Source organism: Lactuca saligna, chromosome 7, assembly GCF_052625555.1.
Source record: "Lactuca saligna cultivar CGN05327 chromosome 7, ASM5262555v1, whole genome shotgun sequence".
Taxonomy (NCBI): domain Eukaryota; kingdom Viridiplantae; phylum Streptophyta; class Magnoliopsida; order Asterales; family Asteraceae; genus Lactuca; species Lactuca saligna.
Window position 1 is genome coordinate 127,188,080 of NC_136423.1, and position 72,089 is coordinate 127,260,168.

Below are 72,089 nucleotides of genomic sequence, written 5' to 3' on the forward strand. Positions count from 1 at the left end.
TGTGAAGCATTTGAGGCATCACACTTGGGGTGCTAGGCTCATAAGGTTTCAAGGAACATAAACAACAACAAGGTAAGTTATTCTATCTATCATTCAAGTTAAAATTGTTCCCCATGTATGCTAGTTAGGAATATAGCCTTGGAATTCAACTTTGCATGATAATTAGACAAACATAGATCCAAGGTTATTAGGGTTGCATGTACACTTAGGAAGTGTTAGAATGCTCAAAACCCATCAGATATAACAATGGATTTTATTACGAAGCTTCCCAGGACCGCGCGTGGAGTGGATTCGATTTGGGTCATCGTGGATCGATTGACCAAGAGTGCTCACTTGATTCCGATTCAGGAGAGCATATTGGCCAACATCTATATCAGGGAGATCGTGGCACGACACGGGGTGCCGGTATCGGTGATCTCGGACAGGGATGTGCGTTTTACTTCTAGATTTTGGAAGAGATTTCATGACGAGTTGGGCACTCGTTTGCATTTTAGCACCGCTTTTCACCCGCACACAGATGGCCAGAGCGAGCGGACCATCCAAACTTTGGAGGATATGTTGCAGGCATGCGTGCTAGACTTCGGTGGTAGCTGGGATACCTATCTTCCCCTGGCCGAGTTCTCATACAACAACAGCTATCACGTGAGTATTGACCGTCCCCCATTTGAGCTGTTGTACGAACGAAGGTGTAGGACCCCGATATGCTGGGGTGAAGTTGGCCAGAGAGTCATGGGGAGCACCGAAGTGGTGCTCAAGACGACCGAGAGGATCCAGCAGGTCCAGAGCAGGCTTCAGACCGCTCAGAGTCGGCAGAAAAGTTACACCGTCAAGCGTCGATCCGACTTGGAGTTTCAAGTCAGGGATATGGTTCTCCTGAAGGTGTCGCCTTGGAAAGGCGTCATTCGATTCAGGAAGCAGGGCAAGTTGGGCTCGAGATTCATCAGACCGTTCAGGGTTGTAGCCCGGGTGGGCAAGGTGGCGTATAAGCTAGATCTGCCAGCCGAGCTCAGCCAGATCCACAACACTTTCCATGTTTCTCAGCTGCGGAAGTGCCTAGTGGACGATTCAGCGGTAGTGCCGTTAGAGGATATTCAGGTTGATGACAGCCTGAATTACATTGAGCGCCCAGTCGCAATCCTCGATAGGAAGTCGAAGGATTTAAGGAACAAGAGGGTGTAGCTAGTGAATGTGAAATGGCAGCACCGCAGGGGTTCAGAATGGACTTGGGAGCCGGTGGACGAGATGATGGAGCATTACCCCGAGCTGTTTCAGGATCGAGCAGCAGACTTGGAGGACGAAGCCTAAAATAAGTGGGGGAGATTTGTAGCACCTGGTTCCTGGTATGTAAATCTTATTTGAGTATTCTCTTTCTTTTTGCCTTGGACTCGGCGAGTCATAGGTCAGACTCGCTGAGTAAGGACGGGACCCGGGACATGTTTAAGTTGGCGACTCGGCGAGTCCATATTCTGGACTCGGCGAGTCACCGCTGTTGGATGAAACCTAAGTTTCAGGGGTTTCCACCCTATTTAAACAGCATATCCGCCCCAGGCGGGCCCCCATTCACCCCCAGAGCTCCCAACCCTCGTTCTAAGCTTGTTCCTTAAGAGTTTGAGGCTATTGTGTGTGTCCTTGAAGGTTTTAAGGCAAAAAGGGGAAGTAGATCAAGAGGAAGGGAATGAATCCAGGCACCTTGCACTCTTTCAGTAGTTCTTTTGAGGTATAATCCGTCTTTCCCCTGTTTCTTTGCTTATTACTTCATGTAAGTCATTATTGAGCCAATCCCCAAGTTTGTATGTGCAAATTATCTCGTAATAGGCTGATTGGCCCTTAGATCTAGGCATGGTTGAGCTCTAGGAGCTTAGATCTATTGCCTTTATGGACCCTCATTGCATGAAGACCCTAGATCTACCCTCTTCAGTACATTTTGAACCCTAAAACCCTCATGGGTGAATATCTACACGTAAAGTTGGAAACTTTAAGTGTGATTCGTGTTCTAGAATTCTAGATCTGTGAATGGCATGGACTGAAATCGAGCAAATCTATGTATTTAGTGGGTGCATGGCAACGACTCGGTGATTCGTTCATGTGACTCGCCGAGTCTGCTCGCGAGTCTCCGGGTTTGTCCCCTTTTCGTAGTGTCGAGTGTGCAGTGAGTCGCTGGGTGTGACTCAGTGAGTTGGAAGCTGAACTCATCTATGGAGGAACTCGGCGAGTCGATTCCCTGACTCGGCGAGTTCAAGGAAATCTCTTTAGATCAAGAACAGACTCGGCGAGCTGTTCATATAACTCGGCGAGTCTCTGCATAAGTTTTCATCGGATGAAGATGAACTCGACGAGTTGTTCATACAACTCGGCAAGTAGGATGAAGGACTTGAATATCAGTTTAGAAGAAGAACTCGTCGAGTCATAGCCTAACTCGACGAGTAGAAACGGGACTCAAGACAATCGTCTGGATAGGGACTCGGCGACTTAGAGAGCCAACTCGGCGAGTCGGGTCAACTGAAAGTTGACTCTGACTTTGACTTAGGGCTTGACCAGGGGTAAAATGGTCATTTTACCCAAAGGACAGTTAGCAGTGCTTGATTGAGTATGTTGTGGGAATTGCAGCCGGAGGATTTCCGGAGCAGTAGCAGCAGCATTCAATCAGTTCCCGATCAGTTCAGCAGCTACTTTGAGGTGAGTTACCTTCCAGTAGCGGTGGGTCTACGGCCACAATGCCGGCCCACCAGTAGGAGTCGTATGTTAGATGATTGTCTTTGTGATATCATCTTGGTTGCTACTACCTGTTATGTTATATGCTAGCATGATACTTTATATGTGATAGTAGTAAAGTTCGGTTGTTAGGACCGAAGGATAGTCAGACACCCCATAAATGTCTGCCAATATGTGATGATATGTTTGCATCCTGGCCTGTTATGTTATGCGATAGAGGTAGTAGGAGGGGACCAGTCCCCGAGGATCGGTTTTTAGGACCGATGGGTAGTTAGCACCCCAGAATGGCTTGACATGGGTAGTCAGCACCCCAGAATGGCTTGACACGGGTAGGACGGCACCCCAGAATGGCCGTATGGGTAGGTCGACACCCCAGAATGGCCGTACCGGGTAGTCAGGCACCCCAGAATAGCCTGGCAGCATGTATGTTATGTGTTTGTATGGTATGTGGTACGTTGGGGGAACTCACTAAGCTTTGTGCTTACAGTGTACAGTTTTGGTTTCATGTACTTCTTCTTCAAAGGGGAAGGAGCTGGCGCGATAGCGGCACATCATGCACACACACTGGTTTCCGCATTTACGAGATTCTATGGGATTTGTACTCTGATATTTGATGGGTTGTATGACTTGACTTTTAAACATGGTCTACGTTGTGTTATGGTTTGATTAAACAATGTTTTTAACTGTTGGTGTTTTTCTAAAGTAATGTTTTTAAAACAAAAATTTTTAGACGTGAAAATTGGGTCGTTACAGCACATACTCAAGCACAAAATAGATAACACTGATGAATAGCATCTCCTAGGCTAAGACATCACAAATTAGGCAAGTCTAGCGAAGAATATGAAATACCTATCCTACCCTCTAGCATTCAATTCTAATAATATATCTCATAACACAAAAGTAAGGGTATTTTGAAAAATCACCGTTTAGGCTCTAGCTGATAGTACACACCGCTCCAACTCGTTTCCTCTTTGAACTCTTTCCCATTTTAGAAAATTGTTTCTTTTGAATTTTTTTTCTCAAATCCTCAGTTGGAGTCCAAACACACCCAGAGGTGCATTCGAATCCCTCAAACCAAGGGTCTGATACCAATTTGTAACGATGTAAAATTTTAAACCAAAAATTTCAATTTAAAAACACATTTATCTCAATAATAAAATCACAAAACGTCACAATGTCAAATCATCTTCCAAAAATTATGTATATCAAATCCAAGATCCTCCAAAAACAAATCTTCAAAGAGAGTGTGTGTACAATCAAGTCGGTGCCTTCCCGCAATCCTGAGAAGTACCTAAAACAGATACCCATAACACGGTAAGCACGAAGCTTAGTGAGTTCCCCACAATACCACACACATCACATTAGCCACTTGAGGCTAACTCAATATGACCCTCTGGTCAATGTGTTCCAGTGGAGACCCTCAGGTCCCACAACTCGGGTGGACCCTCCGGCCCTAACTCAATAATTAATAACAATAAGCATAAACCACAAAGAAACAATGCAGAATATCCCAATGCACAGATAAGCACATAATACATCACAATCCCACAAAGATACCACTCATGGTAAGTATTGTGGGAAGACTCGCCTCGTAAGCTAGCAAGTAAAAGTATCATACTCGGAAATCTCGAACTAGTCTTTGCCTAACACATAGGATAATTATCTATAATTAATACTCTACTCATACTCAAATATACCAAAGGTTGTTCTCTCTCTCTCTCTCTCTCTCTAACTCTTGGACTGGGTAAAAGACTATTTTACCCCTCCATGGTCTCCATTACTCGTGTTGACCAAACCCTAAAGTCAACAGAAGTCAAACTCGAGTCAACTGTCCAGGTTTGACCTGACTTGCTGATTCCACCCATGTGACTCGTCGAGTCCACTTATTCCTCGGAAGTCTCGTGAAGGTCTAACTCATCGATTTAACCCCTAACTCGCCGAGCTATAGCATGGCCAGCTCATCGGGTGAAACCCTAACTGACTCGTCGAGTCGGCTCATCGACTCAACAATTCCATTCAAACCCATGTCTCAAACAGAAAATTTCAAGGCAAGAAACCCTTTCATACTGTAGATCTAAGATCTGAAGGCTTTCTTATCACGTAAAGCCAGATGCTTTACGTTCATGCATGGCACTTAGGGCTTGAAATGCCAAAAACATGCTTTATTAAGGGTTTTTTTGACTCAAGGCTCTATTATGGCTGAATAAAGTAGGGACCTTTAGACTCTAGGGACCTCACAAGGTCCAGATCTGATGTCCAAATCTCTATATGTGCTTAAAACACTCAAAGTCCTAATATTAGATAGAAAAGAAGCCCTAAACTCCAATAATATAAGATCTACCCAAACTAATGATAAAGGTATAAAACTTGTACCTTTTACAGAAGCTCTTGGATGAATAAAAAAAGATCTAATGGCCTCCTTTCGTTCCTTGCTTGAAATCCTTCTCTTCTCTTCCAAAGATTCACCAAAATACTCAATATTAGCTCACACTCTCTCTATTAGCTCAAAGGCCGATTAGGGTTTCTCTGTGTGAAGGTAAGCAGCTGATGCGCCGCAAATGAGGCTATAAGTCCCCTTAAATAGGCACCAAACCAAGGGATTTAGGGTTTCACTTCACAACGTCTACTCGGCGAGTCTATTGTCTGACTTGTCAAGTAGATTATTAATCCCATGCGGGACAACGCGACTATACTCGACGAGTTGTAGCACCAACTCGTCGAGTTGTTCAATAGTCCCCAAAATAAATAAATAAATAATATAACTGGAATTCCGGATGTTACACCAAGATTTCATACAAAGCACTTAGAAAGAAGGCATAGACGAAATTCAACCCTAAGGAGGGTTTATATAGGTGTTAGGAAGGTATTGGATAAGGCAGGTATCTCCTAGATAAACCTAATCCCTTAACTTCCTCCCTAAGGCATCCAAGGCACCCTTAGAGCCCAAGGAAACCCTAGAGACACTCTAGATTTTGTTCTTCCTCTTTGGGGAGGTTCTACAATTTCCCAATGCTCAACTATTGAACATTGTTACCTTTAGTCCTTGCACTTTTAATTAATTCATTTAACCCCACAATTAATTCCAAATTAATTTCTGGTTAATTATTAATTAAACAATATGATTTCTAATTAATATATTATTTCCATAATACATTAATAAATCATTTATTTTGATTTCTAATTAATTTATTAACCAAGTAATAAATTAATAAATCATTCTTGTCTCTTTAAAAGTTATCCTATTAAATTCCCAGGTTTGAAGGCAACCCAAAAGGACTGTGCTACTGTCAATTCAAGTATATATCAATTATAGTTATGGGCTTAGACACCTAATCCAACACTTCAAGGGACGATCAACTCGCTTTGAAAACTCGCTTCTGAGACCAGGTGCTTTAGACCAAGGATGACGAAAATTATGAGTCATTCTTTCATTAGCTTCAAGAACATCAATTAAATTATGCATATCATCAATTTTGGCATTAAGACATTTGTTATCAGTAACTATGATGTTTCTTTTACAAAGAGTAATCTCACATTTATCATGAAAAATAATATATTCATCCTTAGCCATTACAAGTTCTCTCTCTAATGATTCAATATTAAGTTTTCGGCTTTCAAAACATAGTCTAAGTCTACTTACTATCCAACAGCTCACTAACTTCTATGTCAAATTTTTAAGCTTTAAAGATAACTGTCATATCTTATTGAATTTGAGTTAGATAAGGTTTACAAGCCAAAAAATCGAAATTATTATCATTGATCATAGATTTACCTGTTGGATGATGCTTTGTCCAGGTGGATCATTTGTAGTCATGTAGGAAACGTGTGGTTCAACATCGTCATCATTAGCTTTCAAACCAGAAGAACAATTACCTTCTTCACAATCAATTGATTTTCTAGCCATAAGACAGAAGTTCCATATATACTTTTCATCACTTTCATACCCATGTGACCAATACCCATCAATGTTTCTTGAAACCGTAGTGACGAACACCTTTTCACTTAAGTTTCTACAAGTTCTTTTGCTCGATGAGCATAATAGGAAGAATATTTCACTTTTGGTTTTTGAGGAATTTCATCTAAATAGTCCTTAGCATAGTTGTTTCCGAGACCTCATTTGTGACATGTAACCTTATGTTTGACTGAGTTCAGAACTTCTTGACGTTCCGAAAAATGATTCAGAATGTTGGGTCGTTATCCAGGTGCATTTTCAGTGGGTCTAGGGTAGGGTTGAGGATTGCTTTGATTATGAGCTTAAAATTGGTTTTGAGGAGGTTTTTGACGAGGATTCCATGGTTTTTTGTACTTGATGGATAGACGTGAAAATTCATGTTGGAAATGAAGTTCATAATCAACAGAGTCAAGATCAAGGTTTTCTTCAAATGTATAGTTTGAAACATAAGAGGTTGGTGCAACAGATGGTGTAGGTCAAACATGTAGAATAGGTGGGATGAATCCAAAATGATCCAAAACAAATGGGTTGGGAATCAGTGGATTGACTGAACTGACTAAAGAAAGAGGACCTCCTGAAAGTACTCTCAACATTTGAGCAACTTTAGATTCATGACCTTGTCGTTTATCAAACAACTGATAAAGCTTTAGTTTCTTTAGGGGTCCATTACTCTGAAGACATGAATTGACATTTCCCTATCCTTTTCCTAGGCTGTTGATGAACTTAAGGTTATACTTGAGTGGAGTTCAGAATACTCCATGTGCCGTCATGTTGTTCAACATGATCATGTACCAATTTGATGCAGAGGCTATAGACTCACCAGGAGTTGTATTGAAGGTGTCGAAGTCATTTATAATGGATGTCAAATGCTTATCCTTCATATTCTATGAACCATCAAAAAAAAACCGTGTAGTTTATCCAAAATTTCTTTAGCAGAATTTCACAACTTAATATACTCAAAGAGATATGGGGGTACACCAAAAACTATTTCAAGGAAGGCGATTTGATCTGCATGTAGCTTCTCGATGTCTATTGTAGTCAGTGATGCTTGTCGAGGCTCCTCTTGGCACATGAGAGTAGAAGCAAAATCTCTAACCACTTATCTTACTTGAATATGAGGACATTCTTTCACCGATCTCCATATTTCTTTACCAAGTATCAACCTTTCCATTCTAACTATCCAATGATCATACTCTTCAACAACTAGCAATGGGGCAGGAGTTGGGTAACCCACTCTATTTTCTATTTTGATTGAATACATATGTTGAGATTGATTAGAAGCATCCATTGAAGTCAATATATTAGAGTCGAAGTGGTATATAGAATAACTTTTATCTTGAACACAGAAATGATTGAGATACCAAGGTGATCTTCAACCAACTATAATATGTTCGTATAGATTTAAAAGGACACCCATTTTGGCTCTGATACCAATTGTGAATGCTTAAACTAAGTGCACGAACAAGGTTTGAAAAATCAAACCATGAATTAACTTAAGATCAATTTCTGCTAATAATGAGGATCCAGTTATGCCTGGTAAACCAGTATTGTCTCGGAGTCTAGATAATCAACAAAGTACTCAAAGAGTAAAAGTACCAAGTATGAACAATGTAAAGCTTTTCAAGAACAATAAGAATGTTTGAGAGAATGACTGATTGAATAATTCTTAATTGATGTGATAAAGGTGTATGTTCTACTCTTACAATTAATACAAAGGAGAATACTCCTTGAATAGCCAAGGAGTAACTACAAGACAAATTGAAAAAGCAAGAGTGGACTATCAGACATCTGAAGATCAAAAAATTGACACAACCGCTTCTGTTGATCTTGTCTCATGTACTATACTACCAAAAGATAAGAAGAAAACAAAATAATACTTAGAACAATAAATGCACATCATAGACATAGAAACATTCTATATCTAACATGCATTTCAGGCATGTTTTCTACTTCAGATTAGTCTTCACTTCAGAACTTTTCATCTCGGATCATCTTCACTTCGGATTGCATAGGGGTCACTTTTCATTTTCTAACATTTTCAATTAGTCGGAATCAATTATAAACCAAAATCCGATATTTTGAAGTTTAGTCGTAGAGTAGTTTTAAGAACCGGTAATAGTCTTTAATAAAATTTTATTTTATTCTTAAGTGATATTGCCATATTTATACATAGTTTAGGCATTATTTTAATACACTTTGAGCTATAATTTGGTTAAAAGAAAATATATTTGGTACTTAATGAGTTAGATTATATTTTGTAGCAGAAAAGGACATTCTTGAAGGAAAGGGATCAAAATCGACAATTACTGGAACCTAGAAGGCCTAGAGCTGAAGTTGAGAGCTGAATGGAGCTTAAAAGGAAGGAAAATCAAGCAAAACTACTCCCCGTGATGTGGCTAGAGAATACCATGGCGTAACTGTTTGAAAAATCTCGAAGATATGGTGAACATAGAAGCTCAAGATATGAGCTTTATTATCTTACGTCGTAAGGAGGGAATTTCCTAAAGATAACAACTTGAAGAATCAGTTTCGATGTCTGACACGAATTAAACTGATCCCATGGCATGAGACCCTAATTCTCACGATGTGAGACACGATTTTAGGAAACTATAAATATCCCATTACCTGTTCGATTTTAGAGAGTTGGATTGAATATTTTGGAGAGTTAATCAATTTCAGAGGTCAACGAAGTGGGAAAATCATCCATTGGAAGAAGAGACTGGTTGAAGATTAATTGTTTAAATATTACACATTACATTCAACTTACAATAGATCTATCATGTGTAAATCTTATAGGTTTATGTGTTTATTCTCTTCCATGAGTAGCTAAATCATTAGGCTTTCATTTAATGTAGATGAACCCTAATACTATGTGTTAGTTTCTTTCTTTTTCATGGATTTTATAAAGTTGGTTAGAGCTTTTGTTTGATTATCATTACCTAGCATGTTAAAGTTCTAATCTTTGTTGATTTTGTTCAAGTTAAGTGCAGTTTATTGACCATTTGAATTGCATGAACTTGATTACCTAGTAGTTTATGATCATTAAATTGCTAGAGCTAGGATTAACCAAATCTTAGATTAAGTGATAAAGGTAACAACTTTCGCTGTGTTGGAGAACATAATTTAATCATAATTGTGTTTGGTAATTTGTCTTGATCATAAATAATTATCCTAAATATATCTTACATAGCCCACTTATCTTTAATAATAAATTTTGTGTTTTCTTGTGTATGATCATTACAAAGTAGTTCATGAATTGGTGAAAACATTAGGAGATCGGATAAAGACTGCTAGTTACATTAATATTGGTAACCAGTTGAATAAATACATGTTTATAAACCGTCCATTGGAAAAATGGGGACTCAAATCTAAACGAAAGTGTCTTATTAATCGTGATTTCAATTGTTTCTTAGTTAAGTGTTTTATTAGTTTTTGGTTAATTGATTAGTTCAAGTTAATCTGAACTTGCAAAATCAGATAAAAAACCCCTTTTAAGTTATTGTTTTTAGATTAATTTTTAGTAATTCTTTTATTAGCTAAATCCGTTTCATGTGCTCGACAACCAACTTACTTTACTATACTAAAGACTGACTAGGTATACTGCCTATAAGTGCATTAGTAGATAAGTAGTTAGATTTATAAATTTAAAAGTTGATAGATATATTTGAATTCACAAAATTAAGACTTGGAGTTTTGGATAAGTTCTACAATCACTATTTTAAATCACCTTTTAACAATCAAAATCTTGTGAATTCATGAATTTGTAGAATAAACTCATTTTATTTTATAAACTCAATTTTATCCACCTTATGATAAAAGTTATATTTTGATAAACCAAAACATAGGTGATGATACATATATTTTAAATCCCATTTTGAATGCATAAAGCATATTATCAACATGTCGCGTTATGTTTAAAACAGTAATATCATATATTAAGTTTCGACACAAACATAATCACTAGTTTTATTATTTGTCGTTATAACGCTATGAACCGATTTTAGTATTTTTAATAAAACCTCATTATTTATTATAAATACATGGAGTTTATAATGTTTAAACACATTTTAAACTATTTTAAAAATTTTAAGGTTAGCTATTTATAAGTTTTACAATAAAAGTATTTTTAACAAAAACTTGATTTTATCGGTTAAACTGTTTTTAGTAAATAGTCATTTATAAACCTCTCATATTACCTTTTAAATATTTATTTCTCAAACTTTAAGTGATATTATTTTATGATAAAATGTTATTTAATAGGTAAAAAACATTTTGATACATCTATCATATCATACAAGAAAATAAAATAAACATCACAATTATGAATTAAAACATATGTCCATAAACCAATCAATTCTAGTGACATTTTGTGACCCACAAAATATGTGAAATCCATTCCTAAGTGAAATTTAAAGGGACCAAAAAAACTTCTTGTAATGTTGCTGTGAAGCTCCAACTTGAGAAAACATTCATTACTTGCAAAGGCAGAACAACTTGTTGAAAGGTAAATTCAACAACATGCAACACTTTTCAGAAGAGGTTGCAGAAAGTTTTGCATCAGGACCAACATCCATTTTGCATTAACCATCATTGAAAGTTTTAGTGACACTTTTTAGAAAACTATCACTTTTCACTGTACACTATTTAAGGCCGAAAATTTCCTTTGGTCTTCAAAAGTTGGCTCCATCTTCATTTCTTGTTACATTTTTGTACAAATAATTTATTCCTAAAAACTAATCTATTGCTTTACAAAATAAACCAACAAAACTAATTTATTTAATTTATTACATAGCATACAAATAAATAAATATTACAACTAATTTTAGCAAAACAACGAACACAACGAACACAATGGTACATGGCTAGTTTATACACATCATACAAATATTAAATATAATAATAAAAAACTCATTGTTTTTTCTAAGTCAGCTTTTATATAACCAAAATGCATGAAAATGGTTATATATATATATATATATATATATATATATATATATATATATATATATATATATATATATATATAATTAAACAACTTTTACACAACAAGTTGACAAATATGGATATTTATTAACCAAAAGAAATTCAATCTTGTTTATAAAAAATCAAAGGTTATCAAACATAAAAAAAAAAATCATACTAACATATAAAAGATTACTCTAATACCACTGATGAGTTTTGATACAAAATATAAGTGTGTTTTTCATAAAAACTAGTTAACAGAAGCGTTAAGAATAACAAGTTTAATTTTGAGTTGATAAGAAAACCAAACCATCTAGGATCATTTATAGAGGTTAGAATGATATTAAAACAACCAGTATATTAGAATGACAACCTTTAAAGCCATTGAACTCACTTGGTTTTGGAGTGTTCATGAAGACCACAAAAATTCAAGAATAGAATTTTTCTATGTGTATCCACTATCAAGAGTAAAGCACTTGGAAAGCTAGTTCCTTTTTCTGTAAAGTACTTCTTAAGCCTTTAAGTGTTTAAGTCAAATAAGCTCTAAAGGAGAATAACTTTAAGCCACCAAAGACTTGAATAATCTTCAAAAGAAAGCAAGATAAGAAGCACCATGCGTATTACAGTTTTGGTGAGAGAGAAGAGGGAGAAAGAGAGTTTTTCTAAGACTAAAACAACTAGCCAAAAAATCATCCAAGACACTTCTTTAAATACCCATGCAAAAGCAAAAGAAACCCTATATTATAGTATAAAGTAATCGGCTTACTTTAGAGGCATGGGGGGCAAACGAGGGAAGTTGACAAGGAACCTCCCATATCCTCTCTTACATTTGGCCATATCTAAGAAATAAGAAGAACTGTTTAAGTTTTATAAACACAAAGTTTATAAAATACAAACTTTATTTTAAGATAAAAGACAAAAGGATTCAACTAGTCCAAAAGGTTGTGAATAAGTTATTAATTCATAATATATGAATAATAACTAGTTATACTCTCTTTTAATAACTTTTTTCATAAAACAATAATGGTTCCTTAATTAAATACAAGAATTGTTATTATTTATTAATAATCATATTAGTTATAAAATATACAAAGTATGCCAACTTGATAAATGTGTGACCTTATAGGATCATATATTATTAACAATGTTACTCAATAATGACTCTTGGCCATATAGATTCAAAAATCCCAACCACTAATCCTTTTTGGAAATTCAGTGCTAGTGGTAGTGATGGATTGGATTTATGAAATAGGGATGGCATTTAAGAGCTGAGACTGTAGCTATAGACGAAATACACTTATCACTTTCAAACAACTACAAAATAATGTGTTAAGTTGGTGGAAACGAGTAGTCATCACTATGCTAAAGAGAGAAGCAAGGAAGATGTCATGGGAATACTTCCTTGTAAAAATGAAGAGGGAATACTACTCAAAAAAAGACCTGTCATAAATGAGTAAGGAATTCTAGAATTTGAAGAAAGCAGACATGTGCGTCAGTGAGTACGCTTCAGCCTTTATTGAGAAAATGAAGTTAATTTCTCACCTGTTTCTTATGGAACCTTCCAAGGTAGAAACGTTTGCTAATGGACTGCCACTATATTTCAGTCCAATGGTAAAATTAGCAACTACTTTGGAAGCAAATATTTGGATTGCCAAAAATCTTGAAGATATAATCAAAGGAAGAACCACCACCTAGACTGAAGTCAGAGAGAAGAGCAGTAATGAAAATCCTCACATTCCAAAATAAGGTTAACTTTCCAAAACCTAGGCCCAATGGAAAGAAATCTGGGGATAACAATGAAGCCAAGTGGTGCGACAGTTGTAGAAGGAAACACCTTGGAGGATACGTTGAAGGAGTGACCTGTTCAAATATGGAAAGACTGGTCATTATGATAATAATAAATATAGACACATTGAAAGGGTATGTTTTCAATGTGACGAAGAAGGACATATAGCAAAGGAGTGCCCAATAAGGAAGGAAGTTGCACAAGCATCTTGGATGACCATAGGTTGGTAAAGGAGGAAGCATAAATAGCTTTAGGAAGCTAAGAAGAGGAAGATGCTTATCCAAGATGTCTAATATATAAAGTAGCCAACCCATATAAATAGTATTCTATGATGTATTTGATGGGTTTTGAGCATTCTAACACTTCCTAAGTGTACATGCAACCCTAATAAACCTTGGATCTATGTTTGTCTAAGATACATGCAAATAATTATTTTCCAAGGTTCATATCCTAACTAGCATGGCATGGGTAACATGAATCAAATAAAGCTAGTAGAAATGCTTACCTTGTAGTAGTAGTTGATTGCTTGGAGTTTTAGAGCCTAGCACCAATAGTGTGAATGCCTCAAATGGAAATCACAAATCACCACAAACTTGGAACTTTGAGAGAATAGTCACTACTATCTTGAAATCGGCCCTCTTGCTTTACTCACCTCAACAAGTGTCAACTAGTGTGATTTCAAGAACCAAAGCATCCTTTATATAGTGTGGTGGATTAAGGTTACATCCATGTAAACCCTAATACCCATGTCTCTTCATTTCCATGAGATCCATGGGTTAAAGCTCCATGGAGTATCCATGGACTTTTTCATGCAAGCCTAGCCCATTCCAAATAAGCATTAGCCCACACTATATAAATATAGAAGCCCATATTTAATTAGTAATATCTTTGATCTCTAAATTAATCCTAGATTAATTATAGATCAAAAGTAATAAAATAATATGATCTTATATTAATATATTAGAACTTATAATACATTAATAAATCATAACTTGTACTATTCTCAAAAGATTATCCATAAATTGTTCGGGTGAAGTGCAACCCAAATGGACCATGACGGGTCGGGTCAAGTACATACCAAATATAGTTATGGACTTAGACACTATATCCAACAGTCTGCCACTTGGATAAGTCTAATAACTATATTTGCAAGTATGACTTCAAGAACCGATCAACAATCGTAGCTCTTTAAACTCTGTTGAACTAGAACGCGCCATTTTAGATAAGTGATCATATAATCCTCTGTTCAAGATATCAGCTGGACAAATACATGGAACATGGTCTTACTTATTGTCCAACATTTGATTCCCGATTTCCGATTTGTTTGACATAGAACTTAACTGAACACATCAATTTAGTTCTGACCGGGCCCGGTATATAGGTCAAAACAAAATCATCGAGGGACCCAGATATCAGCTTCTAATCCAAGAAGGAACATATAAACTTCGACTCATATGCTTGTTCTACCACTCATTGAATTACACACAAAATCACGTTTTATAACATCGAGTTACCAATGCGTTTTCGTACAATCAATGCATAACCAACTCGTAAGTAACAAATCATATCTCTAGGTTTGAAGATTTATATGATAGTAACATCTCACGATCACTCGAGATAAAATTCCATGAAGTGATTCCAGTGAGCTTGGGTTGAGTCCAATGCTCAGAACTTATGAGCACTCATGATTGTTGTAGCCATGTCCAACACCTTAGACCTCTACAACCAATCATGACAGTCTTGATTTATACCTACTTCCAACATATGACCGACTGTGGAGGTTTGAATAATATGATATACCAAACATAATTATTTTGGAAGTCAAAACATGCAAAAATAAATATAGTAAACGATCGACAAGAGATAGCAACACTTTACTCATAAATAAAACACCTTTTATTCATCATCTAATGTCAATAACAATTTACAAATTTCATAATTTATCTAACTACTAAAACTTATATCATCCTTCAGCCCTATGCTCCGAGCATGCTGGAGATGCTTAACCCCACTCAGTCCCTTCGTGAGGGGATCTGCTGGGTTCTCATCTGATGATACCCTCGCGCCACAAGGATTCCTTCTTCTATTCTATGTCTGATGAAGTGATTTTTTTTTGTCAATGTGTCTGGATCTCCCATGATCTCTTGGTTCCTTGGGTAAGGCAACCGCACTATTGCTGTCACAAAAAATCTCTATTGGCTCCTTTATAGCTGGTACAACTCCAAGGTCTCCGATGAAGTTCTTTAGCCATATAGCCTCCTTTGCTGCCTCACTTGCTGCTATATACTCTGATTCACAAGTGGAATCAGTCACTGTCTCCTGCTTGGAACTCTTCCAAGTGATTGCTCCTCCGTTTAAGGTAAAGACCCAGCCCGATTGAGAGCGGAAATTATCCCTATCAGTTTGGAAGCTAGCATCACTATACCCTACAACTCTCAAGTCATCACTCCCACCAAGGGTAAGGACCCAGTCCTTAGTCCTTCGCATGTACTTGAGGATATTCTTTACCGCAACCCAGTGTGCCTTTCCAGGGTTCCCCTGATACCTGCTCACCATGCTTTAAGAAAAAGCTACATCATGCCGAGTACACGTTATAGCATACATGATCGATCCTACAGCTGAAGCATAAGGTAGTCGACTCATTTATGCTATCTCAGCCTCAGTACTAGGGCTTTGTGTCTTACTCAATCTAGCATTACTCTGAATGGGTAACTCACCTTTCTTGGAGTTATGCATGTTGAATCTTTTCAACACTTTGTCCACATAGGTGCTTTGACTAAGTCCAATTAGTCTTTTACTCTTGTTTCTTAAAATCCTTATCCCTAGGATATAGGCAGCTTCACCAAGGTCCTTCATAGAGAAACAATTCCCAAGCCATGACTTTACTCCCTGTAGGGTTGGGATGTCATTTCCTATGAGTAGTATGTCATCCACATATAGTACCAAAAAACTGACTATGCTCCCTCTAGCCTTGATATAGACACAAGATTCATCTTCACTCCTTGAAAAGCCAAATTCCTTGACTTTCTCATCAAAGCATAGATTCCATCTGCGAGGTGCCTGTTTCAATCCATAAATGGATTTCTTGAGTTTACACACTCTATTGGGGTACTCTGAACTGACAAAACCCTCTGGTTGAACCATATAAACATCTTCAGCCAACTTTCCATTAAGGAAAGTGGTTGTGACATCCATTTGCCAAATTTTAAAGTCATGAAATGCAGCAATGGCTAACAGAACCCTAATAGACTTTATCTTGGCCACTAGTGAAAAGGTTTCATCATAATCAACTCCCGGAGTTTGAGAATAACCCTTTGCTACCAGTCGTGCGTTATAAGTGTGTACATTACCATCCATGTCGGTCTTCTTCTTGAAGATCCATTTGCACCCAACTACCTTACAATCGGGTACAAGGTCAACCAAGTTCCAAACTTCATTGTCATACATGGACTGTATCTCGCTATCCATAGCCTCTTTCCATTTAGCAGCCTCAGGGCCTACCATGGCTTCCGTGTAGCTATTAGGCTCATCCAGAACTACTAGTGTCTCATCACTAATAAGTGTCTCACCTTCTACAGTAATATGGAAACCATAATAATGCTATGGTGCATTCCTAACTCTCGTGGAACGCCTAAGACGTACAGATTCGTCAATTGGCTCAATAGGAGTTTCCTCCACAAGTTGAGGGCTAGCGTTTGAAGTTCCTTCACCACTTGACTCTTGAATTTCTTCAAGATAAATTTTCCTCCCACTGTCTCCTTGGCTTATAAACTCTCTCTCTCTCTCGAAAGACTCCTCTTCTTGCTACAAATACCATATTATTACTAGGTCTGTAGAAGAGGTAACCAAAGGATCTTTGTGGGTAGCTGATGAAAATACACCTTTCGCTTCGGGGTTCTAGCTTGTCATGAGACTTGCGCCTCACAAAAGCCTCACAACCCCAAATCTTGATGTGGTCTAGTTTAGGTACTTTACCAGTCCACATCCCGTGAGGAGTTTTGGCAACTTTCTTTGTAGGGACTAGATTAGGAATATGGGCGGGATTCTCTAAGGAATACCCCCAAAATGAGATTGGTAGCGAAGCTCGACTCATCATGGAACGAACCATATCCAACAAAGTTCGACTACGCCTCTCAGCTACACCATTCAACTGTGGTGTCCTGGGAGGTGTCAATTGTGAGACAATCCCACATTCCCTAAGATAGTCGAGGAACTCTGAACTAAGATACTCACCACCTCGATCGGATCGAAGCATCTTAATGCTCCTGCCCAATTGATTCTCGACTTCCTGTTTAAATTCTTTAAACCTTTCGAAAGTCTCTGACTTATGCTTGATTAAGTAGACATATCCATATCTACTGTAATCATCAGTAAAAGTCAAATAATAACGATTAGCATCCCTTGTGGCATGTTTGAATGGTCCACACACATCCGTGTGTACAAGGTCCAACAAACCTTCACCCCTCTCACAAGAACCTATGAAGGGTGACTTTGTCATTTTCCGTAGTAGGCATGATTCGCAACTATCATCTGACTTTAGGTCAAACGACTCCAAGACTCCATCCTTTTGGAGTTGGCCTATGCGTTTCTTGCTTATATATCCAAGACGAAAATGCCATAATGATGCTTTATCCAAGTTATTATTATTAACAGAATCAATACACAATACATTATTTCCTAAGTAATCAACCATAGATACTGTTTCATACACGCCATCACAAGGTAATGCTTTAAAATAAAGAACATTATTAAAGAAGGCATTAATCGAACCAACTTCATTATCAAATGAAAAGGTAAACCCTTGTTGATACAATGCATGAAAGGAAATAATATTACTTTCCATTTCTAGCGAATAACAACATTTATTCAAATCTAAATTTAACCCACTACTTAGCGACAAAGTATAAACTCCAATCTTGGTGACAGGTGTAACTTTCCTATTCCCCATGATTAAGTTTATCCTTCCTTGCTCCACATTCTCACTTTTTCTTAGTCCCTGCAAGTTACAACAAATATGAATACCACAACCGGTATCAAGGACCCAAGACTTAGAATTAGGTGAGTTATTAGAAATGATAGTGTAAATACCTGCATGGTTGGGTTTAACTTTCCCATCCTTCACATCTCGCTGGTACTTTGGGCAGTTCCGCTTCCAATGTGCCTTATCATGGAAATAGAAGCATTCAGCCTCTTTTGGGTCAGAAGAAGGAGTGATGAAACCTTTCTTGGTTCCACTTGAAGAAGAGCCATCAAGGGTCCTAACCTTGGTACCCTTCGAAGAACTCTTTCTCTTCTTCCCTCATCCTTTCCCGATTGCCAAGACAGGGGCGGTGTTGGTAGGAGTAGGAGTAACAATCGCCTTACCCTTAAGACAACTTTCTGCGGTCTTTAAGAGTCCTTGAAGTTTGCTGAGTGTGACCTCTTCCTTGTTCATGTGGCATGTCATGCGGAATTGATCATAACATGAAGGTAAGGAGTGCAAAATGATATCTATTGCTAGCTCCCCAGGGAAGTTCACATTTAGCTTCAGCAATCGATCCACAAATCTTTGCATTTTCTGCATGTGGCCTTTGATGGGTTCACCATCCTTCATGCGAGTTGTTATCATGGAGGAGATGATTTCATACCTCTCTTGACGAGCACTTTGATGGTATCTTTCCATCAAGTCTTGGTGCATCTCATAGGGGTAGAAATCTTCATAGGATTTTTGGAGATCCACGGTCATAGTGGCCATCATGATGCATGACAATTTGGTGGCATCCCTTTCATGTGCCATAAACTCAGTGATCTCTTGAGGAGTTGCAACTGTCTCATCAATCTCCTTAAGCTCCTTATCAAGGACATATTCTTTGTCCTCGTAGCGAGTAATGATCCTGATGTTTCTGATCCATTCATTAAAGTTGAATCCATCAAAAGTGACTTTCTCACACAAGTTCATAAGAGAAAAGGAGCCACTAGGATTGGAGCCAGAAGCAGCGTTGTTTGCAGACATCTGATAAGAGAAGAAAGAAGGATTACTTTAGATATAGAGATAGTCCTTAATAAAACACCCAAATGTAGTATTAAGGCTAGGACCCAATCACAATATATTATACTTAGAAGAGGTATGTCGTAATCTAAGTAATAACATATTTGAAAGGTAGGTGAATGACGATTCACCAATTTCCACCAAAGTCGAAATATTAATAAATATTTAATTTGGTTCTTAGAAACTCCTAGATTCTTTTGAAATTCAATGAACTCTTAAAAGGCATGTTTCAATCTCGAGTGTGCCCTCCATGTTTTGTGACTGGGATGCCGAGGATCACAAAACGAGGTGTGAAGTAACAATGCAAATTACTTGGTACCCTTAATAAATTACCCCTCAATCGATGTGTCGGTTAACCACACACGCTCCATCGATACTATGATAAATATTAAGCCACCCTTAACCTACCTTGTTAAGTCCAATTTAGTGTGCCGGTTAACCACACACGCTCCACTAACGAATTAGACAAAGTGTAAAGTGTAATTTCATGGATTAGCACCTTATTCACATTTTTCCTAAAGTAACTAAGATTGGGAATTTAATAAAATATTTAGTTACTTTATAATATTCATCATACTTTTAATGAGAATTTATGAGCCGTTGTCTTACCCGTTCGGCTAACGACCCTCCACCAGTCAAGCAAGCGGTGGGTGAGAGTGGACACCCATTAAGTTGCCATTTTATAGGCAACAACCTTATACCCACCTTATAGACCAGTTTCGTGAATAAGGCGTACTAGCGGTAAGATGACTTTGATCTTATACATATATATATATATATTATTATTAACTTATAATATTATAAGTATAAGGGTTGAATTTTAACTTTTAAAATTATAAGGGTTGGAACCAAAGTTTTTAATATGACTTTACTTGTTCCAAAACTTGAGGGCAAGTTTTGTAAACTTTCAAAACTTTTCATTTCTTGTAACTTATGAGTTAAATAGAGTAATAAAATGAAGACTCTTCATTTTTCTACCTCTTGTGTTCTTTTAATGGTTTTAATTCAAGTGTGACTCTTGGTTTTCCATAACTTGAGGACAAGTTATGGACTCCATTAAAACACATTATGATCAAGAATTAAACTACCAAGTAGGTTACAACTAATTCCTATGATCATCTAACTTCATAAGATCAATAACATGAATATCCATATCAAAGTTTAAGGACCATATGAACACATATGATCATGAAAAATTGATATTATCCATTGTAAATGGATTAGAACAAACATTACACCATCTAAAACAAGTTTTATAACACCAAAACAGTTTAGGGTAATGTTTCTAGTCCATTTCCAGCAGCAAAAGTCGAAAATCTGCACTCTGTCGCTCCTACTCGTCGAGTGCATGAACCTACTCGCCGAGTAGGTTGAAGATACACATGAACTCGGCGAGTCCCCCCATGGACTTGGCGAGTTCATCAGGCAGACAACAAGTTTTTCGACTTTTTCCAATATATTGCATCAAGTATCAAACAAACAAGCCTAGGCTCTAATACCACTGATGGGTTTTGAGCATTCTAACACTTCCTAAGTGTACATGCAACCCTAATAAACCTTGGATCTATGTTTGTCTAAGATACATGAAAATAATTATTTTCCAAGGTTCATATCCTAACTAGCATGGCATGGGGAAAATGAATCAAATAAAGCGTAGAAATGCTTACCTTGTAGTAGTAGTTGATTGCTTGGAGTTTTAGAGCCTAGCACCAATAGTGTGAATGCCTCAAATGGAAATCACAAATCACCACAAACTTGGAACTTTGAGAGAATAGTCACTACTATCTTGAAATCGGCCCTCTTGCTTTACTCACCTCAACAAGTGTCAACTAGTGTGATTTCAAGAACCAAAGCCTCCTTTATATAGTGTGGTGGACTAAGGTTACATCCATGTAAACCTTAATACCTATGTCTCTTCATTTCCATGAGATCCATGGGTTAAAGCTCCATGGACTTTTCCATGCAAGCCTAGCCCATTCCAAATAAGAATTAGCCCACACTATATAAATATAGAAGCCCATATTTAATTAGTAATATCTTTGATCTCTAAATTAATCCTAGATTAATTATAGATCAAAACTAATTAAATAATATGATCTTTTATTAATATATTAGAACTTATAATATATTAATAAATCATAACTTGTACTATTCTCAAAAGATTATCCATAAATTGTTCGGGTGAAGTGTAACCCAAATGGACCATGCCGGATCGGGTCAAGTACATACCAAATATAGTTATGGACTTAAACACTATATCTAACAGTATCTTGATGAAGAAGGGATAATGTATGATGAACTTGAATAATAATGTAATCTTTTTAAAGGAGTAATATAAGACTTGGTTATGTTATGTACCTGATGAGTTAAGTTGCTATATGATTTTCTTGTGTGGTGACTTGGTGAACTACGAGACAGAACTTCGGATGAGTATGAGTAGGTGCTAAAGATAGTAGAGGCCTATACTACCAGAAGCACATGATTGCCACTTAGATCATGGAAAGTCACAAGACTACTAAGTCTCTAAGTTCTTGAGCAATTTTGTTCATTTCCACCATTACCTTTGCTTTGGTAATTCCGATCTTAGTGGCCATATTGAATCAACTCCGACTGATCTATGAAGTACGTTCGACATAGCATCTGACCTTAGTTAACAAGATCGAAGGAAAAGAGAATCGAAGCGACCAATAGAAGTATCGTAATTGTCATTAAGACTACGCAAACCGTAGCTAGAAATAAGACCTATCATGATATGATTATATCACATTAGATCATGAAGGAAGGTACATTACCTACAAGAGTCTGACTCAAAGAGATTTGAGTCTAGCAGTTACACCATACGAGTCTGTTACAATAGTCTAGTAGTTACACCATACGATGAAAGGTTATTAGAGCATAACCTTTTGGTCTGTTACAATGGTTAATGAATGGACCTTATCATAGGTTAAGTCTTTTGTAGAAGGAGCAGGAGTCTCCGATGAAGATCAAATTTAGAATTAAGAGTAGGTGCAAGATTGAGCACAACCAACCATCAAGATGTCTAAGAGTTAGAAACTCAACAGAAAAGACGTAAGAGTTACGATTATTACCGAGGATGGAAATGTAGCGTGTAGGGTCATTATACACGCTCTATTTTGCTGTTACTTCTCAGACGTAATGATCCTAAAGGGAGATAATTGTAACACCCGTAGATTTGGGCTAGTTAATTAAGATACAATAAGCATTAAAAATGAATTTTTAATAGAAGATTATTTAGAATAAATATTCTTAGACAAAGTTATACTGTATGTGACATGGACTTCGTACATATAGAGAACGCTCGAATCTGACTTCATAAGAAGAAGTTATGATTTTCTAATATTGCAGCGTAGCAGTATACAACTCAGAAACCGAAATTTAAATTGGTCGATTGTTTGGAAGAACAATCGAAATGAGTTGAAGATCTCGTCAACACCTATCCATCGATATAAAGATAGTCGAGAACAGATACCATATGAGGGGGTTATGAATTTTTAACGGAATTTAATAATTTAAGCCTGTTAAAAATACAACTTTAAAAATAAAGTCAAAAATAGTTGACGGAGTCTAAATAAAAGTTGTAGATCTCGGTGATAGCTACGCGTGAATATAAAACCTGTCGAAAACGGAGCTTGTACAAAAAAGATATGAATTTTCTATGAAATCCCAAATTTTCGCGCGCATCCGCATGCATAGACAGTAGGCACGACGCACACTAACAGTCCACTAGATGCTCGATACGTAGCACCACACATCGATCGACATGTCACCCTAGCCGGCCATATGTGTGGCACGTAGGGGACATAGTGCAAGGCACGCTACTTATTTTAGCCTATATAAAGCCTCAAGTTCTAGTTATTTTTCAGAAGACAACTCCACCCGAATCCTCTAGAGCTCTTTCCACCCCTTAGTCTTGATATTCTCGAGTTCCAGAACCCTACAGTGAAGCCCTGCGGTGTCATCTAGTCAGCAAATAGAAGCTCCCAGATCAAAGTTTTGCTTACGTAATCCCCGATTTTCACCAAAATAATCTATAAGTTAAGCTACTCTTATTTGATGCAAGCGTAAATTATAATTATAGTCATAGTCGTTATTATGAACCTATAATTAAGATTTATCAATCATTCTAAGTCATTATACCGATTAATCTACTTACGAGGATGATGTTTAGGCTGGATTTAGTGAGATGTTTAAAGTGAGATTTCCAAACAGTATATTTTGTATACCAAAGGGACCCTACCTCTAATATGATCATACATTGTTGTTCCATACTTGATAGATCTTGATGTAGACATTAGGATTAGTGAGGAATCTAGACTATCCTTAGTCAACAGAAATGTAAGACTAAAACTTAGTGATATGAACTTAGGTTGCACTAGAGGAAAAGATAAAGTACGAAGGCGAAGTTCTGCCTAAATCAGGCATCCACTATTATCAAGTGAGTGCATAGTTAATTTCGTCTTACACATAGATATAAATTATTTAAACAATTGAATGTTTTATGTGCTTATGTGAGAGATGATCTATGTTAGATGAAATATTATATATATATATATATATATATATATATATATATATATATATATATATATATATATTATGAATATTATACATTATGTAGAGAAAGGTAATGAACAATGACATAGTACGACGAAAGATAAGATTCCCATATACAATGTCAAATGCAGAATGATACTAGCATGACAACGATGTACAAATAGTACTATTATGCCAATGACTATAGGAATGGTACTAGTGTACCAACGATGTAGTCACTTAGCAAAGTATATGTGATAACCATCAGACTAATTGATGTTAGTCCCATGGAATTCAGGCAGCGATGAACTTTGTGCCTATTTGATGAACATAGGTAGTGACGGACTTCGTGCCTATTTAACAATCCCGTGGAACTTAGGCAGCAATAGACTTCGTGTCTATTCCTTAGGACAAACCTTTAAGAATGAAAATAGAAACAAACCTACTAACATGTATTGCGGAGAAATCCATGTAACAATATTGTCAGCAACAATGAGTCAGATAACCTTTAGGATAGATCCTTAAGGAAGAATAAAGACGAAAAAAAGGGACGGGTAATCAGGTTAATAGTTTAATAATTAAACATATTAACAATATTATTGTGGGCTGAAAACCCTATGTACTCACTAGGTTTCTCAACCTGAACCACTCAGTCTCATTGAATCACACGAAGCAATACAAATATATTAATGTTTCGAACTGACGAGAGATCCAAGGAAATATAGGCGATAAAATATAAATAATGTAAGGATAACGTTTACGCTTGTGCTTTGTATCAGTTATGACATCCCAAAATTTTCAATAATCAATGAAAAACATTTCTTCAGAAATAGCCCTACGAGACCAAATTTCGCATTTATATATAAACTTTGTTCTACACAAGCATAAATAAATTTTTTTAAAAATACCGTAAAAATATGGGTTGTCACAAAAACTCTAGTCAAGAAACCATCAATAGCTGGATTAAGATAGAGAAATATGATGATGATTACAAGCTTGTGTTCTACCTGAAAGTATGCGACTTTTTCCGACCTATTTGTGGAAATATTGTTGTTGTGAATGCTAAAAATGAAAGTAGACGTGTGGCTATTAGTGAAGTGTCTTTTATGATTATGTTTAAGAAGGCATAAGTACTTTTTATTTACTTTTATTTATGTATTTATTTTGACAATAAATGGTTTTACTTTAATATACCTATTTATTTTTTTATTTTCACAATAAATGGTTTTACTTTGATATATTTGTCTTTGAATTCTAAGAATAAATGACCGTGAACCATTATATCATATAAAGAATTAATTAACATCTTTTTAGAGTGAATTGAAAACATTGTCTAATTGGATCACAAAATCATGCACTTTTTGTCCAAATTTTTTTCGATGGACACCATTGTCAAAAATATAACATTTTCTTTTTGTAATTTTGGTTCTTGTAAAATTTAAAAGACCTTAAAAAACTGATTTGCCCTTCTTATTTTATTTCCATGTTATTTTATATTTTAGTACCTAAAATAAAATAGAAAATGAAATGACATCCCATCCTTCCTTCCATCTCTTTATCTCTCTAAATCTCACCACCTCTCATTAATTCTCATTTTCAACAAAATATTCTAACATCGAAACAATGTTGGTATCATTTCTTGATGATGTTTAAGGGTATCCTCTAATGCCGATTTGAAAGATTTAATGATTTAGCATGTAACAAACTTTGGTGTATGTCCATATTTAGATAATCTTGTTAGGATGTATTAGATTTAAAACTATAGTTTTTATATTTTTAATTATGGTTTTGATTAATATATCAAATATGATTTTCTGATTTTTAAATAGTTTTTCTTAATATTTATTATTAATTTAATAATGATTTTTAATATATTTTGAAGAATGAACTTATAATATTAGATGGAATATATACACGAAAGTCCCAATGTTTTCATCAATTTGACAAAAAAGTCCTAAACTTTATTTTTTTGACATTAATATCCTAACTACTGACAGTTTTTGACACGTTTACCCATTTTTCCGGTCAGCCGGTAATTAGGACTTTAATGTCAAAAAAATAAAGTCTAGGAATTTCTTATCAAATCGTGAATTAAGACTCTACTGTCAAAAAAGTAAAGTTTAGGATTTTCATGTCAAATTATTCAAAATATTGGGACTTTAGTTATTTTCGTAGCCCAAGAAATTTTAATTGTGATCTTCTTCACAACACCATTTTTTTCCTTATCATGATCATCTTTATCCTGATACAATCACAATAAGGGGAAACAGATGCAAAAGAAAGAGCGAGATGAGGGACTTGTAAAACTTTATTCTTGGTTCACCGTCAAATCCTGAACTGATAAGTAGAGACATATTGTATAAACACAAACAACACACATCTAGCCAAACAGGTGTGAATGTGAAGAAGGGATAAGAAGGGCAGTTTTGTTTTGTTTTTTCTGGTTTGTTAGTTCTCCATTTTTAGGACTACAAAAATCCAACACAACCTTGGTTCTTACTTTCTTTCTTGATGATCTTCATTTTTTCATTGTCGCTTTGTTGAGATTACAAAAGTCCTAATTCACGATTTGACAAGAAAGTCTTAAACTTTGTTTTTTTGACAATAAAGTCTTAATTACCTGCTAACCAGAAAAAATATAATAAACTTGTCAAAAACTGCTTATAGTTAGGATTTTACTGTCAAAAAAATAAAGTTTAGGACTTTTGTTGTCAAATCGATGAAAATATTGGTCCTTTAGTGTATATATCCCATTTTAGATATATTTGCATCTTAAAAAATGTTTTAGATTGGTATCAAGTAAAAATAGTAAATTTATAACTTTGAAGTAAAACGATGTATAAATCTTGGGTAAATGGCACAAAAAACACTCTTTTTACACAGAAATTCGATTTTGACACTGTGTTTTTTTTTGTATCAATTTTGACACTCTGTTATTAATTTTTTACTAAATGTAACCATATGACCTACTAAAGTCGGTTAACCGGTTACCTGCCCCTAATACGTCTTCGTGGCATCGTCCATGTCACCCCTTTTCCCCTAACTTAACATGTCATCCCCCTCATCCCCTCATTTATTATCCTACGCAAAAAAGGAGAAAAAAGTTTCTACCCTCATTAACTAGGGTTTCTACCGTCTGTAAGTTCGAAGAAAGGTGAAAGCTTACCATAAGGAACCCACGACGTAAGATAAGGAGAGCACAACCGTTCGATGAAATGGAAAAGGGACCATACTACGACTCTGATTTTGAAGAAAGTGAATTAGAGTCGGAATCGGAGAGTGAATCAGAAAGGGCATTTGTTGTCGATGCAGAATTGGGTGACTATGATGCAAATGAACACATCGCTTTTCCATAGTTCAAGGTACCTTTTGATGCCTTTCTTTATGATTTCTGCAATGTTCCTGTTTACAATAAGAGGTAAAATGTTGATGATGAAGTCATTAGAGAAGAAGGTCATTCTGATAATGAAATTGAAGATGACGAGGATAAGATTGATCAAAAACCAACCAAATATAGTGTTCATGACCCTTCTGTTCACTGGAATAAAATGAAACCACATTTTGGTGAAAAGTATGCTAATCAAACTGAGTTAAGGTTCTGCCTGACTAACTATGCAGTTCACAATGGTTATCCAATTAAGGTCACCAAATCTTCTAGTACAAGGCTTCAAGCAAAATGTGGTTTAGACAATAAAGGCAAGAGATGTACCTTCAAGCTGTGGGCATCCTGGATGAACAAAGAGAAATCATTTCAAATTAAAGGACTTAATAGTAAGCGTACTTGTGTTAGGGAGTACAACCATGCCACATTGGTTAATCCTGACTGGATAGCCAAATAGTTCTTGAAAAAATTGTGTGTTAGACCAAAAATGAAAGCCAGGGAGATGAAAGAAGAAATTAAGAAGAAATTTTTATGCATTGTGTCTAAGGGACAATGCTATAGGGCTAATAGGAAAGCACAAGAGATTTTAACTGGAAAGTTATCAGAGCATTATGCTCGTATATGGGAATATGGAGGAGAGATCATCAGATCAAACCCTAGTAGTACAACAAAGGTTGGATTTGATATCAAAGAAGATGGTAGCAGTGTTTTTAAAAGATTCTATGTATGTTTTAAGGCTATAAAGGATGGGTGGATTAGGGGTTGCAGGAGAGTCATTGGACTAGATGGTTGTTTTCTAAAAGGGCAATGCAAAGGGGAGTTACTCACTGCAATAGGTAGGGATGGGAACAACCAGGTATATCCAATAGCCTGGTTTGTGGTTGATGTTGAAAAAAAGGACAACTGGGAGTGGTTTATTAAGTTGCTTGTGAAAGACCTTGGCTTAGAGTTAGGTGAAGGGTTGACAATTATTTCTGATCAACATAAGGTATGCTTACTCATTTTTGTTTGTTTACTCTTTTATATATGGTTAGTCTTTTTTGTATCTTAATTGTTTTTTGTATGAATGTAGGGCTTAGTAGAGGCTGTAAAGGAGAATTTAGCATTAGTTGAGCATAGGCAGTGTGCCAGACATGTGTATGTCAACTTTAAAAAGGTGTACAATGGGATTGATTACAAGAGACATTTTTGGGCAGCTTCAATGTCAACCACAGAGTCATCTTTTCTTGAGACAATGGAGGAACTCAAAGATATGAATGGGGGTGCTTATGACAATCTCATGGAAAGGAACCCAAGGAGTTGGAGCAGAGCATTTTATAAGGAAGGTAGAGCATGTGAAGCAGTAGAAAATGGTATATCAGAGAGCTTCAATTCAGTAATTTTGGAGGCAAGGACTAAGCCACTACTTACTATATTGGAGGAGCTCATAATGTATGTTATGGAGAGGTTTTATAGGATGTCTACAATACACTTAACATGGATGGGAGATGTATGCCCTACAATATTGACAAAGCTGGATGATTGGTGTACAGATATGAGGTAACATTATTGACTAAAATTATTCAGTATTCATTAAGATTATTCACTAACATGTATTGCATGAATTACAGGTTGTGGAGTGTTGTAGCTAGTGACACAAATGTATTTGAAGTAAGACTAGGATTTGAGTCTTTTCAGGTGGACTTAGGAGAACAATTCTGCACTTGTAGATTATGGGAAATATCTGGGATTCCATGTATCCATGCATGTGCAGCTATGAACCACACACAACAACAACCTAAAACATTGATCAGCTCATGGTTTTCCAAAGAAAAGTTTGCAAAGACTTATAAAGGAAATATCAAGCCTCTAAATGGTAGTAGAATGTGAGCCAGGACACCATATGCCAAGCCACTGCCACCACCTGCAGGGAGGATGCCAGGAAGACCTAAAACCAGAAGAAGGAAACATGTCACAGAGAAGGATGGAGAGTACAGGAAGTTAAAGTCTGTTGGAGGTACAAAGATATGCCAGAACTATTGGGAGGAAGGGCATAACAAAAGAACCTGCAAGAATCCAACTAAGCCCCAACCTCAACAGGAAAAGAAAAGAAAGGGTAGGCCAGTGACTAGGGATGTGGCAATGAAAAAAACAATAGCATCCACAAGTCAAAAGATTCAACACACTCAGGAAATGGATGGGCAAATGGATGGACAGGCAAGGTGTAACAGTAAAAAAAAAAGGTAAGCTTTATGGTTTTCAAAGTCAAATCTTTAGTGTCTACTATTGTTAACACAATTACTGTTTTATTAATAGGGTAAAGCAAAGGCATCTCAATCTGTTAAAGGGATACATGAAGGTAGTAGCAAGTATTTTGAAGATGAAGGGCTGCAAGATGTTATGTTGGTATAGGATTTGAAGGTGGATGCACATGCTACAGAGTTTCTTGCATCAGGATACTCAAAGGATGAGGTGTATCATCTACTATATGAACAAGATTTAGATGTTGAAGTTTTGGCTGAAGTTCCACCTGTTCTTGAAACTATGCATGAAGAAGTTCCACATGTTGAAGTTTTGGCTGAAGTTGACATTGTACCAGAAACAGAGGATGAAGGCATTGTTGAGACACCACCATCCCAAAGGTTAATGAGAACAAGGAGGCCTTCAGAGAGAATTACTAAAATTCAGACTGGAATGAAGGTTGTTGGAAAGAAGGTTGTTGGACCAGGTCGAAGTAGGTTGGACCCTGTTTCTTTGGAGTAGATTAGGGTGCAGAAGGTTAGGGGTTGATGGGCTTGGTTTGTGTTATCCTTTTTTGTATTATGTAATGGACCCTTAAGTAATCCACTTGACTGTAATTATCTTTTGTATATGGTATACCCAAACATTACTACCCCTTTTGTAAATGGGATGGGTATATATTGCCAAAATGATCAATTATCTTTTGTAAATGTTATCCTTGTTATGGTGTTTTGTGTTACATAAGTAAAGGGTATTGTTGGTATAGTGTTTATGGTCAAGCATTATTATCTTTTATAATCCCAACTGTTACATAAGGTAAGGGTATTTAGGTCCTTTCTTTTTTGTTTACTGGTTTGTTCAATAAGTAAAGGGTAGTTTGGTCCACTTCGAACATATACGATCATACTTCCATAAGTAAAGGGTATTTAGGTCCTTTCTTTTTTGCTTACTATTTTGTTCAATAAGTAAAGGGTAGTTTGGTCCACTTCTAACATATACCATCATACTTCCATAAGTAAAGGGTATTTAGGTCCACTTCCAACATATACCATCCTTTCTTTTTTGCTTACTGGTTTGTTCGATAAGTAAAGGGTAGGTTGGTCCACTTCCAACATATACCATCCTTTCTTTTTTGCTTATTGGTTTATTCAATAAGTAAAGGGTAGTTTGGTCCACTTCCAACATATACCATCATAATTCCATAAGTAAAGGGTAGTTTGGTTCACTAGCATCAGACTTCCAATTCACAATTACAAACATATACACTTCACCATATATATCAATATTGGTCAACAATGGAACATACAAACTTAAAGGTAGTACATCAATACATCCAGACACAAAAATGGTCAATATTGGACCTTAATTGGCATTAATTCATACCGAAAGACCTACCACAACCTCTTCCTACTTAACCCTTGTACACCATCCACATTAAAATCCCTACCATGACCACCAAAATAACAAGCAAACCAATCACAACCCTAACAAGATCCGTCAAACTTATTTCATCATGATGAGGGTTCCCTTTTCCCTGTCCAGTGCTTTTTTTCTTCTTTTCCATAACTTCAAACAGAAGTTCCTTATACCATGGACTTACTTCATCGTCATACCATTCAAAGTAGCCACAGTCTTCAACTTCATCGGGCCAGTACCTGCACCCAAAGTATCTTCTTCCAGGATTCTTCTCACTCGTTGATATCTTCAAGGGGGAAATTACTCCACAGTAACACGTCCTAGAGGGACCATTGTTTGACTTGTTTACCCCACTTGTTGATCCAGCTGATCGAGACGAAGACACCATTGCACAATCCTCATGAATAACTGAGATGAAAAAGTGAAGATCGATCTAGGGTTCTAAAGGGTTGAAGCCGTTAGGGATCATTTATAAAGGCTCAACTGCCATGTAGGATCTTACGTGTATGCCACATAAGCAAATGGCCCACTCAGCAATATTCAATCCGGTTTACCTGAAGGCAACCAGTCATATGGTTACATTTAGTAAAAAATTAATAACAGAGTGTCAAAATTGACACAAAAAAAACACAGTGTCAAAATCGAATTTCGGTGTAAAAAGAGTGTCTTTTGTGATATTTACCCATAAATCTTTAATTAAAATTTCAAGTAGTTAAAAATATCAGTCTATAATCAGTTTTAATTCTGAAATATGTGACTTCTGTTTAATGTTTGGTATACATCATGTGTATTATTTTAATTATATTTGGAATGATGTGTATTTATTTTCTATTAGGATGTATCTTATACGCAAGTGACCTAAATTATTGATTTTCAAATTTATATATAACAAGCATTAATGGAAAATAATGACATGAACTAAGATATATAGCAGCTGGTAAAAGTCTATAATTTGTTTAGTGATTAATAATTAATCTTCACATGGGACAATTACAAAAGAATCACACAAGAGAAAACTCATCGTCAGCCAACTAATGAGAACTAATCACCCAAAATGAAACTATTCTTCAAATTTATGATATTGCTTTTGTTGGTTTTTCTTTAACCTAACCAATAAAATGGTAAGCATTGAAAAATTATCAAAGAATCACATAAGAGGAAACTAATCTTCGAACTAATCGCCGAAAATGAAACTATTCTAATAATTTATGATATTGGTTTTGTTGGTTTCTTTATTTTACCTGACCAACAAAATGGTATATGCTAAAAAAAATACAACACTAAATACCTATCAAAGATAGGTTTACATAACACAACTACATCTATATAACATAAAAACTTGATCTATATAACATAAAAAACTATAATATCGTAAATGTATATTCTGTATTTCTAATATGACGTGTCTCTTTGTAAGTAATTATTTTTTTTGTCAACAAAAGAAAAATATTTAATGTCTGCGATATTGTGTGGGTAGTAAAATCTTGTGCGAAGGAAACCACATTGTCATATCTATCTAAGATTATTTGAACTTTTTTATTTTTAACCAGAAATAACATACCGAAAGAAAACTAATCGCCACTCGAAACCAATTTCCGAAATAAATATTTATCGTCGTTGCATCACATGAGCATCTTACTCGCGTGCGCGTGTGTCTGTGTGTGTGTGTGTGTGTGTGTGTATATATATATATATATATATATATATATATATATATATATATATATATATATATATATATATATACATAGGTTTAATTATATGATTTGCACCATGGACCCTCACATCAAACCGTTTTGACCATAATGCATTTATACAACTCAATTGGCTATCTGTTACCTCGTTAAATAGTATTTAATATATTTGGAACATCAATTCCTACCGTTATTAAAATTGGATTGTCTGACTTGTCTAAGCAGTTACGTGTAGCCTACAACCATTCCCAAAATGCATACCGATGTAATCCCCATTATAAATACGTGTTATCTCCATCAAACTTAAAACACACCTCAAATTTATCAACAAGTCTATATAAAAACAACTAACCAAGATGAAAACATTGTTACTACGTATGTTCTCCGCAATCCCCATTTCAATATGCCAACCATCTCCAACTCAAGTTCGAGACCTTGATGGGAACTTGGTGCGTTCTGGTACAAAGTACTACATCTTGCCTGTGATCCGAGGAATGGGTGGCGGTGTTACACTTGCCTCCACGAGAAATGAGTCATGCCCACTTGACATTGTCCAAGCCAATCAAGAAGTAGATAATGGCATGCAACTGACATTTACACCGGTAAACCCTAAGAAAGGTGTCATCCGGGAATCAACTGATCTCAACATTATATTCTCGGGTGCATCTACCTGCCTTCAGTCGAAAGTTTGGATGCTCGAGGAGTACGATGGACAACTTATCACAACTGGTCATGGAGTAGCAGGAAACCCTAGTCAAGAAACCATCAATAACTGGTTTAAGATAGAAAAGTATGAGGATGGTTACAAGCTTGTGTTCTGCTCGAAAGTATGTGACCTTTGCAGGCCTATTTGTGGAAATATTGGTGTTGTGATTGCTAAAAATGGAAGTAGACGTCTGGCTGTTAATGAAGTGCCTTTTAAGATTATGTTTAAGAAGGCATAATTATTTTATATCTTTGTTTTCTTTATTTTTATTTTCACAAGAACCGCTTTTATTTTAATATACATGTATTTTGAATAGAAATAAATAACCATGGGCCATTATATCAAATAAAGATTTAATTGATATTTATTACAGTGAATTGAAAACATTGTCTAATTGGATCACAAAATGGTGCACTTTCTGTCCAATTTTTTTTTCGAAGCCCAATGTTTTCCAATATATATATATATATATATATATATGTGTGTGTGTGTGTGTGTGTGTGTGTGTGTAATTTAGGTTCCTGAAAAATTTAACAGACCCTAACACCTCATTTTCCCTTCTTACTTTATTTTCATTTTACTTAATATTTCAGCACCTAAAAGAAAATAGAAAAAGAAAATAACTTCCCACCCCCTTTCCTCCATGTATTTATCTCTCTAAACGCCACCACCTCCTCATCAATTTTTCATTTTCATCAAAATGTTTTAACATTTAAACAATGTTGGTATCATTTCTTATGGATCTTTAAAGGTCTCCTCAAATATTAATTTGAAAGGTTTAATGATTTAGGAGTATAACAAACTTTAGTGTATACCAATATTTATGTAATCATGTTAGGAAAAATTAATTTAAAACTATGATTTTTATATTACAAATTATGGTTTCTGTTAATATATCAAACTATGGTATTCTTATTTTTAAATAGTTTCCCTTAATATTTATTGTTATTTTAATAATGTTTATAACATATTTAACAAAACAAAAACTAGATTTAATTCAAACCTGAAGTGATTAAAACCCAAGTCAAGGTACACTTTAATAATTTAATAAGAAAACATGAAATATTGAAGAATGAACTTATAATATTAGATGTATTTTTCAACATAAAAAATGTTTTAAGTTGGTTTTGAGTAAAATTGTAAATGGATAACTTTGAAGTTAAATGATGTACAAAATATTTTATTAAAATCACAAGTAGCTGAAAATACTAGTCTGTAATGAATGTTAATTCTTAAATATGTGATTTCCATTTTATATTTGAATATACCATGTGTATTTATTTTATTTTATATTTTGTATAACATTTATTTATTTTATATTATGACGCCTCTTATACAAAAGTAACTTAAATTATTAATTTTCAATATATATATATATATATATATATATATATATATATATATATATATATATATATAACATTAATGGAAAATAATGATATTAACTAAGAAATATAGCAAATTCGTGAAAATCTATAATTTGTATAACGATTTAGTAATTAATAGAAATTAATAGTGATATGGGACAATTACAACATAATCCCACGAGAGGATTCTAATCGTCAGTCCCCTAACAAGTACTAATCACCAAAAATAAAAATATTCTTAAAATTTTTTATATCGGTTTTGTTGGTTTATTCTTTTACCTAACCAATAAAATGATATACGTTAAAAAAATATCATAGAATCACACGAGAGGAAACTACTCGTTGGCCGCCTAACGAGAACTAATCGCCAAAAATGAAACTATTCTAAAATTTTATGATATTAGTTTTGCTGGGTTTTTTTTTTATTTTACCTAATCAATGAAATGGTATACGTCAAAAAAATATAATACTAAATACCTATAAAAGATAGATTTGCCTGAAACAGTTAGATGTATGTAACATAAAAAAAGATAAGATTATAAATGTATATTCAATGTCTCTTTTTAAGTAAATTATTTGATGGTCAACAAAAGAAAAATATTCAACAAAAGAAATTTTTTCATTGTGTGTGACATTACATGGGCACTAATCGTGTGCGAAATAAACCTCATGGTTATATCTATTTAATATTAGTTGCAACTTTTTTATTTTTACCTAGAAATAACATACCAAAAGAATACTAATTGCCATTCGAAACTAATTTCCAAAAGAAATATTTGTCGTTGTTGGATTGCATGGGTATCTCACTGGTGTGTACGTGTGTGTGTGTGTGTGTGTATATATATATATATATATATAGAGAGAGAGAGAGAGAGTGTGTGTGTGTGTGTGAGGTTTTATTATATGATTTGCACCATGGACCCTCACATTAAAACGTTTTGACAATAGTGCATCTATACATCCCAATTGGCTTTCTGTTACCTTGTTAAATTGTATTTAATATATTTGGAACATTAACTCCTAGCTTAATGAGATTGGATTGTCTGACTTGTCTAAGCAGTTACGTGTAGCCTACAACCATTCCCAAATGTATACCGATTTGTTCCCCATTATAAATACGTGTTATATCCATCAAACTTAAACCACACCTCAAATTTAGCAATAAGTGTATATAAAAAAAACTTAAAACCAAGATGAAAACATTGTTACTACTTATGTTCTCCGCAATCCCCATTTCAATATGCCAACCATCTCCAACTCAAGTTCGAGACCTTGATGGGAACTTGGTGCGTTCTGGTACAAAGTACTACATCTTGCCTGTGATCCGAGGAATGGGTGGCGGTGTTACACTTGCCTCCACGAGAAATGAGTCATGCCCACTTGACATTGTCCAAGCCAATCAAGAAGTAGATAATGGCATGCCACTGACATTTACACCGGTAAACCCTAAGAAAGGTTTCATCTGGGAATCAACAGATCTCAACATTATATTCTCGAGTGCATCTACCTGCCTTCAGTCGAATGTTTGGATGCTCGAGGAGTACGATGGACAACTTATCACAACTGGTCATGGAGTAGCAGGAAACCCTAGTCAGGAAACCATCAATAACTAGTTTAATATAGAAAAGTATGAGGATGGTTAGAAGCTTGTGTTCTGCCCGAAAGTATGTGACCTTTGCAGGCCTATTTGTGGAAATATTGGTGTTGTGATTGCTAAAAATGGAAGTAGACGTCTGGCTGTTAATGAAGTGCCTTTTAAGATTATGTTTAAGAAGGCATAATTATTTTATATCTTTGTTTTCTTTATTTTTATTTTCACAAGAACCGCTTTTATTTTAATATACATGTATTTTAAATAGAAATAAATAACCATGGGCCATTATATCAAATAAAGATTTAATTGACATTTATTATAGTGAATTGAAAACATTGTCTAATTGGATCACAAAATGGTGCACTTTCTGTCCAATTTTTTTTCGAAGCCCAACGTTTTCCAATATATATATATATATATATATATATATATATATATATATATATATATATATATATATATATATATATATTGTCAAATTTAGATTCCTAAAATTTAACAAAAATTTAACAGACCCTAACACCTGATTTTCCCTTCTTATTTTATTTTCATTTTACTTAATATTTCAGCAGCTAAAAGAAAATAGAAAAACAAAATAATATCCCATCCCCTTTCCTCCATCTCTTTATCTATCTAAACGTCACCACCTCCTCATCAATTTTTGATTTTCATCAATATGTTTTAATATTCAAACAATGCTGGTATCGTTTCTTATTGATCTTTAAAGGTCGCCTCTAATATTAATTTGAAAAGTTTAATGATTTAAGAGTGTAACAGACTTTGGTATATGCCAATATTTATGTACTCACGTTACGAAATATTAATTTAAAACTATGATTTTTATATTGCAAATTACGGTTTTTTTAATACATCAACTATGATATTCTGATTTTTTAACAGTTTCTCCTAATATTTATTGTTATTTTAATAATGTTTATAACATATTTAACTAAAGAAAAAATAGAGATAATTCAAACCTGAAGTGGTTAAAACGAAAGTCAAGGTGCACTTGAATAATTTAATAAGAAAACATGAAATTTTTGAAGAATGAACTTATTATGTTAGATGTATTTTTCAACTTAAAAAATGTTTTAAGTTGGTTTAGAGTAAAATTATAAATAGATAACTTTGAAGTTAAATGATGTACAAAATATTCTATTAAAATCTCAAGTAGTTGAAAATATTAATCTGTAATTAATGTTAATTCTTAGGGGATGTTTAGTTTAGCTTTTTACAGCCCAAAAATCCTTTTTTGGAAAAGTCATAAAAAGTCAGGTTTTCCCGACTTTTCTAAAAAGTTCATTTTCTTTGTATCAAAACTCAAAAAATAGCTTTTAAAACTAGTTTTGCCAAACATTTTTCGTTTTTTTTCTTTTCCAAAAAGGACTTTCGGCTGTGAAAAACTAAGCCAAACACCCCCTTAAATTGTGATTTCCATTTTATATTTGGCATATACCATGTTTATTTATTTTATTTTATATTTGGTATAACATATATTTGTTTTATATTATGATGTGTCTTATACATAAGTGACTTAAATTATTAATTTTCAATATATATAGCGATTTGTTTTATTCTGATTATTAATTTCCATCCATCGATTTCTTTCGCTGAATAAAAGTATTTTTTTATTTGGGTTAAAAATAAAAGTATTTTGTTATTTTGTTTTAAATGTACATGGTTTTTAGTTAAAAGGAAAATATATTAATTATTTGGTTTAAAAATAAATGTATATTAGTTATGATTAAAAAAAATACTAACTATTGAACAAAAAATAAGGTATCGGGTCATTTTTGTTTCACCATGCAACATAAACTAATAATGTTATATACATATACGCACGAGATACAATTTTTCACAAAATCTAAAAACCTTCTTAATTGCATCATCATGAGTTGTCTTGTGACTTTGACTCATCAACTGAATCATGTTTAGCAGCAAAATATAACTAGATCATTAACCCAAATCTAGAAGAGAAAAAAAATCATTGCTTTAGAACTTCAATATTAAAAGATTACAAAAACACATCAAAGCCAAATTCACTTTAGGTTTCTCCACTCCCGTATCATCATTATCAGATACATCAAATTCAATCCCCTATCACCAAGATCAACAAACATTTTTACATTTTTTTCATTCGGACCTTTGAAACGTTTCAAATACCATGATTTGAATTAAAATAAATAGTGGAAACCCTAATTATTTCCCTAAAAAAAGTTTATAGGTTTGATTTGTTAAATGAAGATATAACCAACACAAAATGAAAACAAAATTAGAAATATGGGAATCAAATCCGATACCAAAATAGCACATATATGACCTTCAACCCAAAATGTTTAAATGTAAGAGATTTGTACCTTGCCCAAATTTTACAAATCATAACCAACACAATGTTGAAAATTCTCAAATTTTATTCGGCGAACCTGCACCCGTCATCTGATCGGGTTCTGAATTTTTTGGGTGCTAGAAGGATGCTACTTCTTTCGATCAAAATGTATGCACCAAAATTAACATTCAAACACTATAAAAATTGAAACCACATGGAAAATAATAACAACATACTTTCATTAATTTGTAAAGCATGTTTCTATTTCTTGGATTTAATCCAAAAAAATCCCAAATTAGAACATCTACACAGTTACAACCACGTTTGTAATTTTCATTGCTATATTCAAGTAGACATTTCCAAAGTACGATGGCTTAATAAAAAAACAAAACTAGACTATTAGTGTTCATAAATTATCAAAATTTTATTTTAGATCCATAAGTCGGTTGTTATTTCATATTAAATGCCTTAATAAAAATGATTTGAATGCTTTAATATAAATAAGTGAAACATGGAACAAAAAATTCAGAGCTTTTAACCATGCTACATTCAACTTCTACGAACAAAATCCAACATATCATTATTAAAGAAACATCAAACTGGTTCAAAATCATTATATTGTGAGAAATAAAAAGGTATACCTTTCTATTTAACTGGCCACCACCAAACCTGTTGTAATTAAATCTGGTGTAAGATCTAAAAAAAAAGCAATGTTGTGAGTTAATCTTAGATAACAAAAAGACCAAATCTGTTTTGAGAATATATGAAATAACAAAGAACCCAACTTCGATATCTCAAAATAAGTAAAGATATTTCCCATGCATCAACCATGTTCAGCTCACTAAAGTGTGTATGTGTGAATCTGTATGTGTGTGGTAATGTATGTATTTGTGTAAAGAAAATAAGGGGATGGTAAGCCATGTAAAAAGTGGAAGTTACAAGTTTTTCATTTGACCTTTATTTTCTTCTTCTTCATCCAATAAATGTTGATCGTTTTAATAAACATTTAAAAAAATGGAAACTCAAGTTTTTCATTTGAGCGATATAGATAGTGGTGCACACACATATACATATAAAGATAAACACAAATATTTTCCAGCACCCTAAAAATAGAATTCAAAGTAGTTGACATTGGTTGCCAAGATTACATAGCAGCATTTTGTGTCTCGGTTGCCTCTAACTATGACCATAGATATATTTGTCGGCGCCTTGGCCAACAGATCCTATACACATACACAAAAATTAAATAAAAAATAAGGGTTTAAATTCATATATTTTAATTGATTATGTGTAATTTAATATATGCCATGGTTGTAAATTTTACCCAAAAGAACACCAGTTCCTCTCATAGTTTTTTCGCTACTTGCAAATCACAAAACAAACAACAAAAATTCCATGGACTTTGATTTGAAACCCATATAGATGAAAAGATTGAAAATAAAATAACCTTTCAACTCATTTCACAGACCCGTCTCCTCCAGATATATCTTCACCCATCTTTGACCGCAAAAACATAAAAAGAAATCAAAATCAAACCTCTGATGGTTAGGCTTCAGGGTCGCCAAGTTTCTTTTCCGTCCTCTGTCTACGATTCTACACAAATGAAAAAGAAGCTATATATATATATATATATATATATATATATATATATATATATATATATATATATATATTAAAGAAATGAATCTTAGGAATAGTAAACTTACCATTTTTTTTGGTAGAATTGGTCCATGTACTATTGTTAGGCTTCAAAGATAGGAATAGTAAATTTAGATGTTTTTTAGCAATTTTGTTCCTCATTCTTTGGCCATTTTGACACTTTTGGTCATTACAATCAATATTTTTATACTTTTTAGGACCTTTTAATATTTAAAGTTTGATCACAAAACCTTAATGGTTTGATAACTTTGATCCCTTTTCGACAAAATTGCTAATTCCTACCCTTATAATTCTTTAGCCATTTTGACACTTTTTACATTTTTTCATAAAAACATGAAAAAAAACGCTCTAGGGCAAAGCCCGGGCTTTTCATCCTTGCACTTTCTACGTCTATCATATTTATCGATTCGGAAACAACATTGAAAGCTTCTGGCCCCCACGTAGCGGGGGTAACCTTTCTAGTTATTATTATTATTATTATTATTATTATTATTATTATTATTATTTTATCTTTTTTCTTGTTCAGAGTTGTGGATTAAGGAAGCTTAAAATGCGAACCTATTTGATTTGAATGTTAGAGACGCCAATCCCCTGTTCGATTTCAATTTTAGAAACATCAAAATACCCTGGAGAAACACAAAATACATTCAATTGACATGAACCAAATAAGAAAAACGTAAAAACCCTAAACTGGCTTTGTCTTCATTGAGGAAGAAAAACAAAAAAAAAATAGATATATAACTTACACGTGTAGATCGACTGGGGAAGATATTTAATCGTGAGATGATGTATTCTAAGCAATGGCAATGAAATTTTTGTCTTTCCCATGTATCTTTCCCGTTTCTATAGTAGAGAAAGAAATCGTCAAATAAATGGTGTGTGGTTGATAAGTTACCTATATGTAGAAGAAGAAATAGGGGGAGACGTAATGGAAGCGAAAACAGCGACATCGATGGATGGTGGTGGCTGTTGAAGGTGGTGGTCATGTGGAAGCGGAGAAGACGGTAGTGGTGGAGCATGTGGTAAGTGACGAAGTGGTTGTATGTGGTGGAGAAGGCGGCGGTACATGGTGGGGGAGAGGAACTATATGATTGATGGTTGTTTCTGAGAGAGACAGAGAGAGGGCGAGATTTTGAAAAAGTTAAGATCAGGAATCAAGATTTAAAATTTGAATCCACTCATTGAGAGTTTTGGGGAGTGTATATTTTCACTGAAGACTATGTGAGCTTTGGGCACATGGATTGCCAACATGGACATCATCTATACCATTCCATGTCATGTCTAAATATTATTAAAAGAGAATCACTAATTCATCAATAAAGCAATCAGGACCCTTGATTGCATTTGAATCCGATGTTTTCCACCATTAGATTAGATTGCCTACATCATCTTCTTCAAATAAAAATCAAACACAATTACATTTAATTATAGAATTCTTAATAATTATAGAATCTTTAAATTCAATAATTATATTATCAATTACAACATATCATTCTATTTATATACGAGAAATTAGTTTCTCTAATTAATATTATTCCTAATTTAACTCCCTTATTTATATCTTATGGTTTCAAAATTCAAACCCGTTTAGTTTTTATTTATTTTAAAAAAAAAAACTCATTAAATAAGCATATCAATAATTTGGTCATTAACCTTTAAAATCTAATTTAATCCTATTAAATTCGCAAAATATTTAAGAGTAAAAAATAAAGTCAATATTATTTATAATTTATCTCCTGGTATATCCCACGTAAAATAAATCAATTTGAGATAACGGTTTTGAATTTAAAACTCATTAATTAAGCAAGTCAATTAATTTGAAATTTTGATTCAATATAAATGATATCATTTTTTTCAGGTGAATAACTGAAAATCTCCAAGATAATATTTTAGGATCCAATTTTTTTTTTGTAAGATAATGATTTTCTTATTGAAAAAAAATATATATATACGATTCCATTGAAGTTTTTTTTTTTTTTTTTTTTTTTTTTTTTTTTTTTTTAACGATTTTGGATTGAATCGTATGATTTAAAGTGTTATTCTTCAATGATCTTATTCTATAATTCTTTTTTTCTAGGTTCTTTCTTTACCATGTTCTCATTCTTCTTCTACAATTTCTTGTATTTACTTTGTTCTTATTACTTGTTATTACTGTATTCCTGTTGAGAAGTCATGAAAAAATTAATCAATCTACTTTAAGTATATTAGTTTCATTCATTTAGTTATAGAAACAAAATTATATCCTTTATATTAATTTTTTTAATATGTTGACCTATGTTTGTCAAGAGAAATCCATAAGAGCTGTTTTAATGTATGACAAAACTCGTGGAACGGACCAAAAGCAAGATAAAGAAGTTTTTTATTGTTACACTTCACCTTGCATGAACAAATACATATATCTTGTTATAAGTTTTTCAATAGTTCTTTTATACATATTATTATACTCTTTAGTTAAAATTTCTAATTTTATATTACTGTATTTGTTTATATCAATAACTTTAGTTTCGAAATCGACATTCAAGTACAAGACTTTACCGGTTTGGTATCACTTACGTTATTTGATCGTGACACAAAGAAACTTCTGGAAAAAAAATTGCACAAGAGTTGCTTCAAAAGTTTAATGAGGTTATCGATATTAACTTCATTTATATAAAACTAATTTTTTACCGTTTGTCTATCTATTTTATAACCATTTTTTTTTTAATTTTTAGGGGGGTAATATAGAGATTTATCCATTTGCTTTGAATGTACCTTTTCATAAAAAGTTGGTGTTCAAATTCAAATTTCACATTATAATTTAAAGAACAAAGTTGATGGTTATACAATCTCAAATTTCACTGTTAATAATACAATCGTTGTTGAATTGGAAAAAATTTAGCATCAAACAGGAAACATTCTTTTACGAAAACGAATAATACTACAAACATTACACTTAGTAAATTCATTTTTTATATTTTAGTTGACCAACTAACATATTTCTATGTACTGCAAATGTAGGTGCCAGAATCTGATTCGTTTAATGTTTTATTGGCAGAAATCGTCTCTCAAGACACATTAAATTAGAAGGTTTTAAATATAATATAACTAAATCTAATATTTTAAAAACTTTAAAATATTATTAACTTTTAGATTGACATATGAATTTATTTTTTACATTTAGGATGTTGTTTTGTTTACTGATGATAACGCCACACCCGCTTCGAATCTTGGTAAAAACATTGCAACAAGCCCACTAACTAAGTGGACATTGTTTAAAAAAAATGTATGGACATGAATAATTAAAATGCAACCTGTAAGATGTTTATGATGTTGATAATCTGACAACCATGTCCTCAAACAAACGACCATTAACATCAATGACAAATCATACTTCTAGAGAAGGTAAACCAAAACTGTTAATCTAAAGCAAGATAAATAATATATGATTTTCATGATTTTGTTTGAGTAGTTGAGTGATTTAAATATTATGCATTTCATATTTTGTGTACATACTATTTGGTTTTGGGGTTTGATTTTTGATGACTTTATTTCATACTATTCGTTTTTGGGTTAAAATTTTGATCAGTTGAATACATTTTGGGTTTTATGAAATATTGAATTATTCATCTGTTTTCCTTTTAGGTTTAAACTCAGATAAATTTAGAAATTTAATCATATTTTACTCGATTATTCTATTTGAATGTGAATATTTCAACAATATTGTTACAATGTTATTCATTACAACCTTAATATAAATATTAGAAAACTACCAATTTTTAGGAAATTAAAACTTTTATAAATCTTTTAACCGTTAAAAACAATTATTTATATTTCTTGTGAAATTATTTATAAATTTATTAGTAATATTTACCATTGAAATATTATTATTCTTAGATATTAATGATATCATATAATTTTATAGATTTAAATAATAAAACTCATTACAATGATGCTAGAGAGAGATGAAGACTAAAACATTTACATTTACTAAATAGAAGATTGATATCTATGTCTAAAAAAGAAACTTTATTCCATCATCTAAAGCAATAAAGACTTTTGATTATGTTTCACTTATACATTTTCCACCCTTAGATCAAGTTGCTTATATCATATTGACCAATGTTTGGTCAAACACGTTGTTTATTAATGCTTCCGCTCAAACCTTCACCAACTGCCTCTATCCCTAAAATAAAATTCAAAATTCAAAATTCAAATCCTCTCCAATTTTAAAGTCGTAATTTATGTACTGAGCATCCTATATGTTTGCAAATCAACATGATATATCTTCATAATTATTCTATTTCTTTCGCAATGTAGATAGATGGTACCAAAATTCATCAAGGAAAAAACAGTCATCTTGAATTTAAATGTTATTAATATAGTAAATACCTGAAAGTAATAATCGGTTTGATACATGTTAAATTACAATTGCTCGATTTCCAACTATCTAACTCAATAATTGTATGTATTTATTCTTAAACTTACCCTTTTTTATAATGTTATTGATTATATTTACTATATTTAAGTCTAAATTGCAGAGAATTTTACTTGAAAGTGATAAGCATTAGTTGATGTTTGTATTGAAGCTTGAGGATGATGCAAAAATCTAAATACCTTAGTGGTAATATCCTACATACTTAATAATTGAGTATTCCGAAAAAAATATTTTCCATTAACTTTGATAACAAATTTGTTTAATTAAACATATTTTTATGCTTATAAATTTATTTTCTCTACTCACTTGTACTTATCATCTTGAAGATGAGAAAACATTAACCATGACTATATTGAAAAGTGCTAAAAAAATCATATTGGTCATACCTTTCTGAGATGATCTTCAAATGTTCTTTGCTCAATTCTTTGTTTTTTATTTATATCGTTTTTGTGTATTTGATTTGTTTCTTTAAGAAACTCGGTTTTCTACTAATTTTGATAAAAAATTGTTGAATTAAGCATACTTTTATGACTATAAATTTGTCAATTTTCTATTAATAAATCAAGTGTAAATGAATTTGAACAATTGTTAAATTTCATATTCTATAATGTAATTAATTCACTAGTTAATCAAATAATAATACATGTCCAAGTGGTTGGGTACCTCCAACACAATAAGCAAACATGCAAATTATAAGCAATTTCACAATATTGCATTTTTTTACTATCTTTAAATTAACAATTACTTCTTTCACTTGCTTAAGATTATTGATTACTCATATAGGTTTGTAATAAAATAAAATTGAAAAAATTGAAAGAATTGTTCAACAAAACCTAATTGGTTATATATCAATTTAGCCTTCTTTTTGTGTTGTCATGTTTGTTAATTTGGTTATGTAGGATTCATTTGAAGTTCTATTTCTCTACAACAATGTTAATGTTCACATTCAAGTAGAAACAGTCACAATTGGTAAGTATTCCAAATGATTTTTCACTTACATTAATCAAAACTGTTAGTTTAAATGGTGCGTTCTCATAGAAGTCATATTGGTTGTCACTATACAGATCTTCTAGCGGTCTATAGAAGAATCCTAGCGGCTCTATGAATAATTTTGTTGTGTTTTCAATGAATGATCACTCTATCAACATTCGTTCTCCAAAGTTCTTTCTCTTATTTTTGATATACATGCGTGTCACAACAATAAGGCAGAAAGATGTGTTAGTAACTATTAAAGATGAAAAGGTAAGATATAATTTAAGAAAATTATATAAAGTATAAATTGTGGATTTATGATATTTATTTCTATGAAAAATATGTTGTTTGATTGCTAGGTTATATATCTGTTTTTTTTTTTTTTTTTTTTTTTTAATAATTTGATTTTGACAAGTTTGATCTAAATTTAACAATTGAAGCATGTAGGAAAGATATGTACTAACGATTTTGAATTTGTATTGCCCTCCAAAAACCAATTGTAGCCTTATAGACTGTTCCTTCATATATTGGTAGGTCTTAGCATTTCCTCAAATTTGGCTACAAGAAGTCATAGATGCACTTATTGAATCAATCCTCTAAACTGAATTTCATTTGTTAGTTGGATACATTGACCAAAATGCAAGATTTGTGAAAATTCAATATAATTTATTAGTGTTAACCTTTGGCAAATTATGAAACTAATATTATATTTTTGTTCATAACATGTTTTTTTTCTTATAATAATTTCTTTGATCAGAAGATATGTATATGTGATTGGGTGTAGCTTGAAAAATCATATTTTAATTCTTATAAGGAAAAATACTTTATAAATATACCAAATTAAAATATCTGAATTTGATGTTTACGGTTATGACAATGCACTTAAACTGTAATGTTTATCGAATTTCTTTGCAGAATTTAATATTGCTGGTACATATAACAACTTATTGCTGCTTTTGGTTTTACAGGGCCAATATGAAAAGAGTCATGTGATCCTCCAAGGAGGTTGGTACACGGGACAAAGTCAATTCATAAAGCTACTACACAACATGTTTTAATCAAAAAGTCGCATGATGTTGTGATAAAACACAGATCACGTGAATCATTTATGTTAAAATTTATTGTATTAAAAAACCAAATTGCTCTAATATAAATATTAAATATTTTTATTTAATAAGTTTTATTCAAAAAGTCTAAAAATGAATCTAACTAACATTTTTATTAAAATTTCACATAAGACAATATCACCTATTAATATAATATGTTCCCCGCGTTTAACGCGAATCATAATCTAGTTTTAATATGAACACAATTTACTTTGTTTCTATTAGTTAAAGCATTTCATCAGGATTAGGATTAGAAGAATCATCACCATCCATTTGGGATCCAATGGTCTACAATTGCTCTCCTTGTATTTTAAGAAAAATGTTTTAAAATTGGAGGCACCCACATTTATAAACTCTTTCTAAGATGGTATATATATATATATATATATATATATATATATATATACACACACACACACATTAATGGAAAATAATGATATTAACTAAGAAATATAGCAAATTTGTGAAAATCTATAATTTCTACAATGTGTTAGTAATTAATAGAAATTAATAGTCATATGGGACAATTACAATAGAATCCCACGAGAGGATTCTAATCGCCACTCCCCTAACGAGAACTAATCGCCAAAAATAAAAATATTCTTAAAATTTTTTGTATAGGTTTTTTTGGTTTATTTTTTTACATAACCAATAAAATGATATAAGTTAAAAAAATACTATAAAATCACACGAGAGGAAACTAATCGTTGGCCGCCTAATGAGAACTAATCGCCAAAAATGAAACTATTCTAAAATTTTATGATATTGGTTTTGATGGTTTTTTATTTTATCTAATCAATGAAATGGTATACATCAAAAAAAATATAATACTAAATACGTGTAAACGATAGAGTTGCCTCACACAACTAGATCTATGCAACATAAAGAGATAAGATTATAAATGTATATTCAGTATTTTTATTATGATATGTCTCTTTTTAAGTAAATTATTTGATGGTCAACAAAATAAAAATATTCACCGATATGATATGTCTCTTTTTAAGTAAATTATTTGATGGTCAACAAAAGAAAAATATTCATCGAAAAGAAAATTTTCACCGTCAGTGACACTACCTGCATACTAATCGTGTGCGAAATAAACCTCATGGATATATCTATTTAAGATTAGTTGCAACTTTTTTATTTCTACCTAGAAATAATATACCAAAAGAAAACTAATGTCCATTCGAAACTAATTTTCGAAAGAAATAATTGTCGCTGTTGTATCGCATGGGTATCTCACTCGTGTGTATGTGTTTATATATATATATATATATATATATATATATATATATATATATATATATATGTATATATATATATATATGTGTGTGTATATATATATATATATATATATATATATATATATATATATAGAGAGAGAGAGAGAGAGAGAGTTATTATTAATAATTAATTTTTAAAATTTATTTGCTTAATGTTTTAATTTCTATCATTATAATTTGTTAAAATATCAAACATTGTTTTTTTTATAAAGATAACAATATAATTATTTATATAGATTTATTTTTAACTATTTTTATTGTAAATTATTTTAAGCTACTTATTTGAAATTTTTTCACGATTATAAAAATATCTTTAGGAAATATTTTAGTTAAACTGACAGTGTAATGTTATATTTAAATAAACAATTTAAGTATTTTGTCCAAACTGTTCAAAAATTGTAGCTTTAAACTGATAATGGTTTACATATAACAACATTTTAAATCTATTAAATTAAGTATAATATGTTAAAACTTAAAGACATATGTTTATAAGTATAACTAAAGATATTATTTTAAAATTGAAATTTAGTTTATTTATGATTACACTTTAGGGTTGATATTTATTTAACTTTAATAACCAACTTATAATCATTATTAGAAAGACACTACAATTTATCACTTTTAACTATTTACAAAATATTTTTTTAGGTTGTTTAAGTTAACCTAAATTTTATATTTAAGTTGATCATGTAATTTTATATTTAAATTAATAATGTAAGTATATTATACAAATTGTTCCAAAATTGTATCTTTAAAATGATAATGGTTTAAAACTAATAATTTAAATATAATATGTTAAAACTAATAATTTAAATATAATATGTTAAAAGTTAAAAAATATAACTCTATAAATAGAAGTAAATATATTATTTTAATATTGAAATTTAATTTATATATGATTAGACTTTAGGTTTGATATTATTTAACCTTATTAACCAACTTATATTTATTATTAGAAAAAATTGAAAAGTCAAGGGAGATTCAAATGAATGTGGTGAAAGGAAAAATGCATCCTTCATAAGTAGAAGTAAATATAGTATTTTAATAAAAAACATAATTTTATAAGTAGAAATAAAGATATTATTTTAATATTGACATTTAGTTTATATATGATTACACTTTAGATTTGATTTTTATTTAATCTAATTACCAAATATTGTTATTATTATTATTATTGTTATTATTATTATTATTATTATTATTATTATTATTATTATTATTATTATAATAATTATTATTATTATTATAATTATTATTATTAGTATTATTATTATTATTATTATTATTATTATTATTATAAAGAAATTGAAAACTCATAGGAGTTTCAAATGAATGTGGTGAAAGGAAAAAAGAATGGGGGTTTCAAATGCATGAGATTCAAGCAAAAATGCTAGCTTTTTATAAGTATGTATGATTTGCACCATGGACCCTCACATTAAAACATTTTGATCATAGTGCATTTATACAACCCAATTGGCTTTTGTTACCTTATTAAATTGTATTTAATACATTTGGAACATTAATGCGTAACTTTAATGAGATTGGATTGTCTGACTTGTTTAAGCACTTACGTGTAGCCCACAATCATTTCCAAATGTATACCAATTTGTTCCCCATTATAAATACGTGTTATCTCCATCAAACTTAAACCACACCTCAAATTTATCAATAAATCTATATAAAACAACTAACCAAGATGAAAGCATTGTTACTACTTATGCTATCCACAATCTCCCTTTCAATGGGCCAACCATCTCCAACTCAAGTTCGAGACCTTGATGGGAACTTGGTGTGTTATGGTACAAAGTATTAGATCTTGCCTATGATCCGTGGAATGGGTGGCGGTGTTACACTTGCTTCCACGAGAAATGAGTCATGCCCACTTGATGTTGTCCAAGCCAATCAAGAAGTAGATAATGACATGCCACTGACATTTACACCGGTAAACCTTAAGAAAGGTGTCATTCGGGAATCAACAGATCTCAACAATATATTCTCGGGTGCATCTACCTGCATTCAGTCGAATGTTTGGATGCTCGAGGAGTACAATGGACAACTTATCACAACTGGTTATGGAGTAGCAGGAAACCCTAGTCAGGAAACCATCAATAATTAGTTTAAGATATAGAAGTATGACGATGGTTACAAGCTTGTGTTCTACCCGGAAGTATGTGCCCTTTACAGGCCTATTTGTGGAAATATTGGTGTTGTGATTGCTAAAAATGGAAGTAGACGTCTGGCTGTTAATGAAGTGCCTTTTAAGATTATGTTTAAGAAGGCATAATTATTTTATATATTTGATTTATTTATTTTAAATTTCAGAAGAAACGGTTTTATTTTAATATACATGTATTATATTTATAAATAAATGACCATGGTCCATTATATCAAATAAAGATTTAATTGGCATTTATTTACAGTGAACTGAAAACAGGGTCTAATTTGATCACAAAATGATGCACTTTCGGTCCAATTTTTTTCGACGCACAACCGTTTCCTATATATATATATATATATATATATATATATATATATATATATATATATATATATATATATATATTGTAATTTAGGTTCCTAAAAAATTTAACAGACCTTAACAACTGAATTTCCCTTCTTATTTTATTTTAATTTTACTTAAGATTTCAGCACCAAAAAGAAAATAGAAAAAGAAAATAACATCCCATCTCCTTTCCTCCGTCACTTTATCTCTCTAAACGCCACCATCTACTCATCAAATTTTCATTTTCATCAATATATTTTAACATTCAAACAATGTTGGTATCGTTTCTTATTGATCTTTAAAGGTCTCCTTTAATATTAATTTGAAAAATGTAATGATTTAGGAGTGTAACAAACTTTGGTGTATGCCAAGATTTATGTAATCACGTTAGGAAGTATTAATTTAAAACTATGATTTTTATATTGCAAATTATGGTTTTGGTTAATATATCAACTATGATATTCTAATTTTTAAATAGTTTCTCCTAGGGATGACCAAAACCGAATCGAAAACCGAAAAACCGAAAAAAACCGACATAATCGAAACCAAAAAACCGAAACCAAAGCAATAACCGATGGTTTAGGTTTGAATTTTACAAAAACTGAAAAATAACGGTTTTGTTCGGTTTTGACGTATAAAACCGCCCATAAAAACCGAACTGACCAACATATATATTATTTATATTAAGATTTAAATTTTTAGTTTTAGACTTTAGACTTTATCTCTTTAATACTTTATATTTATTTTCAACAAACTCTTAATGGTGTTAAACTTTGATCCTTTGAACACTTTTATGTTTTTATAATACTAGAATTTGTACTCTTTATTTTAGTATATTTAAAGTAGATACAATATTATTTATCGCAACGTATTTTCACTAGGTTTGAACGCAAAAACTTGAAAAAAAGAGGAGCTCATAAACCCACGGTTTAAAACCGAAAACCCATAAACCCAACCCGGAAAACCGGAAAACCGACCCATGCAAAAACCAAACCTATATGGTTTTAAAAACCGAAAAACCGACTTTCTACAGTTTGGTTTGGTTTTAGCCAAAAACCGACCCAAACCGACCCATGCTCATCCCTAATTTCTCTTTCTCCTACTATTTATTGTTAATTTAATAATGTTTATAACATATTTAACTAAAGAAAAAATAGATTTAATTCAAACGTGAAGTGGTTAAAACCAAGGCTTTAAATAACGGAAGGCGTGACTTGGTGGCAATGTCAAGCCTCAAGCTTTTCCGAGCCGTGGCGAGTCACGACGTTTGTAAGGCGTGACTTAAGGCGACAATTTTCTATATAATTAATATTTTTATATGTATTTTCAACTATTATTCATTTTTATACACATATATAAGTTAAAGCGACGTTTTGGCAAAGATTGACGGCAGGTGCAAGCCTTGGAGCTGTGGTGCGCCATGGCAGAGTCATGACGAACTTTTTAGAACCTTGGTTAAAACCCAAGTCAAGGTACACTTGAATAATTTAATAAGAAAACATGAAGTTTTGAAGAATAAACTTATAATGTTAGATGTATTTTTCAGCTTAAAAAATGTTTTTAGTTGGTTTCGAGTAAAATAATAAATAGTTAACTTTGAAGTTAAATGATGTACAAAATATTTTATTTAAATCTCAAGTAATTAAAAATATTAGTCTCTAATGAATGTTAATTCTTAAATTTGTGATTTCCATTTTATATTTGGCATATATCATTTGTATTTATTTTATTTTATATTAGGTATAACATGTATTTATTTTGTATTATGATGCGTCTTATACATTATGAGCTGAGAGTTGTTGTAAGGGCCTATGTAAAACAACTCTTCATTGCTCTAAAACACCTTAGAAACTGTGGTGTCCTTCATACCGACATCAAGCCTGATAACATGCTGATCAGTTCCATTATCAAGTTACAACAATGGTCCCTGCGCTTTCTGAGTTTACCCTATTTAGTCCAAAGTTGAAACTTTTTTCAGTTTAGGTCATCTTTTTGAGGTTTCATATTGATTTTGGTCCGTGGGACCTTGAAATAAGGACCAAAACTGAAAAAAGTTCATTTTTTTCTGAGTAAATTATAATCTAGTTCAAAATTGAATCGTTTTACGGTTTTCATACTTATTGCAAGGTTTTATATTGATTTTGGTCCCTGGAACTTTGACATAAGGACCAAAGTTGATATGTAACCTTATATTTAGGACCAAAATCAAAACAAAACTTTGAAATAAGTACCAAAGTTGTAGTTTTTTTGAGCAAGTTACAAACTTGGTCTCTGGATTTCTGAATCTTAACAGTATATTGTCCAGAATTTAATACTTTTACAGTTTTCATCCTTATTTCAAGGTTTCATACTGATTTTGGTCCCTAGAACCCTTAAATAAGGACCAAAGTCAACATGAAACCTTAAAACAAGCACCAAAATCGATTTGAAACATTAAATTAAGGACCTAAATCAATATGGAATGTTGAGATAAGTACTAAAACCTAAATTTAATTCTTTTTCTCAGTAAGTTACAAAAATGGTCTATGTGTTTTCTGACTCTTACTGTATATATTCCAAAGTTGAATCTTTTACATTTTTATCCTTATTTTAATGTTTTTATATTGATTTTGGTCCCTAGAACCTTGAATTAAGGACCAAAATCGAAATGATACCTCAAATTAAGAACCAGAATCCAAATGAAACTTTGAAATAAAAGTTATCCAAATCATTATAAAATCTTATATTAGGGATCAAAACCAAAACTAAACTTTGAAATAATTACCAAAATCGAAACAAGTCAACCTTTTTTGAGTAAATTATGTATATAGTCCAAAAATGATTTTTTTTTTTTACAGTTTTCATCCTTATTTCAACGTTTCATATTGATTTTGGTCCCTATAACCTTGAAACGAGGACCGGAATCAATATGAAACTCTAACTTAAAAACAGAGTCCCACAACCACAGATAAAAAAAAACAATTTTGGACTAAACAAGTTAAGTTTTAAAAAGTCCAGGGACCAGTTCTGTAATTTATACTTTTCAAGGCACTAACTTGAAACATTTTGTTTAGGTAAATGATACGAAGAATGTTCTGAAGCCTTGTGACTTTGGGAACGCCATGTTTGGGAAGAACGAGATCACACCATACCTCGTGAGCTGCTTTTATCGTGCCCCTGAAATAAGTAAGCATTGACTTTTTTGTATATAATATAATTATTACTTGTGGAACAAGTCATTGACCAGTCAAACATCTTGTATCAATCTTCATCAATGAAAAAAAATGAAGGAAAATATATCGTGTAAGGAATTGACTGACAGTGAAGATATGAAGAAGATGAAGTTAAGATCGATGATTCCTAATCAATCGATTTGATTGATATATTGTCTTATTAATTTTCTCATATAGTTACGGATTTATAGAGGAAATGGAACATTTTTTTTCTTTCAAAAATCGTCTTCTGTTGATATTATGAATGAAAAGTTAACAGGTATCAATGGATGTAACCAAGAATCAAAATCTATATAGGTTTTGAGAGAGAGACAATATGAAAGTGGTTTCAAAATTTCAATTTCAATGTTAGATTCATTTCAAAGAAAAAATGAGGATGAAGCAACATTCGTAGATTGTAACTTAGGGTTATTGACCATGAATCATACCTGAATGAAGGTTACGGTGAATGTGAAGGGAAGGGAAGGGAAGGGCCAGCCACGGGGATCTGGTTTGCCTTGAATGTTGCAGCAACCGAGATGGAGATGGAGAAAAAGTAGGTTCTAACGGATTTTGAAATTAAATTGTAGAGCGATTCAAATGATTGAAATTTGGGGCAAGATTTGATTGAAGATTTTGAAGATTAATTCCTGATTTTTTGGATTCATTGAAACATCCGATTGAGGAGGAAAATCCATGAGCGGGAAGAGAGATTTATAACTTCTTTTTAAAGAAATTTACCTTTTGCCCTTGTGGTCTTCTTGTAGGGTGCATTTACCGAACATCATTTTGATTCGCATCTTAAATTAAAGGAGGACCCTGTTACCAAGAAGGTAAGAAGTGTTTATCTATTAGATTTAAGATTTAAGTATTTAACCATATTTTATTATTTGTTTCTTATATTTAATGGTTTTATTTGGTTTTTAGACTGTGAAGAGACTGGTTAATATGAAGGCGAAAGATATTAGTACAATTGTTGTGAGCTCACCTGGAGAGGATCCGAAAATGTTAGCAAATTTTAAGGATCTTTTGGAGAAGATATTCATTTTGGATCTTGATAAGAGGTTAACTATACACCAAGCATTGAGTCATCCATTCATCACGGGAAAATAACACAGTTCTTATCAATTTAATGTGATATAAATTTGATTTTAGATCTTTCTAATCATTGGACATTTATCTATGACTTTGTGTCTTTCTTTACCTGTGTGCTGACATGGTGGAGGTACGCTGTCATGGACGACCTGACCTCACCGGTTGGCAGTGGGATGTGTATTGTTCTATTGTAAGATAACTCGCCACATGGCGTTTTCTTCTTCTTCTTCTTCTTCTCTTGTAGTACTTGTTCTTGATCTGATTCAAGTTTTTCTTTACTCTACTTTGTATATTGAACATAAGCTCTGAAACTGTATTTGGAACTTATCTTTCTTTGCTTGCACAAAATATCGTTTTTTCCTTTGTTTGTAATGATTGTTATTTGTGTTTCTTTGTTGATGATGTATTGTTGTTTTATACTATATTGTGTTCCAATTTCTTATGTAAAGATTTTTAATTTCTGTAAAGTCTTGGGAAGTCTGATTTGTTTTTTGATTCAGGAAATCCAGCAGTGCTGTATGTATGAGGCAGGCTTTACATGTTTAAATGGACTGTAATTGCTAAAAATGGAAGTAGATGGTTGTTAATGAAATGGCTTTTAAGATTATGTTTAAGAAATTATAATTATTTTATATCTTTGTTTTCTTTATTTTTATTTTCACAAGAAACATGTTTTTTATTATAAATAAATGACCATGGGCCATTATATCAAATAAAGATTTAATTGATATTTATTTATAGTGAACTGAAAAACATAGTCTAATTGGATCACAAAATGGCGCATTTTCTGTCCAATTTTTTTTTTCGACGCCCAACGTTTTCCGATATATATATATATATATATATATATATATATATATATATATATATATATATATATATATATATATTGTAATTTAGGTTCTTGAAAAAATTTTAAAAAATTTATTAGACACTAACACCTGATTTTCTATTCTTATTTTATTTTCATTTTCCTTAAGATTTTCAGCACCTAAATGAAAATAGACAAAGAAAATAAGATCACATCCCCTTTCCTCCATCTCTTTATTTCTCTAAACGCCACCACCTCCTCATTAAATTTTCATTTTCATCCGTATGTTATAACATTCAAACAATGTTGGTATCGTTTCTTATTGATGTTTAAAGGTCTCCTCTAATATCAATTTAAAATGTTTAATGATTTACGAGTGTAACAAACTTTGGTGTATGCCAAATTTAGTGAGTTTGGAAATATTAATTTAAAACTATGATTTTTATATTGCAAATTAAGATTTTTATTAATATATCAACTATGACATTCTGATTTTTTTAATAGTTTCTCCTAATATTTATTGTTTATTTAATAATGTTATAACATATTTAACTAAAGAAAAAATAGATTCAATTCAAACATGTAGTGGTTAAAACCCAAGTCAAGGTACACTTGAATAATTTAATAAGAAAACATGAAATTTTGAAAAAGAACTTATAATGTTAGATGTATTTTTCAACTTAAAAAATGTTTTAAGTTGGTTTCGACTAAAATAATAAATAGATAACTTTGAAGTTAAATGATGTAAAAAATATTTTATCAAAATCCCAAGTAGTTGAAAATATTAGTCTCTAATGAATGTTAATTCTTAAATTTGTGATTTCCATTTTATATTTGGCATAAACCATGTGCATTTATACAAACCAATTGGCTTTAAGTTACCATGCTAAATTGTATTTTATATATTTGGAACATTAACACCTAGGTTTAATGATATTGGATTGTCTGACTTGTCTACGAAGTTACGTGTAGCCTACAACCATTCCCAAATGTATACCGATTTGTTTCCCATTATAAATAATGTTATCTACATCAAACTTAAACCACACCTCAAATTTATCAATAAGGCTATATAAAAACAACTAACCAAGATGAAAACATTGTTACTACTTATGTTATCCATAATCTCCCTTTCAATGGACCAACCATCTCCAACTCAAGTTCGAGACCTTAATGGGAACTTGGTGCGTTCTGGTAAAAAGTACTACATCTTGCCTGTGATTTGAGGAATGGGTGGCGGTGTTACACTTGCCTCCACGAGAAATGAGTCATGCCCACTTAACGTTGTCTAAGCCAATCAAGAAGTAGATAATGGCATGCCACTAACATTTACACCGGTAAACCTTAAGAAAGGTGTCATTCGGGAATCAATAGATCTAAACATTATTTTCTCGGGTGCATCAACCTACATTCAGTCGAATGTTTGGATACTCGAGGAGTACGAGGGACAACTTATCACAACTGGTCATGGAGTAGCAAGAAACCCTAGTCAGGAAACCATCAATAACTGGTTTAAGATAGAGAAGTATGAGGATGGTTACAAGCTTGGGTTCTACCCGGAAGTATGTGACCCTTGTAGGCTTATTTGTGGAAATATTGGTGTTGTGATTGCTAAAAATGGAAGTAGACGTCTGACTATTAATGAAGCGCCTTTTAAGATTATGTTTAAGAGGGCATAATTATTTTATATCTTTGTTTTCTTTATTTTTATTTTCACAAGAAACGGTTTTATTTTAATATACATGTATTTTGTGTAATTTAGGTTCCTGAAAAATTTAAGAGACCCTAACACCTGATTTTCCCTTCATTTTTATTTTCATTTTACTTAATATTTCAGCACCTAAAAGAAAATAGGAAAAATAAAAATAACATCCCATCCCCTTTCCTCCATCTTTGTATCTCTCTAAACGCCACCACCTCCTCATCAATTCTTGATTTTCATCAATATGTTTTGACATTCAAACAATGTTGGTATAATTTCTTATTGACCTTTAAATGTCTTCACTAATATTAATTTGAAAAGTGTAATGATTTAGGAGTATAACAAACTTTGGTGTATGCCAAGATTTATGTAATCACGTTACTATGATTTTTGTATTGCAAATTACGGTTTCTGTTAATATATCAACTATGACATTCTGATTTTTAAATAGCTTCTCTTAATATTTATTTTTGATTTAATAATGTTTATAACACATTTAAGTAAAGAAAAAATAGATTTAATTCAAACAAGTAGTGGTTAAAACCAAAATTAAGGTACACTTTAATAATTTAATAAGAAAACATGAAATTTTGAAGAATGAACTTATAATGTTAGATGTATTTTTCAACTTAAAAAATATTTTAAATTGGTTTCAACTAAAACAATAAATAGATAACTTTAAAGTTAAATCATGTACAAAATGTTTTATTAAAATCTCAAGTAGTTGAAAATATTAGTCTCTAATGAATGTTAATTCTTAAATTCATGATTTCCATTTTATATTTGACATATACCATGTGTTATTATTTTATTTTATATTTGGTATAACATGTATTTATTTTATATTATGATGCGTGTTATACATAAGGACTTAAATTATTAATTTTCTATATATATATATATATATATATATATATATATATATATATATATATCTATATATCTATATATATATATATATATATATATATATATATATATATATATATATATATATATATATATATATATATATATATAAAAGAAACATTAATGGAACATAATGATATTAACTAAGAAATATAGCAAACTCATGAAAATCTATAATTTATATAACATGTTAGTAATTAATAGAAATTAATAGTCATACATGACAATTACAACAGAATCCCACGAGAGGATTCTAATCGCTAGTCACCTAATGAGAACTAATCGCCAAAATTAAAAATATTCTTAAAATTTTTTAGATCGGTTTTGATGGTTTAATTTTTTTACCTAACCAATAAAATGATTAAAAATCTTTTGACCATAGTGCATTTATACAACCTAATTGGCTTTATGTTACGTTGTTAAATTGTATTTAATATATTTGGAATATTAACACCTAGCTTTAATGAGATTGGATTGTCTGACTTATCTAAGCAGTTATGTGTAGTCTACAACCATTCTGTGACAACCTGAAATTTCCCATTCTAATCAAACCATTTCAATCCAATAGAAGTAGAGCAGTTACAATGAAAATTCAGACTTAGAATATAAGTTTGGCAGTTTTAGGGTTTTACACCAAAAAGGGGTATTAGGAGAATGATTGCACTAGGATTTTGTGCAACACTGTAAATTCCATTACCCTAGAATCATTAGAATCCATTCCGAGATTAGAAATATTTTCTACCAAAAATCTCAGGACTATAAATAGAATTCTGAACCAAATTGGTTCATTAGTTGAATTCCATTTAGAGAAAAGCCCATTTCTCTCTCACGGATCTTCTGGTTTTCATCCCAGATTGTGAGTCTACTTCCCTAGATGTGTTTTAATACTTGTTATATGCTTTATAACATTGTTACATGTCCAAAAATCATCCAAGATCACAAGACTTTTGGAGTTTACGGCCAAGGGTTTCTTGGGCCGTAAACCTCATTTCCAAGGGACAAATGTGCCCTAACTCACCCCTTAAGCCTAAGGACTTTAACCCTCATATGCTTGTGACTATTTTAGACATCAAAACACTTCAAAATCATAAGTTTATAGGATTTTACGGCCAAGAACATTTCTTGGGCCGTAAACCCCTTTTCCAAGGGCTAAAAGTGCCCTAATCAGCCCCAAAGGCTTGGACTTCATGTTAGACAAATACCCTAAAGTATCTAGGACCTAGAAAACATAAGGAAAGCACATATGTTGAAGAGTTTACGGCCAAGAGTAATTCTTGGGCCGTAAACTCCTTTAAAGGGGTCAAAGGACACCCTAAACACTTCCTAAGGCCAAGGGACAATTTTGACAAGTACCTAGATGAGTTATGGACTAGCTAAAACATTTAGAACCCCATGTTTGAGGGAGTTTACGGCCCAAGATGTTCTATGGCCATAAACTCCAAGAAATGGTACCAAATGGTGCCATAAATCCTCTTAAGGCCAAGTACAAAAGCTTAGAATTGTTCCTAGTTATTTGAGAGACTTGAAGGCACCATAATCACCCTCCCAAGGGAGTTTACAGCCGTAAACTCCAAGGGAAAAGGGTCTTTGGGCCGTAAACTCCCCAAAGGAGTCAATATGGTGCCCAAACACTTGTATATGCCTTGAAACAATTCCCACTAAGGTTGTAGTAATTGAAAGTACCATCCCAAGCCTTGGTTGGGAGTTTACGGCCAGGAACTTACTTCCTTGGGCCGTAAACTCTAATGAATATGGTCTTTTGACCTTAAACTCACATTAGGGGCATTGCACTCCTTTGTTGCAACCCTTTAGCCTCCTAGCACTTGACCAAAAGTGTTATCCTCGCGCTTAAATGTTATTACTTGTATAATTAGTGTTATAATCACTAATTATTTATATACATATGTTTTCATATGTAATTAGGATCATTGTGTGTGTCTAAGTCTCCACTTGACACCAAGCACTTGTCCGATCCTTCCGTACGATAACAGTCCATTCAATTCCAGTCACTTACCGCAGGTGAGTTCATACCCCTTAACTAATGTTTTAAACTCTTTTTAAATGTTTTATGGGGGGGGGGGGATACAAGTAGAATCATGCTACTTATTATGTCAATCACATGTGATTAGCAAGTAGGATTATATTACTTATTACATCAATCACATGTGATTAATATACAGCAATCAAATGATTTGGCTACTCATTAGCCGTTTTACCAAACAGTTTCCTTCAAATGACTTTTTATAACATTTTATACGTTTTAAACTCCTTTTTACACGGTACAGCTTACTTCGTACATTTCCTTTCAAACTTATTTACAACTGTGTTTCAAACAAATGTTTCCTTATACTTAAACTGTTTTATTAAACTTATGCCTTCAAATTGTTTTATAGATTGACACCAAGTCAATCTTTTCTTAAAATAATACTTATATTTCAAATGTCTTACAAATCTTATTTATGCTTTTATATTATAAATTTCATGCCTCTATATGTATACTTATATAAGAAATGTTTAAAAGACTTAGGAAGACTATCCACCCTATTTCCTTTTCGCGCCTTGAGATGTGGTCTGGTGGGATTTTGGGTATTCGTCCGAAGGTCGTTTAAATATTAGTTATATATCATGTACACATATATAGTCATAAAAGGTCCTTTCAGTTCATCCTATGCCCTTGGGTAGCAAGGGTATACATCCATGTCCATACGTACACTTAGATTACTAGAAAGCTACCATACGGGTGGTTCAGGAAGATACTAGAACCATTACTAGAACGCGATATCATACAATGAGTCAGTTCATTCATGAGTCAATACTTTCTAGAACATTTCAATACAGTACATATACAACTATACTAGGATGAGAACATATACAACTATACTAGGACGAGAACATATACAACTATACTAGAACGATTACATTACAATACTTGCTAGATAGAGAGAACACACATTACAGCTAGCACACGTAGAACATTACAGTATACTACTGTACTTTTACATGATTGCTCTTACTTGAGTACAATTACATGATCACACTTACATATACATAGAACAAACGTCATTAGGTGCTATAGCATGGAACCAGTTCAGGATCTAACTATACTGATGAATCACACCACAATTGTGATAGTTATATCGAGTATACATGATCATTCGGTAATATGGATGCTCACGGTTTGCGTTCATGCAGGGGTCGTGGGTAGGTCCCAAAATCCCTTTGATAGGGGGAGCGTATAGTCTGGGATCTAGACATCACATTATACCTTATCCCTCAAATAAGGCAGTTGAGTACCGATGTAGTTATTTTTATTAAATACTACAGTACTTGGAAGTATTACCCTAGATTTAAGGTAATAAGTACGGTTGTAGTTGGACACTACACCATAGTACTACATTGATTTTCCGTTACATATTTTTAGTGATAACCTCACTTAAACATTATTGTACAAACTATATTTTTGAATAATGATAGTTATACTTTGGAAAATACATCCTCTTACAAGAGACACACACATTTAGAACAGTTAGGTCTTGGTAGAAGACTACATTCAGAACAGTTAGGTCTTGGTAGAAGACTCCTTTTGTTATTAATAGGAATCATAGGGATTCTAGGATTTTCAAACACTTACAGTTCATATACACTTTCAATACTTTTAAGTACATATACTTACATTTTCTCACATACAAATTAAGACACTAAATACTTATGATCTCACCAGCTTTAAAGCTGATACTCGCTTTCAAAATTACTTGTATCCTCAGGTCATCATAGACAGGTATCGATGCAAGGAGAAAGGAAGATGGAGCTTGTTCAAGACTTATCTTTCATTTTGATTTATGCTTTAGTGTTTATCAAAATTTGACAGAACACATTTGTATAATAATTATATTATTAATGCAATGGATGATGTTGTTGCTTGTTTACTACTTTACATTGTTGTTGATATTATACATGACGTCCTCCGCCCCAGAACGTTTCCACCGTTCCTGGTTTTGGGGTGTGACAGATTGGTATCAGAGCATTGTTTATAGTGAATTAAGTATATTAACCCATAAAAGATATACTAACTATAAATACATAAGCGATTAAAAATACTCTGACCAAGAGTTTATACTTTAAATAGTAAAATATTTAAGTAGGTATACGTGCTGCATTCATACTAAAATTAGTGTCACTAGGATAGTACAAAAGAATTACGATTGTTGGACAACACAAGTGGGCTTAGAGACATATGGTCAAAACTGGGAAGATATAGCCTGATCGCCTATATTATCCGAGGGTTGACTAGCATGTGCCTAAGTTTAAGTGTGTGGTTGCAACAATGCTAAAATCTTACCAACCCTACCACAATGAGAACAATAGAACATAACATAAAAATTTAAATACTATAGGTGTATTTGGTGTTACTATAAGTACTTTATACTTGAGAATTAAAACGGGATCTTCATTACTAAGTTGATAGTTTCTAAGTGGATACACTAAGGCTACATGTAATTAGGTGTTATAGACTTAGAATCAGTGATAATTTTGCCTTACCCCTATTCTGTGTGAATTTGGAATTAAGGTCACTTATTCGAAGGTCTATCCTGTTTAGATTACACATAGCTGGTATGCACTTCACAAATAGCGATGTAACTAATGAAGATTTTCTAAATAATTATCTAGATAGTTTGCCTAATAATTATTCTCTTACCCTAAATTCTCGCAAAGAAATCATAACTGGACTCCATCCCCTTGACAAACAGTATCTTCCGAATGAAGTCATAGCTGGTTGGTTATGATGAAGACCTTTCGTCTGATGCTAACTCCGAACCAGAGTTTGAAAACCTACCCCGAGCAGCTCCCTTTCCCATTTCCTAACCCTCGTCCGGCTTTTCATGGCCCGACCCTGAGTGAGTGGAATGCTTGGAAACATGGAGCCAAGAACAAGATCAGGCTATGCTATTTGATGGCGACTGAAGCTTTTACGACTTGAGCAATGAGGGCTTAACAGATATAGTCTTGCCAATCTTGGTCCGTAGAGAGGCCCGAAATGAGATTCAAGGCAGGACAGCCCTACATCAGATTTCAGAAATAGTTGCCTACGCTAGAATGCATACCCTCCACACCATTCATCTAGGAGATCCACACGAGAGATCAGAGAGAAGCCATGAAACCCTGCTACAAGCACTGGCCGAATCACGAGCCGAAGTCATAGAGCTCCGGGTATGCCATATGGTGTGCGAAAGACACCTACTTGACATGGAACGTCAATTGGTTGAACTACGAGTTCACCAGAGGGATGACCGTCGCCAGTAGTAGACGCTTTACTTTATTTCCCTTATAAAAAGGAATCGTATTTTTTCTGTCTATGCCGGATGTGGCATTTTCTATGAAATTATCTTGTACCGTAAGTACTTTAGTTAGGTCTTTATGCTGTCAGGAACTATCTTTAGTGGATATGATGTAAGACCTTTACAAGGTCATTTTCCAGAATCTTTACATCGTGAATATCGCAGATATTGATAGCCGGCTAACTTCTGTGTCATTCTTCATTCCAGTACTCTTGTCATTCATTCATAAGAGTCTATCTGAATCATGCTTTAGTCAAATCATTGGACTATAGTGATTTATCTCCGGAGACACTTCCAAGTCTCTTTCAGTGGTTGGATCTTGTTATTCACCAACCCATGATACCTCAGCTCGAACGACAACCATCTTGAGACCATGCTACGAACTTACTTCCACCTGTGACTACGACTGCATCATGGGGATGTAGGTCCAACTTTCGAGAACATACTTCTACTCTTTACATGAACAATCTAAGTACATCAGGGTCAACCAGAATCGCTCACAAAATCTTTATTCTTTCATGTTAACAGAATCATGTCGTCATCCGGAAACAACCAGCCAAGGAACGAGACCTTTACTTTTCCTATGGACGCTGCTACTTTTCAAGCCACTGTTACAGCTGTCGTGATGGCTGCCATGACAGCAGTATTGGCAAACCGCAGCACTGCCAACGCGAGCAAGACTGAAAAAGAAGTTGACGATCCTGATCGTGTTAACGATCCGGGGAATCAACAAATAGTAACAGTCGCCACCACCCAAAACAACAACTCAGAGTTCAAGAAAAGAAAACGTCAAGCCAAAGTAGAATGCAAACGGTTTCAGAAAATTCCCAGGCAGAGCAGACCATATAAAGGAACACTCCCAAAGTGCGACCGGTGCAACCACCACCACAAGGGAATTTGCCGAGCTAGGCAATGCAAAAATTGCCACAAGATGGGACACATTGCTCACTTCTGTAGAATTACCTCCACCACGGGAGCAAGCCTACTTTGCTATAGTTGTGGTGAGGCGGGGCACTATTACAGAAATTGCCCAAAAGGGGAGATCAATGAAAGCAGCCGTGTCCCCATAACTCCTACTCGACACTTGACTTCCTCCACTGACGTGGGTACTGTCCAGATATGTCACCAATGCGGTGAAATTGGACATCTCCAGAAGGATTGCCCGATAGCAAAGAACTCTGGCGTAGATGGGAGAATTCTCAGGATCACAGCTGCAGGAGAGCCTGCTCCGGAACCACGTTATATATAAATTAGGCGTTTCGTTGTAACAGACTTATAAACTATCTAGAACTAGTGCAACTAGAGTCTTACCTTTTGCGAGATCCTATCTGTATAAGGACTCTCGTGCTGCGTATACTTGTCTTTTGTAGTATATCTTATTCGCAGCAATAGTCTTGTGGTAAACCTAAAGTACTGTAACTCTGTTCATGGTTGCACGGTTGTGTTTTGTCTGTAAACGTCTTATGTTCAAATCTAATGTCTTTAAGTTTCGGTATGATTTCGACATTATCATACGACTCGATTCAATTTGATCCTCACGAAAACAGCTTCATACGTACACCCCTTTCTTCTAGATCACTTTTCCAGTGAAACCGTCACATCAGAACGCCGAGGTACTCATGCCAGGAGTACCTATTAGTTATTTTCTTTCCGAAGAAATCCCCAAAGTACCACTCGTGCAGTACGTCAAGTTTAATCCAGGGATTCATGCGGTTGATCTATCACTGAAGAATGTATGCATAAGAGTGATATATAATCAAGGTTCTACAGGTTTAGAATTGATGATTCCACTTTAAATTCTTTTTCCCCGATGGGATGTGAACTTAAAGAAGAACCAGTTATTCGACTACCTTTTCAACCTTAATTATATATGACTCGTATACACGAAAGGGTGACTGTGAAACTAGGTATGAATTCTAATATGAACTTCAGGACGGAGAACTGCCTAAGTACGAGTAATCACATCATCATGAGAACAAGCATAGAACCCAGTACGACTCCCGAAAACAGGTCGCCCTATAGTTTAAACACCCACGGAGATACAAGAACAGTTTGGACAACTTAGCGAACTACACATGAATAGAATTAGAAGACTAGGTTTCTCACCCTAGAGAACCTCGGTCATATTCTTCCAGAGATCGACGGATCGCATTGCATGTACCTCGATTATTGAGGACCCCATCGAGATTTTTCATTAGAAATCGTTATCCCTGTCATGCGTAGACAAAATGGTTGAGCAATCGCAAAGAAAGAAACTACTTCCAGGAGTGAATCCGGGATCCGAATATCACTAGTTCGAGTGTTAGGGAAAGATGTCCGGAAGACTATCTCCTGAACTCGATACGGACACTTCAAGTCCGTAGTGATACCCTTCGGATACGACCAATGCGCCCATAGCTTTTATAAGCTAAACGAGTAGGGTACGTCTTTCTTACCTGGATCATTTTGTCATTTCTCCTTGTAATGACATACTTATCTACCCCTGTAGTAAGAAGGAACCCATGGGAAAACATCTCCTCCAGAGAAACTTTTAACGATGTTCTCAAAGCACGAGTTTTGAAATTGAAGAGTCAAATTTCTAAGATCCACTATTAGTAGTGTGGGAAATTTTGAGTACTCTTTCGATTTGTCAAAACCACTGAGCATTTATCGACATCAGAGACGCCGAAATTCCTTCGCCAAACTCTAGGTCTTACCGACCTACCGCCTTAGTTCATTCAGAACTCCTCGCAAACTACAGAAACTCGTACGACTTTGACCCAGCAAGGGGTAGCCTTTGACTGGGAAGTTACGCAAGAAAGGGAACCTTTGAGATTCCAAGTGAGTGACCAAGTTCTTTAGAATAACTCACTCTGGGAATGGCTTTATACGCTTTTTAAAGCGTGGAAAGCTAAATCCAAGTTAGATAGGACCTCCAAGATTCTTATTAGAATCGGTCCTGTGCCTCGCACAAACTAGATCTACTCCGCGAACTCAGTAACATACTTTCTACTCTTCGCATCTCGATCGTGAAACTATACCTTTCCGTTTGGACTCCTGCAAGTCCACTTGTCGAGATCCTCGCCTTCGTATTAGAACCGTGGTGACCCTCGACCGAGAGGTCAAGCGGATGAAGCAACGTCGTCGCCAGTTAGTGAAGGTTCGTGGGAATCCCAACCGAGAGCCCGATTTCACTTAAGTGCGCTAGAACCCATCAATTAGGAAGTTTTCTCCTCACGTCTCGATCATTCGCGCATACTTCCTTGCCTAAATTCTAATTTCGGGACGAAATTCCCTTTAACAGGGGGATGATGTGACAACCTGAAATTTCCCATTCTAATCAAACCATTTCAATCCAATAGAATTAGAGCAGTTACAATGAAAATTCAGACTTAGAATATAAGTTTGGCAGTTTTAGGGTTTTACACCAAAAAGGGGTATTAGGAGAGTGGTTGCACTAGGATTTTGTGCAACACTGTAAATTCCATTACCCTAGAATCATTAGAATCCATTCCGAGATTAGAAATATTTTCTGCCAAAAATCTCAGGACTATAAATAGAATTCTGAACCAAATTGGTTCATTAGTTGAATTCCATTTAGAGAAAAGCCCATTTCTCTCTCACGGATCTTCTGGTTTTCATCCCAGATTGTGAGTCTACTTCCCTAGATGTGTTTTAATACTTGTTATATGCTTTATAACATTGTTACATGTCCAAAAATCATCCAAGATCACAAGACTTTTGGAGTTTACGGCCAAGGGTTTCTTGGGCCGTAAACCTCATTTCCAAGGGACAAATGTGCCCTAACTCACCCCTTAAGCCTAAGGACTTTAACCCTCATATGCTTGTGACTATTTTAGACATCAAAACACTTCAAAATCATAAGTTTATAGGAGTTTACGGCCAAGAACATTTCTTGGGCCGTAAACCCCTTTTCCAAAGGCTAAAAGTGCCCTAATCACCCCCAAAGGCTTGGACTTCATGTTAGACAAATACCCTAAAGTATCTAGGACCTAGAAAACATAAGGAAAGCACATATGTTGAAGAGTTTACGGCCAAGAGTAATTCTTGGGCCGTAAACTCCTTTAAAGGGGTCAAAGGACACCCTAAACACTTCCTAAGGCCAAGGGACAATTTTGACAAGTACCTAGATGAGTTATGGACTAGCTAAAACATTTAGAACCCCATGTTTGCGGGAGCTTACGGCCCAAGATGTTCTATGGCCGTAAACTCCAAGAAATGGTACCAAATGGTACCATAAATCCTCTTAAGGCCAAGTACAAAAGCTTAGAATTGTTCCTAGTTATTTGAGAGATTTGAAGGCACCATAATCACCCTCCCAAGGGAGTTTACGGCCGTAAACTCCAAGGGAAAAGGGTCTTTGGGCTGTAAACTCCCCAAAGGAGTCAATATGGTGCCCAAACACTTGTATATGCCTTGAAACAATTCCCACTAAGGTTGTAGTAATTGAAAGTACCATCCCAAGCCTTGGTTGGGAGTTTACGGCCAGGAACTTACTTCCTTGGGCCGTAAACTCTAATGAATATGGTCTTTTGACCTTAAACTCACATTAGGGGCATTGCACTCCTTTGTTGCAACCCTTTAGCCTCCTAGCACTTGACCAAAAGTGTTATCCTCGCGCTTAAATGTTATTACTTGTATAATTAGTGTTATAATCACTAATTATTTATATAAATATGTTTTCATATGTAATTAGGATCATTGTGTGTGTCTAAGTCTCCACTTGACACCAAGCACTTGTCCGATCCTTCCGTACGATAACAGTCCGTTCAATTCCAGTCACTTACCGCAGGTGAGTTCATACCCCTTAACTAATGTTTTAAACTCTTTTTAAATGTTTTATGGGGGGGATACAAGTAGAATCATGCTACTTATTATGTCAATCACATGTGATTAGCAAGTAGGATTATATTACTTATTACATCAATCACATGTGATTAATATACAACAATCAAATGATTTGGCTACTCATTAGCCGTTTTACCAAACAGTTTCATTCAAATGACTTTTTATAACATTTTATACGTTTTAAACTCCTTTTTACACGGTACAGCTAACTCTGTACATTTCCTCTCAAACTTATTTACAACTGTGTTTCAAACAAATGTTTCCTTATACTTAAACTGTTTTATTAAACTTATGCCTTCAAATTGTTTTATAGATTGACACCAAGTCAATCTTTTCTTAAAATAATACTTATATTTCAAATGTCTTACAAATCTTATTTATGCTTTTATATTATAAATTGCATGCCTCTATATGTATACTTATATAAGAAATGTTTAAAAGACTAAGGAAGACTATCCACCCTATTTCCTTTTCGTGCCTTGAGATGTGGTCTGGTGGGATTTTGGGTATTCGTCCGAAGGTCATTTAAATATTAGTTATATATATCATGTACACATATATAGTCATAAAAGGTCCTTCCAGTTCATCCTACGCCCTTGGGTAGCAAGGGTATACATCCATGTCCATACGTACACTTAGATTACTAGAAAGCTACCATACGGGTAGTTCAGGAAGATACTAGAACCATTACTAGAATGCGATATCATACAATGAGTCAGTTCATTCATGAGTCAATACTTTCTAGAACATTTCAATACAGTACATATACAACTATACTAGGATGAGAACATACACAACTATACTAGGACGAGAACATATACAACTATACTAGAACGATTACATTACAATACTTGCTAGATAGAGAGAACACACATTACATCTAGCACACGTAGAACATTACAGTACACTACTGTACTTTTACATGATCGCTCTTACTTGAGTACAATTACATGATCACACTTACATATACATAGAACAAACGTCATTAGGTGCTATAGCACGGAACCAGTTCAGGATCTAACTATACTGATGAATCACACCACAATTGTGATAGTTATATCGAGTATACATGATCATTCGGTAATGTGGATGCTCACGACTTGCGTTCATGCAGGGGTCGTGGGTAGGTCCCAAAATCCCTTTGATAGGGGAGCGTATAGTCTGGGATCTAGACATCACATTATACCTTATCCCTCAAATAAGGCAGTTGAGTACTGATGTAGTTATTTTTATTAAATACTACAGTACTTGGAAGTATTACCCTACATTTAAGGTAATAAGTACGGTTGTAGTTGGACACTACACCATAGTACTATATTGATTTTCCATTACATATTTTTAGTGATAACCTCACTTAAACATTATTGTACAAACTATATTTTTGAATAATGATAGTTATACTTTGGAAAATACATCCTCTTACAAGAGACACACACATTTAGAACAGTTAGGTCTTGGTAGAAGACTACATTCAGAACAGTTAGGTCTTGGTAGAAGACTACATTCAGAACAGTTAGTTCTTGGTAGAAGACTACATTCAGAACAGTTAGGTCTTGGTAGAAGACTCCTTTTGTTATTAATAGGAATCATAGGGATTCTAGGGTTTTTTCAAACACTTATAGTTCATATACACTTTCAATACTTTTAAGTACATATACTTACATTTTCTCACATACAAATTAAGACACTAAATACTTATGATCTCACCAGCTTTAAAGTTGATACTCGCTTTCAAAATTACTTGTATCCTCAGGTCATCATAGACAGGTACCGATGCAAGGAGAAAGGAAGATGGAGCTTGTTCAAGACTTATCTTTCATTTTGATTTATGCTTTAGTGTTTATCAAAATTTGACAGAACACATTTGTATAATAATTATATTATTAATGCAATGGATGATGTTGTTGCTTGTTTACTACTTTACATTGTTGTTGATATTATACATGACGTCCTCCGCCCCAGAACGTTTCCGCCGTTCCTGGTTTTGGGGTGTGACACATTCCCAAATGCATACTGTCACACCCCAAAACCGTGAACGTCGGAAATGTTCTGGGGCGGAGGACGTCATGTACAGTATCACAACAATGAATAGTAGTAAACAAGCAACAACATCATCCAGTGCATTAATAATATAATTTCATACATGTGTGTTCTGTCAAAGTTATATACACCAAAAATATACGTATCAAAATAAAATATGAGTCTTGAACGAACTCCATCTTCTCAAAAGCCCGGCACCTGTACCTGTCTAGTGGTGACCTGAGAATACAAGTTATTTTGAAAGCGAGTATCAGCTTTAAAGCTGGTGAGATCATAGGTATATTTGTGTCTGTGTTTGTATGAAAGCATTTGTAAGATGTTTGTAAGACGTAATGTATAAGTTTTGTAAAGTTTGTATTTGTTTGAACTATCCTAGAAAACCCTATGTTTCTTACTAAAAGTAGCCTTCTACCTAGGCATCTAGTAACTATGTGTGTGTCTCTTGTAAGAGTGTGTATTTTCCCAAATCCGACTATCATTAACCAAAAATATAGTTTTTACATTACCGTGCATCGTGTGAATGTTCACGAAGTGAATGTAATAGGAAAATATTATAGTACTGTAGTGTTGTATTAAGTAACTACTGTTGTACTAACTACCTTAAACCAATTGTTATTTAAAGTACCATGTGGTCGGCCTGTACCTGCTACCAACTAGTCAAACGACGATGTAAGATGCCATAAGAAATGACATTTGGCACCCGTAGACTTCCAAGTCCCACTGTAGCAAGCAACAAGGTGTAGGATAGTCAATCCAGTATAGATCTATACGCAAACTCATATGCTCCCTAATTAAGGAGATTCTGGATACAAAAATGGTCATGGCAGGTAGTGCCATGACCCGTTTAATGGCTCACATAACTGAATGTAATGTATATGTAATGTATGTGCTAGCTGTATTGTGTGTTATTTCTCTGTCTAGCCTGTATGTTTGTTTCTCATCACTATGTATTATGTTTGTTTCTCATCACTATGTATTATGTTTGTTTCTCATCACTATGTATTATGTTTGTTTCTTATCACTATGTATTATGTTTGTTTCTCATTACTATGTATTAAGTTTGTTTCTCATCACCATGTTCTATGTTTGTTTCTCATCACTATAATTTATGACTCATGTATGAACCAACTTTTTGTATGATTCATTGTTCTAGTATTAGTATTAGTAAAACCCTAAACTACGCATATTGTAGTTTACTAATAATATAACTTATACGTATGAACATCAGAGTATACCCTTGCTACCCAAGGGTATTGAATGAACTGGAAGAACCTTTATGACTATATATGTAGACATGATATATAACTAATATTTAAACGACCTTCGGACGGGTACCCGATATCCCACCAGACCACATCTCAATGGCGAAAAGGAAGTAGGGCGGGCATGCCTTCCTAAGCCTTTTAAACATTGCTTATATAACTATACATACATAGACATGCAATTGATAATATAAAAGTATAAAATAAGTTTCATAAAATCATTTGATATGTAAAAGAGTTTTTAAGACAATTTGAAGTA

The 72,089-nt window shown here is 33.4% G+C and overlaps 4 pseudogenes; all 4 read left to right on the forward strand.

Annotated features, from left to right (window-relative positions):
• The first annotated feature begins 33,062 nt into the window (after nt 1-33,062).
• On the forward strand, nt 33,063-33,650 carry LOC145005277 (miraculin pseudogene; annotated as a pseudogene).
• A 2,322-nt stretch (nt 33,651-35,972) lies between these two features.
• On the forward strand, nt 35,973-36,560 carry LOC145006266 (miraculin pseudogene; annotated as a pseudogene).
• A 13,269-nt stretch (nt 36,561-49,829) lies between these two features.
• On the forward strand, nt 49,830-50,417 carry LOC145006215 (miraculin pseudogene; annotated as a pseudogene).
• Nucleotides 50,418-56,824: 6,407 nt separating this feature from the next.
• Nucleotides 56,825-57,412, forward strand: LOC145006449 (kunitz trypsin inhibitor 5 pseudogene; annotated as a pseudogene).
• Nucleotides 57,413-72,089: the final 14,677 nt, after the last annotated feature.